The 72,089-nt window shown below is 38.9% G+C and overlaps 3 protein-coding genes and 2 long non-coding RNA genes across 6 annotated transcripts; 3 read left to right on the top strand and 2 right to left on the bottom strand.

Annotated features, from left to right (window-relative positions):
• The first annotated feature begins 19,195 nt into the window (after positions 1-19,195).
• On the top strand, positions 19,196-26,360 carry LOC125497462 (uncharacterized). Its single transcript, XR_008968502.1, has 3 exons — positions 19,196-19,854; positions 25,322-25,381; positions 26,063-26,360. It is a non-coding gene; the product is annotated as an uncharacterized LOC125497462 (long non-coding RNA).
• Positions 26,361-31,258: 4,898 nt separating this feature from the next.
• On the bottom strand, positions 31,259-36,704 carry LOC104896408 (ras-related protein Rab7). Of its 2 annotated transcripts, XM_010683162.4 has the most exons (7): positions 36,434-36,673; positions 36,309-36,335; positions 36,007-36,106; positions 35,757-35,903; positions 34,236-34,316; positions 33,695-33,840; positions 31,259-31,705 (listed from the first exon to the last, which is right to left on the bottom strand). In XM_010683162.4, the coding sequence occupies exons 1-7, from the start codon at positions 36,484-36,486 to the stop codon at positions 31,642-31,644; spliced, it is 618 nt and encodes a 205-aa protein (XP_010681464.1). In that variant the 5' UTR covers positions 36,487-36,673; the 3' UTR covers positions 31,259-31,641. The 2 variants fall into 2 exon arrangements, with proteins under 2 accessions (XP_010681464.1, XP_057249130.1); XM_057393147.1 differs by lacking the exon at positions 34,236-34,316 and having other exon boundaries at positions 36,434-36,704.
• Positions 36,705-38,713: 2,009 nt separating this feature from the next.
• LOC104897740 (uncharacterized) lies at positions 38,714-39,133 on the top strand. The gene has a single exon (XM_010684686.1). It carries the CDS (start codon positions 38,714-38,716, stop codon positions 39,131-39,133), a length of 420 nt encoding a protein of 139 aa, XP_010682988.1.
• Positions 39,134-39,599: 466 nt separating this feature from the next.
• Positions 39,600-42,061, bottom strand: LOC104897749 (uncharacterized). The gene is made up of 5 exons (XM_010684698.1): positions 41,375-42,061; positions 41,193-41,266; positions 40,901-41,144; positions 40,668-40,814; positions 39,600-40,586 (listed from the first exon to the last, which is right to left on the bottom strand). The coding sequence occupies exons 1-5, from the start codon at positions 42,059-42,061 to the stop codon at positions 39,600-39,602; spliced, it is 2,139 nt and encodes a 712-aa protein (XP_010683000.1).
• Positions 42,062-60,091: 18,030 nt separating this feature from the next.
• On the top strand, positions 60,092-65,314 carry LOC130590651 (uncharacterized). The gene is made up of 2 exons (XR_008968501.1): positions 60,092-60,586; positions 64,251-65,314. It is a non-coding gene; the product is annotated as an uncharacterized LOC130590651 (long non-coding RNA).
• Positions 65,315-72,089: the final 6,775 nt, after the last annotated feature.

Genomic DNA, 72,089 nt, shown 5'->3' with positions numbered 1-72,089 from the left:
GTTGGCGCCGTCAGTGGGGATCGTCAAACAAAAGGTCACAACTACCTGAGTGTGCTCACATCGTTCATAAAAGATCGAAGTCAACCGCTCTATCAAGTCAGCCAACATGGAAAAATGTAGTTCGAAGAGGTCCTCTCATGAAGGCCTTCGAGCACTCATAGAGGTTATCCATCTCCAACATAGTTCGTAAAGGTCCCCTCATCAAGCCTTCGAACGCTCATGGACGTCCATCCCCAACGTAGTTCGTAGAGGTCCTCTCATACAACCTCCGAACATTCATAAAAGTTAGAGATAGCCCCGCTCGAGTCGAGTAAGGACCTCCAATATGACAGCTCCTCGACCCTTAGGCCATCAACTCCTCGTTAAGGTCAAGAACCATGTATTCATCCTACTTCAAGAAATATATATTAAGTACAAAATTAAAGCCCTTCCAATAAGGCAATTAGACTCTCCTCGAAGTCATAGAGCTTATTAGCTCCATGTCATGGTTGAGGAAGTCCACCTAATCATAGCAGCTGCTCCGAGATGCCCCTCGAGGTACATGGGGCTCACCAGATCCTCAACACCTCGAGCGAGGTCCAAGATGCCCTCGAGATACATGGGGCTCATTATCCCTTTAGACATCTCGAGCGAGGTCCAAGGTGCCCCTCAAGATACATGGGGCTCATCATCCCCTGAGACATCTCGAGCGAGGTCAAAGATCCCCCTCGAGATACTGGGGCTCACCAGACCCTGAGACATCTCAAGCGAGGTCCAAGACGCCCCTTGAGATACTTGGGGCTCATTATCCCCTAAAGCATCTCGAGCGAGGTCCAAGACACCCCTCGAGGTACATTGGGTTCTCCAGACCCTGAACACCTCGAGCGAGGTCCAAGATGCCCCTCGAGATACATGGGGCTCATCATCCCCTGAGACATCTCGAGTGAGGTCCAAGACACCCCTCGAGATACATGGGGCTCATTGTCCCCTGAGACATCTCGAGCCAGGTCCAAGACGCCCCTCGCGATACATGGGGCTCATTATCCCCTAAGACATCTCGAGCGAGGTCCAAGACACCTCTTGAGGTACATGGGGCTCACCAGACCATGAACACCTCGAGCGAGGTCCAAGACGCCTCTCGAGATACATGGGGCTCATTATACCCTGAGACGTTTCGAGCGAGGTGCAAGACGCCCCTCGAGATACATGGGACTCACCAGATCATGAACACCTTGAGCGACGTCCAAGACGCCCCTCGAGATACATGGGGCTCATCATCCCCTAAGACATCTCGAGCGAGGTTCAAGACACCTCTCGAGATACATGGGGCTCATTATCCCCTGGGACATCTCGAGCTGGGTCCAAGACGCCCCTAGAGGTACATGGGGCTCACCACACCTTGAACACCTCGAGCGAGGTCCAAGACGCCCCTCGAGATACATGGGGATGATCATCCCCCAGAAAGACCTACACTTAGGCACTTCACCCAGATCGAGTGAAGGATACTCCAATGTCACCGCAACTACTGGAGTCGGCGCCCGTCAACTGCTACGACATCATGACACCCCTCGAGATAGATGAGGCTCATTATCCCTTTAGACATCTCGAGCGAGGTCCAAGGTGCTCCTCAAGATACATGGGGCTCATCATCCCCTGAGACATCTCGAGCGAGGTTCAAGATCCCCCTCGAGATACATGGGGCTCATCAGCCCCTGAGACATCTCAAGTGAGGTCCAAGACGCCCCTTGAGATACTTGGGGCTCATTATCCCCTGAAGCATCTCGAGCGAGGTCCAAGACACCCCTCGAGGTACATTGGGTTCACAAGACCCTGAACACCTCGAGCGAGGTCCAAGATGCCCCTCGAGATATGTAACAGCCTGCTCTTCCGAGCTGCTAGCGAAACACACTTAATAACCATAAACAACAACTAACTCTTAATTAATAAAATCGCAGCGGAAAAATATCCTTAATTACACCAATAACTCGACTAATATTCCCAAATATTATACATCGAAATAATAAAAACCAACTATCTTAAATACAAGCGTAATCCTTAATCTAGGACGACACCATAATCTTGCTTCACTTAGATTTCCGAGCTCTTAATATCAAACCTGCAAATTAAAAGGAGAAATACAAAACAAACAAAATTCCAAAATGAGTGGAAAACTCGTAACCTTTACTTCACCGTTAAAAACATTTTATTTCTCAAATCATTTTCATTTCATTACAACGCTGGCATAGCTCACTCTCTTAAACAAGTTAGTGGCAAGTACAGGCTTTGGACAAAAGACAAACACTGCCTCCAAGGTTCGTTATGGAGCCCAGCAATACTACCCCAAGGTTCGTTATGGAGCGTAGCCGACCGTATCAGATCAAAAGAGTAACCATCCTCCACCCATACCTTGCCCACTTACTATTTTCAGTTCATAAACTAAGCCAGCAAAACATTTGCATATTCATATTCATCGAATAATATTTCCATAATCAACTCACAACATCACATTCATAACTATGGCCATAGTACGAACTTGAGTATTAAAAACATAATAGAGATCCAAACACACATGGGCATGAGTAAATGATTTTAGTGAACATAAAAGTTACCTGAAACGCGATCCATTCTGTAACTCCGACATAAAAAGACTTTGAGAACTTCACAACTCCATTAACTCTTTTGAATTCCATAACAATCCTCCAACATTAACCTCAAAATAATAACGATAATTAATAACTAAACTTACACTAATCTAATTGACTTCTTCCAATACAACCACCATGCTAATCAAACTAAATCCTGCAAATAAAAACTAACTAATTTTATAACTTTTACACTTATCTTCAAATATAACGACTCCAACTACAACAACAACAACAACAACACAAAACCATACCACCAACCCTTACAACTACAACAACTCCACCACCAATAACAGAACAACAACCAACCATAAACAAAGAGAGGAGGGAGAGCAGAACGGGGGCGGCACGCGAGCAGCCTGGTGGTTCATGACGGGTCCGGTGGTTGCACCAACTATGTGCAGCAGCACCAGAGAGAACCGGCGAGAACAGAGGAGTTGGCGAGAGAGAGAAAGAGATGAACAGGGCTGCGAGTGAGTCTCCGACGAGCTGAAAACGACGGACGGAGGCGCGCACGAAAAGAGCTCCGCGAGCAGCACCGGTGAACAAGAGAGAGGGGGTCTGGTTCGCCGGGGTTTCGTGGGGAGGAGAGAGAGAGAGTGTGGGGTTTTGGGTTTTGGGGTTTTTCACACGGGAAGAGAGAGAAAATGAAATTGGGTTTTTGCTTGGTGTTATCTAACCGACCGACTAGAAAAGGAAACAAGAGATTTGGGTTTCCAAAATTAGATATTAAAAGGAATATAAAGGAGGACCAACTGTAGTTTCCTAATCGGATAAATACAAATCAATAAGTTGCTCACTAAACGCGATATATAAAATAATAATAACTTCATAAAATTAATATAACAAAGATAAGAACGACAAATAAAATTCATACTCCACAACTCAATAAAATAAGATTTTCGGAACATAATTAACTTAATAATTATAATTAGCTTTTAAATAAACACTTTTAAAAACAGGGCTATTACATACTACCACCCTTATCAAAAGTTTCGTCCTCGAAACTTGCAAACACTTATTTTTGGAAAACCAAAATCTCATATTGCAAAGATATTAAGCGGCCAGCCTCCATTCTACCATCATCTTTTGGTTCTCTACTTCAACTTGATACGCGAAATCAAGGAGCAAAGAAAATCTCTACTTCGACTTGACTCGCAATATCAAGGAGCAAAGAGCAAAAGGGGCAAACTTGTTGGCATTGGATTTCAATCATCTCATTTGCAGAGATCTCGTTTGAAATTTATTTAATGAAACAAATCAAGTAAGTTTTCTCGAAATACACACTTTTAAATAAATAATATCAGAGACAATCAAGTCATAACAAGATAATGCTATACACATTAGCTATTTTACACACAAGTATCACTTATTCATATGAATGGATCCATATAGCACACGCATAAGCGCAAACACTCATACGGCTTGATTCATTTATACCTACATCTTAAGTCAATCCATTAAACCTATTTTTCAACCCTTACACTATGATATGGGGATCACAGTGTGTCCAAAACTACTCAAGCTCTGATACCATCTTGTAACAGCCTGCTCTTCCGAGCTGCTAGCGAAACACACTTAATAACCATAAACAACAATTAACTCTTAATTAATAAAATCGCAGCGGAAAAATATCCTTAATTACACCAATAACTCGACTAATATTCCCAAATATTATACATCGAAATAATAAAAACCAACTATCTTAAATACAAGCGTAATCCTTAATCTAGGACGACACCATAATCTTGCTTCACTTAGATTTCCGAGCTCTGAATATCACACCTGCAAATTAAAATGAGAAATACAAAAAAAACAAAATTCCAAAATGAGTGGAAAACTCGTAACCTTTACTTCAGCCCGTTAAAAACATTTTATTTCTCAAATCATTTTCATTTCGTTACAACGCTGGCATAGCTCACTCTCTTAAACAATCGGTGGCAAGTACAAGCTTTGGACAAAGGACAAACGCTGCCTCCAAGGTTCGTTATGGAGCCCAGCAATACTACCCCCAAGGTTCGTTATGGAGCGTAGCCGACCTGTACCAGGTCAAAAGAGTAAGTATCCTCCACCCATACCTTGCCCACTTACTATTTTCAGTTCATAAACTAAGCCAGCAAAACATTTGCATATTCATATTCATCGAATAATATTTCCATAATCAACTCACAACATCACATTCATAACTATGGCCATAGTATGAACTTAAGTATTAAAAACAGAATAGAGATCCAAACACACATGGGCATGAGTAAATGATTTTACTGAACATAAAAGTTACCTGAAACGCGATCCATTCTGTAACTCCGACATAAAAAGACTTTGAGAACTTCACAACTCCATTAACTCTTTTGAATTCCATAACAATCCTCCAACATTAACCTCAAAATAATAACGATAATTAATAACTAAACTTACACTAATCTAATTGACTTCTTCCAATACAACCACCATGCTAATCAAACTAAATCCTGCAAATAAAAACTAACTAATTTTATAACTTTTACACTTATCTTCAAATATAACGACTCCAACTACAACAACAACAACAACACAAAACCATACCACCAACCCTTACAACTACAACAACTCCACCACCAATAACAGAACAACAACCAACCATAAATAAGAGAGGAGGGAGAGCAGAACAGGGGCGGCACGCGAGCAACCGGGTGGTTCATGACGGGTCCGGTGGTTGCACCAACTATGTGCAGCAGCACCAGAGAGAACCGGCGAGAACAGAGGAGTTGGCGAGAGAGAGAAAGAGATGAACAGGGCTGCGAGTGAGTCTCCGACGAGCTGAAAACGACGGACGGAGGCGCGCACGAAAAGAGCTCCGCGAGCAGCACCGGTGAACAAGAGAGAGGGGGTCTGGTTCGCCGGGGTTTCGTGGGGAGGAGAGAGAGAATGTGGGGTTTTGGGTTTTGGGGTTTTTCACACGGGAAGAGAGAGAAAATGAAATTGGGTTTTTGCTTGGTGTTATCTAACCGACCGACTAGAAAAGGAAACAAGAGATTTGGGTTTCCAAAATTAGATATTAAAAGGAATATAAAGGAGGACCAACTTTAGTTTCCTAATCGGATAAATACAAATCAATAAGTTGCTCACTAAACGCGATATATAAAATAATAATAACTTCATAAAATTTAAATAACAAAGATAAGAACGACAAATAAAATTCATACTCCACAACTCAATAAGATAAGATTTTCGGAACATAATTAACTTAATAATTATAATTAGCTTTTAAATAAACACTTTTAAAAACAGGGCTATTACAAGATACATGGGGCTCATCATCCCCTGAGACAGCTCGAGCGAGGTCCAAGACACCCCTCGAGATTCATGGGGCTCATTGTCCCCTGAGACATCTCGAGCCAGGTCCAAGACGCCCCTCGAGATACATGGGGTTCATTATCCCCTGAGACATCTCGAGCGAGGTCCAAGACGCCCCTCGAGGTACATGGGGTTCACCCGACCCTGAACACTTCGAGCGAGGTCCACGACCCCCCTCGAGATACATGGGGCTTATTGGCCCTTAAGACATCTCGTGCGAGGTCTAAGACGCCGCTCGAGGTACATGGGGCTCACCAGTCCCTGAACACCTCGAGCGAGCTCCAAGAAGGTACCATGCACCTTTCTCAATCTCTTGAAAGAGCAAATCCGCACAACACTCAATGTGAAAGAAAGTCCCACATTGAGAGTTACGCGTGGGGCTAATTGGATGAAAGGGAGGTCACATAGGCAAATTGCTCGGTCTCCATAACACGAAATATCTTTGATCAACTGGCGATATTCTGGAGCGGCACAACAAATAATTCTCATGCTTTCATTTGATGAAACATATTATTGGTTCCCTCGTGGTAGTTGGTATTCTCGAGCTACTCACTTCCTCCCTTGGTCGAGCTACTCACTCACTCTGTTGGTCGAGCTACTCACTCACTCCGTTGGTCGAGCTACTCACTCACTCCCTTGGTGGAGCTACTCAACTCACTCCCTTGGTCGAGCTACTTACTCATCTCCTTTGCTGAGCACTCGACTCTTTCTCCGGCTCGAAACAGTTTGTCAAGTCTCGGTCCTACTCGACGTCTTATTATTCCTATGTCTCAAGCTTCCTCGTCGACGGCTAGCTGCACTTCCCTCGGCCTTTTGATTGCATGAAGGCACTTACCTTGCTCGAAGGAAACGAGTGCGCGGATGGAGACTTTAATCTGCTCGAAGTGAGATAGAAGTATTTGAAAATCGAAAGTTGGCGCCTAAAATGTCGACAAGCAGTATTGAATTGCTCTTGGTCATTTGTTATAAGTTATAATGGCCCACATGAAAAGTCAATGTCAAATTTATAATTGGGAGTTATTAGATGCTTACATTTCAAAAGGCACCAAAGTGCATTACAAAATACAAGTTACAAGCACATATATTGGTGATTGGCACGTGGCCCATTTGTATATACGTATACATTACGTACTTGGTCCATAAGGTTGAAAACTATCTTGGGATATAATAACAACCTGTAGAACTCCGCTCAACACGCGATCTACAGAGGGTCTTTTATCGCATATTGGGCGTGGGGCTAATGTTTGGGCCCAAAATATGGCGAACCCAATAACATATTACAAGGCAAAAATACCCTCACCGGGAACTAAGCCTCACATATTAGTCCATAGCATTGCTAGGCCCATAATCACTGAAGGGACGAGAATTCCCCCCATTGGCAATACAAATTACAGTTCCCATCCGGAACAACTCTAGGGAACGTATCCCCTTAACTCAGGTATCTGATTTAGGGGGTGTTTGGGGGAGAGAGTTTTAGAGAGAGTTTAGAGGTTTGGAGAGAGTTTAGAGTTTTGACCAGTAAAAACTCTAATTTGGGTGTTTGGTAAGAGAGAGGATTAAAGAGAGTTTTGTACCGAAAACTCTAATCAAAACTCTGTTTTGAAAAAGCTGGGTAGAGGAGCTTTTTCATGAGTGTTTTGGAGAGAGAAAAAGCAAATGACTATTTTGTCCATATAAACTATACTAAATTTTTTTTTTAAAAAAAAACATACGTCCATAAATGTCATTTTACATGCTCTAAAAAGTACAAAACTCTAAACAATCAGCTAAGTGTTACCAAACACCTTTACACAATAATTATTTAAATCAGCAGTCAAATCCTCTGAACAAAAAAGTAATCATCTAACCACAAACTCTAAACTCTAAACTTTAAACTCTAAACTCTAATCACCAAATAGGGCCTAATCTCTATCACTTGAGAACTTCTCTCACTACTTTCTCCCTCCACAAAGTTATTTACTGACTTGAGCGTCGGAGGGGTGTTCCCGAGGAACCCCCGGGGTAGGTTTCCTTATTTTGCAGGATATTATAGCCGACCAAACGAGGCCTGCTCGAAATAGACTGGGGCACAGCTCGAGACGACTCCCCAAATATCACATACACGTTTTTTATCCGAAACAATTATTATTTTTGTTTAGATTTAAACTTATTACAAATAAGCTACATTAAAATTTAATAATTCGAATAACGAGAATCCTAAAGGCAATAAAGAGTACGTTTTTAGCTTTCTAACTTTCTAAGTTCTAAACTTTTTTTCAACTTTCGAACTTTTTCTTTACTAAAAGAAACGAAAATTCCAGGATTCCGGTCCGGACCGAATTTTTTCAAATTTAGACCGACCTAAACATAATTTTGAAATCTAGGATTTCTATGGAACGAGGACAAGACCAAAATCATCGATCTGGTATAGTCCAATCCTGGTCTTTGATTGCGCATAGCTGGTACAGGGATGTATATGTGATGAAAAGTTGTCAAAATTGGATCCTTCATGATCAAAATTATTTGTCCTTAGATTTTACTTCTAGGTCCAATTTTCTATTTTGTTCAAACCCTACATTTATAAGAGTTAAATCATACAAAATTTTCTAAGCAAATATTGTACAATTGTAATCCCCCATGATTTTATTAAAATAATTTGTTTCTTAGTATGTTAACTATTTGAGAGTCAAAAGAATTATTTAATGATTTTAAGTAATCAAATATTTTATTTAGTCTACTTTGAAAATTATTTAAATACTCCATCCGTCCCATTTTCTAGTTCCTGTATTCCATTTTGGATGTACCAAAATGTTATTCCTATATATCTTGTTTCCATTTTAAAACATCACTTTTTACTCTCTCTCTCTCCCCACCTTTTCACATGGTTTTTGACACCCTCATTTAATACTCCTTCAATCTCATTGGTTTGATATAAAAAATATCTTTTTTTACGCTCGCTCTCCTCTTTTTACATGTCACCTATTTAATGCTCCCATTTTTTACTTCAATAATTCCAAAAAAATAACTAATCCATATGAATTACATCATAATTATTGTTTCCTTGATTTCCGTGTCCAAAGTGAAACGAGAACTATAAATGGAACGGAGGGAGTAGTTTAAACATATTTGAATTGTAGTGTAAAGGATTTTAAAATGGGTTAGAGGAACCCAACTCAACGCAATTACCCAATCATTAAATGAATATTGGAAGCTCAAACACATTTTTCTAATTAAGCCCACAAGGGTTAACTATATAGACCCAAGAAAACCCAAAATTCCCACACATTAAACACTCACCCTAAAATTTCCTCCTCTCTTTTCTTTCTCTCTCTCCTCTCCCACGTGCTCCCCCTCCTTTTCGATTTCTCTCCACACACCAACTATCACTCAGCCGCCAGTGCTCTTTCTTCCCTCCTCCTGGGCGTCGTCCCTCTCTCCTCTGGGGCGCCATCCCTCCCTCCTTCCTCCTTTATTTTATTTAATGTTAATTTTATGTTTTAATAGGTTAATTTAATGTTTTAGTATCATGATTAAAGTTTGTAGTTTAATGATTTAAATATAAATTTCAGATTATGTAATTTATATAGTGGAGTAATTAAATTTTAGATTTATTTATATGTTTAAACTAAGGTTTTAAGTATCAAAGTGTGGATTTTTAGAGTTTTATGAGTTGAAAAAATTATAGTACTATACTCCCTCCGTTTCATTTTAATCTACACACTTACACTTTTCATGTATGCCAATGCAAAACTTTGAGGATATATATCTTTAGTTTTGTATTTGTAAAAATTATAAAAAGTACATATTAATAAAATACATGTTATGATGAATCTAACAAGATACCACATGACTATATTTTCATCTGCGTATAAATCACAAATGATGGTCAAATTCAAATTTGTGAATAGTGTAAAATATCAAAGTGTAACAATTAAAATGAAATGGAGGGAGTATTATAGTTTAATTTATGAAAATTGAACACTCTTATGTTTACGATTATGTTTAAGCATGTTTTAAATGATTTTTAAACACATGATAAGTTGCTGAAATTTTTATTAGTATGCTTATGATAGAGTTTTATTTGTCAAAGTATGGGTTTTTGAGAGTTTTGATAACTAGTATGATAGTACTATATTAGTAGACATTAATAATTAAAGTTTTGATGATTAAAAAGGACTTTGAACACTTTTAAAGAGGATTTAAAATATTTCAAAGTTGCTGTAATTTTATTTGAGTATCGACTAGTAGTTGTATCGATATTTGGTAGGCGGAGAATTCTCTTTTTGCGACTTCTAAGGTTGTTAAAGTGGCCTCGCATATTATCTAGATAAGGTACGTACATACCTAGCTACATGTTAGTGGACTAGTATCATGTCATAAGATTAGGATTGATGTAGTATTATGTATAAAGAACTATTTATAGTTCATATGTGATTTATATTCAAGTGAAATTACATGTTTTATGCCGTTGTGTGAAGCATGTTGCCTATGTTGGTTGTATTTTGTTTGCATGGATGATTGATGCAAGAGCATGGGATTGAGAATTTTATTTTACGTTTTTTTCACCAAATACCCCTGACAAATCACGAAATTCACCATATACCCTCAATGTTTCAAATATTCACTATATACCCTTGAGTTTTCGAAAACATTCACCAAATGTCCTTTTTCTAACTGTCGTTAACTCATCGTTAGCTTTATTTATCATTTTGCCATAATTAACCCCTAACCCTAAAATATGAACCCTAATCTCTAATCCTAATCTAAACCCTAATCCTTAACCCTAAGTTTTACCCCCTCCCCACCCTAGCCCATCCCACCACACCTCCCCCTCCCCCTCCCCCTCACCTCAATCGCCGCAGCCCCCATCCCCTCTGCCAGCTAGGGATGGCAATCCAATCCGAATCCGACCCTAGTCCGCTCCGATCCGAAGGAAAAAATCCGAGTTGACTCCGACAAAAAAATAATCCGACTCCGACTCCGTTTAAAAAATCCGACTTCGAGTCGGAGGAGGGTCGGAGTCGGATCTCATAAAATAATCCGACATCCGAATCTGACTCCGACTTTGAGTCAATCAATCATTTTTTCTTATTTATGTAATGTATTATTTATCGACTTTCAGCCAATTGTATTATATAGACTTTTCCCACAGAAAAAATAATAAAAAATTGAAAGAAAAATAAGTCGGATCAGGTTCGGAGTCGGATGTTCGGATTTTAAGTCGGATGTCCGGATTTTAAGTCGGGTCGGATCTCGGAGTCGGATGTTCGGATATTAGGTCGGGTCGAATTCGGATTTTCAAAGTCGGATCTGGGAGTCGGAGTCGGAGTCGGATTTAAAATCCGACTTTCTGTAGGGTCGGAGTCGGATTATGCATAATCCGGTCCAAGTCCGACCCGTTGCCATTCCTACTGCCAGCACAGCCCCCTCCCCTTCCCATTCGCCGCAGCCCCACCTCCTCCCCCCTTACCCCACGCCGATTCACTTCCAGCCACCACAAGCATCACACGCCGGTTTAATTGACGATTTTTCATACCCCCCCCCCCCTCGAATTAACCCCTCCTTGATTTTTCGCAACTCATGTGAGAAATTTTGCAGCGCCACCCCTCCCCTTCGATTTCTCTCTCCCCGACACAAAATAACCAGTGTTTCTCGCTCTCGTCGTTGTTGCTGTTGTTGTTTTGGTGGTGCGAACGCCAAGAAAAAGCCGACAAGGCCCCCCGTAGTACTGAGCTTGAGGAGAGAGATGTCACCAAAATCGAGCCTTCCAATTAGATGAAGGGTTCAAAATGGTGGGCAGTGATTCGATGACCTAAGCGTGCTCGGGGGAAGGGAGGGGGTTGTCGCGGTTCGAGGGGGAGGGGGATGCTGTGGAATTGGAGGGGGAGTGGGAGGGTGGGGGCTGGGGCTGGGCTGGTAGGGGGAGGGGGGATGTGGCACTAGCGGGGAGAAGGAGGGGTGGGGCTGGTGGAGGGGAGGGGGAGGGGGTGGGTTAAGGTTAGGGGGTGGGGTGGCTGGTGGAGGGGAGGGTTGTGTTAGGGTTTAGATTTTAGGGTTATGGTTTAGATTAGATTTTGGGGATTAGAATTTATATCAGGGTTTAGTTTTCAGGTTAGGGGTTAATAATGGCAAAATGGTAAATAAAGCTAATGACAATTTAACGTTCGTTAGAAAAAGGGTATTCGGTGAACATTTTCGAAAACTCAAGGGTATATGGTGAATATTTGAAACATTGAGAATATATGGTGAATTTCGTGATTTGTCGAGAGTATTTGGTGAAAAAACTGTTTATTCTATTAGTCACATGAGTGATTAATGATTATGTTGTATTGGATCCTGAATTGGATCATGTTGTTCCCTTTGGATTATTTTATCTACTTTATGAGGACCGATTTCCTTATTTGATAAGTTGGTTATTCACCTATGAAAGATTGGTCAATTGTTGACTTAGATTAACAAATAAATAATGGTTATCGAACTAATGATGAAATTATTCTTAGATTCCTAAGTTTTTGATCACCTTTTCTAATCTTAAGATAAAAATGAAAGTTTTATGTATCCTTGATTATTATATTGTATGTCTAACTTTTATGAGTCATAACAAATCAATAATTTATTAATCACTTAAAGTGGAAAGTGAATATCAATAAGTTTTAGACTTGTGCATGTCAAGGATCGAACTTTTCAAGTTCGAGTAGAAGATACTGTAGATGATGAGAGACCACCTTGAGGGAGGGATAGGCCCCCGTCTATCATAAATGTTCATGGACAGAGCCGTGAACCTGTTATTCAGGAAAAACTTGAACGTCCGGTGACTGCTGCCCATCTGGAAAACGTCCTGAATGACTTTCACACTATGATGGTCGTAGTCGTACAAGAACAAATAAAGAACAATACGCTGTTTTTCCAAGATAGTCTAGATCCGGTCGCTAACAATCCAACTTCTCTTAAGGGCCATTCCCAGGACAATCATCCAGGTCCAAGCCGACTTGTTCTTAAGGAACTTTATAAGAGAGCAGGCAGAGAAAAAAGCCAGAAGACAGTGAGCAACGAAGAAAAGTGGACTGGAACTCGGTGGTCAGGACTCAGGATAATTACCGTCTAAATGGACATAAGATGGAGACAGATGCTCTGGAATATCTGGAGGCAAAGAAAGCCACAACATTACAATGATATGCCACATGATCTACTCCATATTTGAGAGATCCTCCTTTGAGATTACCATCCAGAACAGAAGGAAGAAGTCTAGGCCCCTCTTTTTTCGTCCAAGACAGGAGAAAACGGTATTACAGCCGATGGTGTTTAGGCATCCAATTCTTGAAAACACCTCATCCAATCCTGTATTGAAGGAGTACCCTAAGGAGTTCATACCCACTGAGGGACAGTTGGGAGCCCTCCAGATCAACTGGCCAACTCCATTGTCGGCCAAAATCATGGAGGTGCCCCCCTTCCCAAAGGTTAAGCTTCCTACAATAGAACCTTTTAATGGAACAACTGATCCAGACGATCACTTATCCACTTATAAGCATCTGATGTATGTCCAAGCTATAGATGATGCTACTTGGGGTAAGAACTTCCCGGCTACTCTGAAGGGAGTGGCTTATAAGTGGTTTAACAATCTCCCTCCTAATTTAGTCAATATTTTTACTAAACTCAGTTATATTTTTACGAGTCATTTTGTTGCCAATCCGCAAGAACACAAGACTAGCATACACTTGGGCAAAGTCATCCAAGGACCAAAACAAGCTCTTCGAAGTTTCGTTAAAAGATTCAATCTAGAAGCTCTGCAAATTCAAGATCTCAATGCCGGTGTCGCCTTTGACTCCTTCATCACAGGGTTGAGGCCAAGAAGTTTGAAATTTGATCTTATAATAAAGAATATTACTACTCTTGCAGAAGCCTTGAGAGAGGCCGAAGCGTTTATACGCACCACCGAAGTTTGTGTTGAAACAAAGCATCCGGAGTCCAAGAAATATGAGGAGGTAACTCAGCCAAAGAAAAGCAACCCTAAAAACCTAAGACTTGGGCTATAACCTCCACACCCGCTTCGTCTAGGGGAAGCAAGAGAAAATAATTTGAATCTTCAGCTGACCACATAACATTTAGCAAAGATCAATTTTCCATTTTCATGGAGATAAAGGATCAATATAAGCTCAAGGATCCAGTTGAGATGAAGACTCCTTACATGAATAGAGACAAGAGTAAGTATTATCATTTTTAGAAGGACTGTGGTGAGACTAATGAGTGTAATCACCTTAAGGGAGCTTTGGAGGATTTAGCTCGAAAAGGAAAGATGAATTCATACTTTCCCCAAGGGGGAAGGAATTTCAAGATAAAGGACGATCGACAAAGCAAGAAGAAGGAAAGTGAGAGTACTGACGATGATATGTTCCTTGTAATCTTAGGAGGATTTGCCGCTAGTGGACCAACCAATAGAGGGCACAAGAACTACCTCAGGGAGCTCGGCCGAGTCTTGCTAAATAATTAGGCAAAGGTTGATCCGTTCCCTAGAGTGGTAGTGAGCAAGATCAAAGGAAGTTGAAAATCCCTCATGATGATCCCTTAGTCGTAGAGGTGAAAATATAAAATTCAGTTATTTCTTCTTTATATCTCATAAGTATTACTGTGATACTCGTTGATTTGGGTGAGTCGGTAAATAACGTATAGGAAATTGTATCTAATACATGCTTTGAAGATCATTTATCCAGTTACTTATTATTATACCCATACACATTTCTAATAGAGATTTCAGCATTGACTTACTAGGCATGAAAGGTGGAGAACTTTTTGAATACATGATCACAGCAAGACTAGAGAACTCATAATACTATTTCGAAGACTATTTGGCATCTTTGGATAATGTGCTAAGGATCATGGAAGCAGCACATTACACAGAAGCTTCTCAAGATAAAGCATGGGTTGAAGCTATGAAAGTTAAACTAAAAGCTCTACAAGACAATAAAACTTGAGAGATGGTTAATCTCCCTAAAGACAAGAAGTCCATATAGTGTAAATAGGTGTACAAGATCAAGCTCACACCTAAAGAAGCAGTAGACGAACTCAAGGAATTTGGTGGTTGGTAAGAGGAGATAAGCAAATGTAGAAGGTAAGGATTAGCACACTTTCTCATCCGTAGCAAAATTTGCTATTGTGAGGATATTGAATACACTTTTTTTTCATTGCATAGGGACCATATTTGAACTCGTGACATGAGGATTTTTAGTCCTCTACTCTACCTGCTGAGCTATCCCATAAAAAAGCATGTGCCGGATTCCTCGAATTGGTTAGTTTAAACTGAAAATTACATCAGTTAGTGTTGGACTACGTATTTATGTATATGTTCTTTGGGCCTATATGTTATTAGTTTAGCTATCCCTTTAGTGAGTTATGTATAATTAGGGTTGTATAAATACATCTTCATAGAGCATTAATGATAGTCACAAACACAATTAACCTAATTAATATCCTACCTTCACATGGTACTAGAGCAGAGTCTTTGATAGCTTACCTTCGAACTTTTTTCATATGTGTCGATTACCTTAGCATCACTAGAGTGATCAGCAAAGGAACACAAGAGCATGGGAGACGAGAAGAAATTGGTCATTGATTGCCAAGGAGAGTGGACCATGACTATTTCCTCTCCGTACTATTCGGGTTCCAATGATCAACCGGGAAATATTATCACCCACGTCATCTTTACGAGTGACGATTATGTAGCATGGGCAAGGGCTATGACCCTTTCTCTTCGCGCTAGGCACAAATTTGGGTTTGTTGATGGGACGATTCCCAAACCCACAGAGCAAGTTTCTTTACTTGATTGGGACATTGTACATTCGATGATTGTGTCCTGGATGTTACGTAGTATGTTGGTGGTGGATGCTAAGGCAGTTCCTTTTTTTCTGGGACTCAAAAATTGTGGGCACTATCCCTTTACATGACAACGCTCAAGCTTTGTGGGCTATCTTGAACAGAGATTTCGTGTGGCCAATGGACCACGCATCCAGCAACCTAAGGTCGCAATTTCTGATTGCAAACAAACTTGGTCTATGACTATCAATGAATATTACACCAAATTGGTAGGGCTTCATGATGAATTGGCTCGTCTCCAACCCTTGCCTTCGTGTGAGTGTAACAAATGCATTTGTGGGATTGCGTTGAAATTATCCAAAGCGAGAAATGAAAAAATATACCATCAATTCTTGATCGGCTTAGATAACGCCGCTTACGGTGATATACGCACGAACTTATTATCACAAAAGCCTTTGGGGGATATAAACCGGGAATACCAGACATTGATCCAGGAAGAATAGTCTCATGTGATTTCTCAAGACAAAGGGGGTCCCGACAACGTTCATGATTTTCAATTCCACACTGATCGAGGGAAGAGTAGTTTTGCCCGAACCAACAAGTCTAAACTTGTATGCTCTCATTGTAAACAAAAAGGCCATGAAATCAGTACTTGTTTTAAAATTCACGGTAATCCCGAATGGTATAAGGAGCATTGACGCGCTCGTAACGTTGGCAAGAATGATGGTGGCACGCGTACTAGTGGTGGTGTTGTTAGGTATGCCAACAACAGCGGTGGTGTAGCTGGAAAAGTTCGGGGGCCTATGAGCGTGAAAGCTCACATGGTCGCTGATGGTAACTTTGGGTCTTCGGGAAGTGATGGTACATCCTTAGCCAATCTCACACTGGAGCAGATTCAAGCTCTTATGCACTTAATTAACAATGAGCAGCACTCAGGTGAACGAATGGCATGTATGGAGTGGATACTTGATACAGGTGCATCTCATCATATCACTGGGGATTTTTCTTGTTTAGTGAATGTTCTGAACATAGTAGATTGTCATGTTAGACTCCCAAATGGATGTTAGACTCCCAAATGTATGTTCGACCATAGCCACTATGGAGCGTGATGGTCATCTCACTAATGAGCTTGTTTTACGTAATGTTTTATTTGTCCCTAAATTCCATTATCATTTGATTTATATATCTCATATGCTTTATGATAATGATTGGCATGTCCAATTCACTTCCACTTTGTGTGCTATACAGGACCGGCTCTCGGGGACTCTGATTGGAGCAGGTGAACAAAGAGGGGAGGCTCTACTACTTTCGCAAGGTGGCTGTGTTGCAGGCAATTGGTGTTCCTGGTTTGAGTACTTTTGATTTATGGCATCAAAGGTTAGGTCATTCATATGAAAGAGTAGTGAAGTTGCTTTCTGCTATTAATTCTAGTTCTGATAGGAAGAAATTGCATAAAATCTATGATGATGGCAAAATAAACTCGTGATAGTTTCCCTGTTAGTTTGAATGAAGCAAGTCATTTTTGTTTGAGTTAAATCACTGTGATTTGTGGGGACAATATAGTACACCCTCTTCTTGTGGAGCTATTTATTTTCTGACTCTTGTTGATGATTATTCTCGTGTTGTGTAGGTATATTTGTTGCAAAATAAACTGAAGTTCATAAATATTTTCTCTCTTTCTTTGCCATGGTGAGCCGTTAGTTTGAAACCACTATTAAAACCGATAATGGGACCGAATTTCAACGCATGCTTCCTTTCTTTGATACTAGTGGTATCCTTTTTCAAACCTCTTGCACTGAGACTCCTCAACAAAATGGGCTGGTTGAGCGTAAACATCAACACATTTTAAATGTGAGTCATGCTTTGATGTTTCAAGCTAATTTACATATTCATTTTTGGGGAGAGTGTGTTCTCACGGTTTTGTACTTAATCAATCGAACTCTTTCTAGGCTTTTGGAAAATCAGACACCTTATGAGATGATTTTTGGGCATGCTCCTAATTTTGATGTGCTTCATTTGTTTGGGTGCCTATGCTTTGCTCACAATCAAAAATCCAAAACCAATAAGTTTACCCCCCTAGTTGCAAATGTGTCTTTATTGGCTACTTTACTGGGAAAAAGAGATGGAAATTGTATGATTTAGAGACGGGTAACATCTTTGTGTCTCGAGGATGTAAAATTGTTTGAGTCCTCATTCCCCTATTCTTCATCTCCTCTTGCTGAAATTTTTGGTGTGGATCCTGCTTCACATGATCAAGAATGCTTGTCCCCTAATGATGACCTTGTCCCCCCCCCCCTTTCCCACTGATACCTCCCTTTCCCCTCCTCTTCCAACTACACATACTGGCCCAAATCCATCTCCTAGCCTAGTTCTCGTCCCTGGCCCAAATTTACCTCCCTTCACAAATGTTCTCCTCTACACAAATACTAGTTTTGGCCTAGATCCTTCCCCTTTTGCCCAAACTGGCCCAGCTCCATTACTTATCTCTTCCTTGCAACTTAGCCCAGCTTCTTCTGGCCCGCATCTCCCTGGCCCCATACCCGCTGACTCCCGAGCCCAATTCGTTACTACTTCATCTCAGTCTGAGCCTTTGGCTTCGGCCACACCTGATTCCCCTCTTTTAGGTTGTGGCTTGCGAGACAAGTAGCCCAATCAGTTGTTTAAGGGTTATTATATTAATGCGGTGCAGTCAGAGACTCCCCCTCCAAGTTCTTCTTCTACTCCTTCTAGTTCTTCGGGTACCATTTCCTATCCTATAACTACCTTTCTCAATTGTGACAATTTTTCTATGCGCCACCGTGTAACACCCCGATTTTTGAAACAGTTTATTATTTATTTTATTAACTATATTATATATTTTAGTTTATTTAATAATTAAATTCATTTATCTTTAGGAATTATTTTGTAAATAATTTATATGCTTATAGTGGGACAAGTTTAGTAAGTAATTTAATTAATAACAGTAATAAGAGGAAATATATTCACATATATGTAAGAAGGGGGAAAAGGGAAAAATAAAACAAGAAAAGAAAAAGGAAAGAAAAAAAAAATATAACAAAGAAAAAAACGACATTTCATAACAGTGCTTCACCACCGTTCACCATCTTCACCATCTTCACCATCTTCTTCTCTCAAAAATCTTTAACATTCTTCCTTCATCACACAACCACCACCGTTGCCAATGACACAACCACAACCGCCATTAGAGGGGACACCATAGAAGTAGGCGGCGCAAGGGAGAGCAAAGGGGGTCGTCGTTGCTATAATTTGGAGCATTTAGTGCTCGAATTAGGGGCATTTGCAAGTTATTTTTCATCCCCAATCTTCTATATTAGTGGGTAAGATGAATTCCTCAACTAATTTAAGTTTTCTTTTAAAATTATGAAGTTAGGGTTTTTAGATTGAAATTGAATTGGGGTTTTTGATTTTTAGAGTTTGGGTGTGGAATATATTGAGTTGAATGTTCATTCATGAGTTTAATAGTTGGTTTAGAATAGTAGGAAGCTTGTTAATGTTCAAGTTAATATAGTGTGCTGTAATTCGTAGAATTACCAGTTCAGGTTCGTATTTTGCTTTTTAGGCAATTTACGGACATTTTTAGCAAAAATACTATTTCACAAAAGTTGTTCGTATTGAAATTTTACTCAAGATAGGCTCAAGAAACGCTTGATTTGGACTTCGTAGGAGAAAGTTATGCTCATATTAAGTTTCTGTTCAAATTTCATATTTTATATAGTTGATTTAAAACTCTACTTTTCATATAATTGCTTCATAATGAACTTTTGAGTTACCATATGAACATATGATTCTTTAATGTTGATTTTATATAAAGTAAGATGATTTTGATTAATTTGGTAAGGGTTTTAGTTAGACGGTTTAAGTTAGACGGTTTGACTTAGACGTTAGAACATGAAAGTCATTTATATGGTAAAAGAACATGATATGTTTGTTTGATGTTTTATGTGAAATTAGAAAAGGTTGATGGCTTTGTGAACTAGAGTTAGTTGTATCCAAGTCTTTTACTTACGAAGTACACACATTTATATTGTAGATTCCGGTTTCATTGAGGAGCCGTATTGACTGAGCTAGTTGGTTTGATATAGTTTAAAAGGTAAGATTCCTTACTCAAATCTTTAATAGTTACAAGAAAGGTCTACAAAAGATAAGATTTCAACTAAAACTTTCATATTTACGAGAAACGATTATAAAGGTATGTATCTCTCTTGAGTTGAGATTGGTTTGAATAGGAGGATGTTCCTCCTAATACGATAGTTTTTTTCAAACCTTGAATTATAAATAGTTACAGAAAAGATTTATGGATAGTTTTATGTTTTTAAACTGGTTGGGATTGCCTTTATGGTGTCTCAAGGAATTGGAACTTTGTCGGGATCGTCTCGACATTACAGAATAGTTGGGGGTACGTTGATCAGTACCTCAGACTTAGATCTTCTGCTACGGTTTGACCGTTTGTGGGGTGTGCACACTAGGGGTCTTTGTCTAATAGTTACCCGGAGGGCCTAGCTAGCCCAATGGGAAATAAAGTTCGTTCCATTCCATAGATTTATGATTCTAAGATTCTGAAAGAAACTGTTTTAGCAGAGAAAATAGAAAAGTATTTGGTTTGGAAAAGAAATGAAGAAAAATGTTTTACAATGTTTTATTTAGTATTGGGTTGCAAAAGTGAATGATTTGTAGGATATAATTAATGCATCCTACCTGCAATGTATTTGGCTTTACAGTATTGAATCTTGCTCAGCCTGTTTGGCTGATACTACATGCTTGATATATGCAGGTACATGAAGGCTTAGAGTCGGGGTATGGGCGGAGAGCAAGTCCACTAGTTTTGCGTAAATATAGTTATAATAGTTTTGTTCTGGTGCATTTCTTATATATAATCAATATTTTGGGACTTAGATCTTTATTCGGTTGGGCTGTAATAGTTTAAAATAAGCTTTAATTTCGTTTTGGTGCAGGTAGTTCTTCCTTAGCGATTATTCTCGTAATAATCGTGGAATAACACGTTTGGATTTCGAGTAGTTATACAGGAATTTCGTTGGTATTTGAAATGGGTGGAGTTGTTGGGAATTTGGATTTTGGATTGCTGATTTGTTGAAACAGGTTTAAAATTCGGACGCCAGTCCTAAATTAAATTTTAGGCAGTCCATTTTTAAACGGAACTTTGCCGAATTTTATATAGAATTTTAATATTATTTAATTTAATTAATCACTCGAAATTCAGGGGTGTTATAGTTGGTATCAGAGCCTAGGTTAATAAAGGACTGGGTTAAGTTAGAGATGATAGGAAACTAAAATTTTGACAAGCCGAGGTGAGAAAGTGAGATGGGTTATACACGGGAAGTGTATATTCTGTGTTGTTTATATGCTTATATTAATTATATGATTGTTTTTGTATATCGTGATTTGAGAGTTAATATTCTTTTATGACAATCAATGTGTTATACTCGTGTTTTATCGAGATTCATGTTCTTTTTTTATGTAGTGCTTACAAGATGCACAAGCGCGAAAGAAGTAAATCATCAGAGATGCGCGCTTTGATGCGTCAGATGGCCGAGTCTAATAAGGCCATGACTGAGGCTGTGCAATTGCTAGCGGAAGCACGAGCTGCTACTACTAGCACTAGCAAAGTAGCTATCACTGAAGTTCTGCTGGTTGCATAAAGCAATTGACGGGAAGAAGCCGCCTAAGTATGATGGAAAAGGCGACCCCGTGAAGATGGAGAATTGGATTAGAGAGTTTGACAAGATCTTCGTCACTCTCCAGGTCCCTGAAGAGATGAGAGTAGACTCCGCAGCCTACCATCTCACTGAAGATGCTGATATCTGGTGGACCAACAACAAAGATAATTTTACCACCAAGTCACATACGATGAGGATGGTTTTGAGGAGGTGGAGACAAAGGAATTTGGTTGGAAAGAGTTCAAGAAGGCGCTATGCGCTGAGTTCTTCCCACCTCATATGAGGAAAAGGAAGAGATCTGAGTTTGAACAGCTGGAGCAAGGAGATATGTCTGTCCAAGACTTTTATACTAAATACCTTGAGTTGTCTCGTTTTGTGCCTGAATTGGTCCCAAATGAACAAGAAAGAGCTCAGAGGTTCGAGGAAAAACTTGATCTTGAACTTCTTAGCAATATGGGAGCGGCCGACTTCACGACCTTGAACAAACTTTTTACTCGTGCTAGCAATGCCGAGAGAATCAAGGAGAGAAGGAAAGCCGCAGAAAAGACGAAAGCTCCTACAAAAGAAAGTACCCAATAATGGGATAAGGGTAATAACTTTAGTCAAAACAAGAGCAGAAACTTTGATAATCGGGGTCCTAGGGGTAACTTCAATAGAGGAGGTCACAGTCAACAAGCCTCAAGGAGTGATCAGAGTTCGTTTCAGCCCCGTAGCCAAGCCTAGAGCCAATCTCAATCCCAAAACAACCCAGGACCTGTTCGTCGTTATTTTTGCAAAAGATGTGAAAACAATCATCCAGGGAGGGATTGTGAAGGCAATAAAGTGACGTGTAATTATTGCAAGAAGGAGGGGCATAGAGCTTATGAGTGTCACTAACCCTGATGCTAAGATTGGCCGCAATTATGAGGTGTTGAGGACACCCACTGCTAGTACAGCTAGTAATCGCCCAACTACTTCTGCAGCTACAATTCGTAGCGCAGGAACAGCTAATGCTGCTCAGGCTAAGAGAGGTCATGAGAAAAAGAACATGGGCAACCTTAACCATCTTAAGCAAGCAGATGTAGATAACCAGGGGAATGCATTGACCGATACTTTCTCTATCTATTTTACACCTGCCCACATACTATTTGATTTAGGTGCATCACATTCATTTATCTGAAACTTTTGTAAAAAGGTTAAACTTAGAAAGTGTCACACCTTGTAAGGCTGATATTTCCGTTCCTTCTGGTCTAAGTGTCACGTGTAATAGGATGTATTTAGATGTCCCTATAGCTTATGGTGAAACTACCTTATTCGCTGACCTAATAGTTTTTCCTTTGAAAGATTTTGATAAAATACTAGGGATGGACTGGCTAGAAAAGTATAAAGCCAAGATAGACTGACCAAAACAAAAGGTAACAATAGAGAGTCATAAGGGTGTTCATGTGCTTTATAGTCGCCGTCCGGTGAAGATTATTTATGCTCTTACATTGAAGTCTTATTTAAGGAAGGGATGCCCTATGTACCTTTGCCATATTCATGATACTAGTAAGGAAAGACCACAGCTCGGAGATGTCACCGTTGAAAATGAGTACATCATTTCATCCTGCTACTGATGGTCAGACAGAGCGCACAATCCAAACACTCGAGGACATGTTGAGGGCATGTGCCTTAGAATTTCAAGGCTCGTGGGAAGATAGACTGGACTTGATAGAATTCTCGTATAATAATAGCTATCATTCTTCAATAGGAATGCCCAATGAAGCCTTGTATGGCCGCAAGTGTCGTAGTCCTCTTTGTTGGAGTAATATTGGTGAATCTTGTGTTCTTGGTCCTGAAATGATCCAAGAAACTGTAGAACAAGTAAAACTGATACAACAGAAAATGAAAGCGGCACAAGATAGACAGAAAAGTTATGCTGATAAATACCGACGACATGGAGAGTTTGAAGTCGGTGAGAAAGTACTCTTGAAAGTTTCTCCTATAAAGGGAGTAATGCGATTCGGGATGAAGGGTAAGTTAAGCCCTAAATTCATCGGACCGTATGAGATCCTAGAAAGGATAGGTGAAGTTGCATATAGATTGGCATTACCTCCACAATAGCTCGAGTTCACAATGTTTTCCATATTTCTCAACTTTGTCGCTACATTAGTGACCCCTCACATGTACTGACACCTGGTGAATTGCAACTAGAAGATAACCTTTCATATGTTGAGTTCCCTATGAAAATTCTTGATAGTAAAGTTCGAGCAACTCGGAATGGAGAAGTTAAACTGGTGAAAGTATTGTGGTCGAACCACAAAGACGATGAACTTAGTTGGGAATACGAGGATGCGATGCGAGCTCAATTTACCCACCTATTTCAATAGGTACGCTTATTGTTACGAGGACGTAATTAATTTTTTTAGGGAGGGTGGAATTAGTATGATTTCATTTCAATTCTTAGTATTTAAAGATAATTTTGACTTGTATTAAGTGTTTGATCCTACTTGAAAGTTAATGGCATGTTGAGAGTATGCTAGTGAGATAGTTTATGTGCAAGTTTGATACTATATATTTATTATCTTTCGTAATTAAATAACAGATAGTTGGCTAAACATGTAAAGTTAATGAGCTAAAGTAAGTGGTAGGATTTTCGCTACGAGTTTAAGAATTTGTTTCAAGTTTCGAGGACAAAACTTATTTTAAGGGGGGTAGATTATAACACCCCGATTTTTGAAACAGTTTATTATTTATTTTATTAACTATATTATATATTTTATTTTATTTAATAATTAAATTCATTTATCTTTAGGAATTTTTGTAAATAATTTATATGCTTATAGTGGGACAAGTTTAGTAAGTAATTTAATTAATAAAGTAATAAATAATATTCACATATATGTAAGAAGGGGGAAAAGGGAAAAATAAAACAAGAAAAGAAAAAGGAAAAAAAAATATAACAAACAAAAGAACGACATTTCATAAAAGTGCTTCACCACCGTTCACCATCTTCACCATCTTCTTCTCTCAAAATCTTTACATTCTTCCTTCATCACACAACCACCACCGTTGCCAACGACACAACCACAACCGCCACTAGAGGTGACACCATAGAAGTAGGCGGCGCAAGGGAGAGCAAAGGGGGTCTGTTTGTTTTGGAGCATTTAGTGCTCGAATTAGGGGCGTTTACAAGTTATTTTTCATCCCCAATCTTCTATATTAGTGGGTAAAATGAATTCCTCAACTAATTTAAGTTTTCTTTTAAAATTATGAAGTTAGGGTTTTTAGATTGAAATTAAATTGGGGTTTTTGATTTTTAGAGTTTGGTGTGGATTATTGAGTTGAATGTTCATTCATGAGTTTAATAGTTAGTTTAGAATAGTAGGAAGCTTGTTAATGTTCAAGTGAATATAGTGTGCTGTAATTCGTAGAATTACCAGTTCAGGTTCGTATTTTGCTTTTTTAGGCAATTTACGAGCATTTTTAGCAAAAATACTATTTCACAAAAGTTGTTCGTATTGAAATTTTACTCAAGATAGGCTCAAGAAACGCTTGATTTGGACTTCGTAGGAGAAAGTTATGCTCATATTAAGTTTCTGTTCAAATTTCATATTTTATATAGTTGATTTAAAACTCTACTTTTCATATAATTGTTCATAATGAACTTTTGAGTTACCATATGAACATATGATTCTTTAATGTTGATTTTATATAAAGTAAGATGATTTTGATTAATTTGGTAAGCGTTTTAGTTAGACGGTTTAAGTTAGACGGTTTGACTTAGACGTTAGAACATGAAAGTCGTTTATATGGTAAAAGAACATGATATGTTTGTAAATTAGAAAAGGTTGTTGGCTTTGTGGACTAGAGTTAGTTGTATCCAAGTCTTTTACTTACGAAGTACACACATTTATATTGTAGATTCCGGTTTCATTGAGGAGCCGTATTGACTGAGCTAGTTGGTTTGATATAGTTTAAAAGGTAAGATTCCTTACTTCAAATCTTTAATAGTTACAAGAAAGGTCTAAAAAAGATAAGATTTTAACTAAAACTTTCATATTTACGAGAAACGATTATAAAGGTATGTATTTCTCTTGAGTTGAGATTGGTTTGAATAGGAGGATGTTCCTCCTAATACGGATGTTTTTTCAAACCTTGAATTATAGAATAGTTACAGAAAAGATTTATGGATAGTTTTATGTTTTTAAACTGGTTGGGATTGCCTTTATGGTGTCTCAAGGAATTGGAACTTTGTCGGGATCGTCTCGACATTACAGAATAGTTGGGGGGTACGTTGATCAGTACCTCAGACTTAGATCTTCTGCTACGGTTTGACCGTTTGTGGGGTGTGCACACTAGGGGTCTTTGTCTAATAGTTACCCGGAGGGCCTAGCTAGCCCAATGGGAAATAAAGTTCGTTCCATTCCATAAATTTGATTCTAAGATTCTTAAAGAAACTGTTTTAGCAGAGAAAATAGAAAAGAATTTGGTTTGGAAAAGAAATGAAGAAACTGTTTTACAATATTTTATTAAGTATTAGGGTTGCAAAAGTGAATGATTTGTAGGATATAATTAATGCATCCTACCTGCATATTATTTGGCTTTACAGTATTGAATCTTGCTCAGCCTGTTTGGCTGATACTACATGCTTGATATATGCAGGTACATGAAGGCTTAGAGTCGGGGTATGGGCGGAGAGCAACGTCCACTAGTTTTGCGTAAATATATTATAATAGTTCTGTTCTGGTGCATTTCTTATATATAATCAATATTTTGAGACTTAGGGTTGTAAATATTAATCCACCTAAATCTTTATTCGGTTGGGTTGTAATAGTTTAAAATAAGCTTTAATTTAGTTTTGGTGCAGGTAGTTCTTCCTTAGCGATTATTCTCGTAATAATCGTGGAATAACACGTTTGGATTTCGAGTAGTTATACAGGAATTTCGTTGGTATTTGAAATGGGTGGAGTTGTTGGGAATTTGGATTTTGGATTGCTGATTTGTTGAAACAGGTTTAAAATTCGGACGCCAGTCCCAAATTAAATTTTAGGCAGTCCATTTTTCAAACGGAACTCTGCCGAATTTTCTATAGAATTTTAATATTATTTAATTTAATTAATCACTCGAAATTCAGGGGTGTTACACACCGTGCTTTTCTTGCTACCGTTGACGCAATTGTTGAGCCCAAAAGCTTTAAAGAAGCTATGCAGAAAGAAATCAATGTTCTTTTATAAGACAATAAAACATGGACTATGATTGATCTTCCTCTTGGGAAAAAGCTTTGGGTTGCAAATGAGTTTATAAAATCAAATATCATTATGATGGTAGTGTTGAGCCTCTCAAAGCTCGTTTGGTCATTTTGGGTAATCATCAGGTTGAAGGGATTGACTACAACCGGACTTTTGCTTCTGTTGCCAAGATGGTCACTGTTCGAGCTTTCCTCTCTGTTGCGGCTGCCAAGAAATGGAAAGTTCATCAAATGGACGTTCACAATGCGTTGCTTCATGGTGACCTTGATAAGGAAGTGTATATGAAACTTCATCCTGATTTTAGCCCCACCACTTCTGGTAAGGTGTGTCGATTACATAAGTCTCTTTATGGTCTCCGACAAGCTCCTCGATGTTTGTGTGCCAAGCTTGTGGCTGCTTTAATTTACGTCAGTATGGTTTTTTTCACTCTTACTCTAACTATTCTCTGATCTTCACTTATTGTCGTGGGGTTGTTCGGTTGAATGTGCTTGTTTATGTTGATGAACTCATCATTTTTTGTGCGGACTCTGCTTCTCTATCTGCCTTCAAGAAATATCTAGGTGATTGTTTTCGTATGAAAGATCTTGGGCCTTTGAAGTATTTTTTGGGCATTGAGGTGGCCCATAGTGTCGATTGCTTCTTTCTCTCTTAGAGGAAGTACACTCTTGATTATATTCTCTCTGAGGTTGGTCTCTTAGGAGGCAAATTTGTTGATACTCCACTTGAGCAAAATCATCATTTGGCTCGTGCTGCTGAACCCTTGTATTCTGATCCTACTCAATATCGATGTCTTGTGGGACGTCTCATTTACTTGGCTTTCACACGCCCTGGTTTGGCTTATGCAGTGCATGTTCTCGCTCAATTCATGCATCAACCCCGCCAGGAGCATTGGGATGCGGCTCTTAGGGTGGTTCATTATTTGAAGAGTTGTACTGGTCAAGTATTGTTTTCTCTTCCTCTTTTGACTTGCATTTGACTGCCTGGTGTGGATTTGATTGGGCTAGTTGCCATTTGACTCGTCGCTCAGTCACTTGTTGGATTGTCTTTCTTGGCTCCTCGTCTATCTCATTGGAAAACTCGAAAACAACACACTGTTTCCCGTTCTTCCGCTGAGGCCGAGTACCGCTCAATGGCTGATGTTACTGTAGAGCTTAAATGGCTTCGGGCTCTTCTTGATAGTCTTGGGGTTTCTCATAAGCAAGCCATCTCGCTCTTTTGTGATAGAAAATCTGCTCTTTCTATTGCTTGAAATCCAGTTTTCCATGAGTGTACTAAACACATTGAGGTCGACTGCCATTACATTTGAGATGCTACTAATTGTTATGTCATATGTCTCCACCACGGAACAGTTAGTCGATTGCTTTACCAAGGCCCTTGGTGTTCGTCAATTCTTGTATCTTCGTGGCAAGTTGGTCATTAGTGATCCTCATGTTATAACTTGAGGAGGGGTGTTGGACTATGTATTTATGTATATGTTCTTTAGGCCTTGTATGTTATTAGTCCAGCTGGCCCTTTAGTGAGTTATGTATAATTAGGGTTGTACAATGTTAATTTTTTTACAATTTACAATAAAGGCGACATCCCTAAAAAATTTAAATCCATGTTTCTTTTTGAGCTCAACCATGAATTGAATAATAATAAATGAAGAATCAATAAAAAAAATCAAAATTTAATAATAGATTGGAAAAATCCAATTTCTTTTCTAAATACATCTTCACAGAACATTGATAATAGAGTGACAAACACAATTAACCTAATAAATATGCTACCTTCACAGTTAGACATTAATAATTCTTTTTTTATGGATATTTAGAGGATGGGGACTATATGAAACCTTTCAAGGTATACACATACAAGAGGAAGAGAAGGTCGAGGATGTAGACTGAAGAAAGCTTGTATGGCTTAAAACAAGTATCAAGATAATAATTTTTGAGTTAACAAAGTATCTTGTTGAACATGATTATACTCAATCCAATAGAAATTACTCGATGTTCTAAAAAAAATCTACTGGAAAGCAAATTGTTATGAAATTCAGCAAGTAAGATGATGGCTACATGCAGCTTTTACTAGTAAAAGATCTCGATGAGATAAGATATTTTTTGGGAATTTCAGGGGCAAGAAATTATCAAGGAATCATGCTTAACTAGAGAAAATCATTTGGATATTCTCCATACTACTGGTATGGAGGGGTGCAAGCCTACAACATTCGCATTTTCAAAGGGAATCAAACTCTCTACTAATCAGGGAGACGTCATGGAGGACCCTAGAACTCATGGAAAAATTATTGGGAGATTGATTTATTTGAAGCTCACCAGATTATGTATTTCATAAAGTGTGCAACAGTTCAGTCAATTCATGAATGTACCTAGAAAGCCTCATTTACAAGCAATCATTCATATAGTAAAATATCTTGTTGGTAAGATAGATTAGGGAATGTACTACCAGTGCTCATTCAAGCATCATCCTTACAACGTTATGTGATTCAAATTGGGGAAGCTATGCATTGAGTGCAAGATCCCTCACTGGCTACTCCATATTTCTAGGGAGACTCTCATCTCCTAGAAAGCAAAGAAACGAAAGACTCTTTATTAGTCTTCAACTGAGGCCGAATACATATATATATCTTAAGTTAAACAACTAGTGAGATTGTTTGCATCCATGGCATTCTTGAAGACATGGGATTTCATGTTCATTGTGACAAAATATCTACCAATAATTTAATACACAATTTTGTTTCCTTGAAAGAACCAAACACCTAAATTCAGATTATCATTATGTCAAGGATCATATTCAAGATGGTATTGTTTAAAATGTTTTGTTCAAATCTTTTCTCCGGTTAGCCGATCTCATGATAAGTCTTTTTAGTGAACAACAACACATTCATTTGTCTTTTTATATTAGGTAATATATCCTATGCTCCAACTTGAGAGGATAGTATTGAACAGATTGCCATATTTAAGAGAATGTTTGTATCACTAGGAGAATGTACAACACCACATAGATAAATTGCTCAATTTTGTAGTGATTTTAGGCTGATTTTGTGTAGTTATTTTTTTTTTTTGTACTTTTGTACACTTATTCCTAGGTTTTTTTTTAGCTTTGATATATAACCTAGATGTAGAGTGGGGTCGTTTTTGGCTTGATTGTAACACAACAAACACGGAAATATTTTAAATGAAACATAGAGTGAAACAAAGTTTTGCTTATCAAAATAGCAAATATCGAGTCTCTGAAATTTTCTCAGTCTATGACTATGTCGGTTATGGATGATAATGAGCTCTGCCTGTTCGTGAACAGTTCAGGTCGGGTCGGTCAAAGCTCGGCTCATGGTAACTCAGCTAGGCTCGGATTCGGGCTCGCTCGAGAACTTAACGAGCCGAACTATGCCAAGCTCGGCTCGAGAAACTCGTGAACAGGCTCGTTTATCACTTTTATATAACAAAATTATTTTTAAAGCACTTTAAAAGTTATTATAGACTAAAACACTTTAAAAAGTTATTATATAGTAATACGTATCCTTAAATTTTTATCTCGAACAATTCATGTCTTTCTTTTTGTATCCTTTTAGATCTAGTTTGTCGATATGTTATGTTTATAGGTAAGTAATTCATTTGATTAACATGTAAAAGATAAAACAAAATATGTCTATTCATGTTGTTTTTTGCATTTAGTCTATTATTCTACAAGATCTGTCAAATTTTTTATAAATTTCGAATATGAATTTTTTGTTTGGTTTAATTTTGTGTTGGTTTATTTTAAGTTTGTCTCAAATTGAGCTCAAGCCGAGCCGCGCTCTCGAGCCAAGCTAAGACGAGCTACCGAACCGAGCTCGAGCCGAGCTTCCTTATCGATCTCACGAGCCAAACGGATCTAAACAATAAATGAGCTGAACCAAGCCCAGTATAGTTCGAGCTCAACTCGTGCGATAAGCACCCCTAATGTCGACAACGGCAGGGTAAAAGATTATTGTACTAGAGATCACAAACTTTCACAAATAAATGAACAAATCTAAATGTAAATATGCAAATTTTGGTATGGAACTCAACTGAAAGTGGATGAGGGTGTATATTCCAATTGATTAAATTTTCTATTTTGAAGAAGATGGTTCTCAACTTTGCATGGTCATTTTTCTGTTGATAAAGGGGGTGGAATAAATGTGTTGGGCCATTTCGATGGATCCAACTGTAATGATTTGAACCAAGACTTTTGTTGATAATAATAACTCAGTTAAGAAAGAATTTCCTTTGTAATTAAGCAAGAAGATGCAAGGAAGAAATCGCATTTTCGCGATCTCAAATGCAATTACGTAGAGACACTTATAGAGGATTTCTCTCGTCGATTGCAAAGAAGACAAGACGGCAATAGTTGTCGCAGAACTATCACTCAAAGAGTCAAAGGGCATACACAATCTCCAATGGCAATCCAAAACTCCTTTAAATATAATATAGATCCAAAACCTCCCCCTACTCTTAGAAACTCCAACAAAAATACAACAAAATTCCAGAAGTCAAACACTAACCTAGGCGTGCTAGAGATACAAATCAAACATCAATAATGAAAACGGATTAGATGTACCACAACAGAACACTAACCTTGGTCCTTGGAATCATGCAAGCTAACAATAATATGAATATCTAGAATCCGTATCTTTGTGTTTCATGTAACTCAACAACAGAACCCTAATAAAACTTGGGGGTGAGGAGAAATAGAAAACCTAAAGAACTTTGATAACTTTCCTCCACAACTGAATACTACTGCCAAAATTACTGGCCTCAAGGCTAAGAATAATTGCACAGAAAAACTGCAATTAGCCCCAGGAAAAGATGACCTAACCAAGACGGCAACAAAAGGGATAGCATTTCTCTTACATGTAGATGACAGGAAATAGTGTACAAGAACCCCATGAAAATACAAAGGTTATTGATCACAATAAAGAATGATGAATTTTCCAGCCATGGCTTCTTGATAAATATATTAAACCATTCATTCCGCTCAGCATGCACAGCCACCTCTCTGCTCAGTTTCAGAAACGGCTTCAGGAATTCCTTGGAAGTATCTGCAGACAATATGGGAACAACCGAACAAGGGTCAGAAGTATGTAAGCATAAGAAAAACGGGGCCAGGGATAAGATTTTCAATAACTATAGGGCAAAAGTAGTTTTTACAAAATCAAAAAAATAAACAAATAAAAATGTTATTAGGTCTTCTTTATGTTAATGCTCAACGCTCACTTCACCTCTTTCGGTCAGTGTACCATTCTGAGGCTCTCAGTAGCTTGTTACTTACCTTAAGTATGCTAATCAGATGCAAAGTGGAAGCAATAAGGCTCATTTCTCTATAAGTGAAATACACAAGTAGCTAAAACTCATTAGTAAAGCTAATAGCTTCTTAGTGTTCTTTTTAGAAAGCCTCAATTTTCAAGTCGAGACCTTTTCCCCTTGCTTCACAAAACTATCTTATTTATTGTGCAGAAACTTGGGCGAACACAGCACATGCTCCATCTGTTTACAAGCACTGTTTCTGCTTTTTCTCTTATAATCTTTAACATTGAATATTCTTAAATATCTTGATTCAAAAATTCCAATAAGAAAAAAGATCATTGTAACACTTGTATTAAGATAAAATTAATTGTGAAGCATTTACCAGCATACTCCTATTTAAAAAATGCAGCAAAGTTTGACCTCAATATCTCAACAATATAACCAATCCACGTATTTGTCAACAGAGAAGGTATGAAGTATCCTTAGTCGAAGCAGAAGGGCAACAGTGTATAACATTCTATATATACACAAATGAAAACATCAAGTTTGGAAAAGGAAGCTTTTGAATATCCATGATTTATCATCCTAAACAAAGAATTCCAATATTTCATGCTGTCTTCCGAAAACCTTTATTCCATGGTGTAGTGCATTATCATGCGAGTAATGAGTCACGAGACATTTTAGTCTTCACAAAAAGTAAAAGATAAAATTGCACAAGTATCAACCAGATCCCTAATGTTGAACTCAAGGATATTATAGTAAAAACTAGATCCTATACAACAAATGTCGATACAATCCCCCATAGCCCCTCTTTGCTTTTAACCAGCTGAATCCTTCACATGAAGAGAATAGTTGGACTATTCCAGGTCATACGACTAGCCTTCCAAATCTATGGTTGAGAGGTCAATGCTTCACATTCTCCCCCCCCCCCCCCCCCTCCCAACCCTTCATATTCTTTAGCAGCTCTCCCCTTCTCATTGCACCAATAATATTTGAGATTTTAGAGTGTGTTTGGTTAGCATATGTGAATGGAAAGATAATACTGGGAAGAGAAAGACAATTGAAGAGTGGGGAGGACAAGATCGAGCTTTCATTCTCTATCCAAATCTTTTCAATAGTGGATTGATCTGGTTTATTAGAAGGAGAGGGAAAAAGAATCCTTTCAATTCCCTATACATATTCCTTTTCTCATATCTAATTAGGGGGGGATAGCTCTCCCCCCTCCTTTTCCCTCCAAACTACCTCACGCAAACACACTATTAGTGTGACTTAGGCAGGGTCATAAATGGAGCTCTCACAAGATGTCCAAGGTCTCATCCATTGTGAGAGAAGACAAATTAAGTAAAGGGACTAATATGTGAATGTTCAGCAGATTCTTCAAACAAAAACTCTATTCTTTATGATGTTTTCTTGGTCAGAAGTTGGTGCATGGGGCCAAATCAGAGCTCTTAGAGAAGCCATTTTAGATTGTTATAACAGTGTGAATCTTTACCGTAACCAGCATGGCGCCTTCCACATCCGTTTTTGGGTTTTTTTAAAAGTAAAATTCTTCCAGCATGGCTAAACGCAGGGGCTGAACATTTACATACTTGGGGTATTGACAACAGAAATCATTTTTCAGTACAGAAGCACATCTAACCACTAGCACAACAATACGAATCATGCCATTAACCCCTCCCCGAAGGACAAAAGAATTGTGAAACAAACTGGAGATTCTAATGACAGTGACTGCAGAAATAAGATATTAACTTTTTGTTACTGCAACCAGTTGTAAAATAACTTACATGTCTTGCTCACGCTCATTCGCTAATGCAGCTTTGGCAATACATAGGAAAGCACCATCAACATTGATATCCTCTTTTGCTGAAGTTTCAAAATAAGGTATATTGCCCCTTGAAGCACACCAATCCCTTGCTTTTTTCTCAGAGACCTGTAATACATCAGTTAGAGATACATAGAACACAAACAGTTTTACATTTAGAGAGTGTTTGATTGGACGAAAAACATTTTCCCCAAAAAGTAATTTTGCCATTTTCCTTTGTCTGGTTTGTAAAGGGTGGAAACTAGTTCCCCCAAGGGTGGAAAACAATTTCCTTTTTAAAGGAAGGGATGCCAAATATTTCTCAATTCTCACTGTTCTTCACTTTCCTCCTTCCTTCCTCGCATCCAACCCCACCCCTTTCAATACAATTCTTCCTTTTATCTCTAACATTTCATATAAGGAACCAAACAAAAGAAAATTGATCCACAACTGTGTCTTCCTTGGAGAATGTTTTCAATCCAACCAAACGGTGCCTTAGTCTGACAATTAATGACAATGCTTACCACTCTACTGTTTCCACCATCTATGTCAATCTTGTTTCCCAGTAATATGAATGGGAATGCCTTGGTATCGGGCGGATTTGCCTACAAAATACGCCTATTATATGAGAAATTACTGTTATAGCATTCAGCAACTCAAGGTTCGAAAGCACACACACAAAACTGTATTTGCAAAAGGTTTCATCAAAAGAATAAACAAATTATGCTATGAACACAGAGAGAAACACAATCAGAAATTATGTATTTCCAAATGACACACTATGACTTACTGACAGTGACACATGCTAGTGCTCCAGACACTTTTCAGTGCCTCAATTGACAACTTTCTTTGAAATATGATATGATTTTACACTTAGCACAATCAAGACATGCAATCTATTCCTACTTACAAAGGATTAAGAATAGGTTTGACAGGGAAGGGAAAACATAACACTATGGAAGCAAGCACCTAGACATATTCACCTAAGGGTAGCGAATTCCATTTCTGAATCCATCACGCATACGCTGCGATGCTCACGAATTGTGTGACACTGTTTTTCATTGCTTTTTTTTTTTTATGTACCATTCATCCACTTCTCTTACTTGAGGAGGTAATATTACATCGGTCATATCCTTTCAAATTCTAATTTTCCAATTCTAAGAACCAAAAATGAATTGGTGAGAAAGTGCCTTGCTTTTGGCTCTAGGAGTGCATCAATTGTATATGAAACTAAGAACTTTAAAATATGAGCATGTCCACATAATCAACTAAAAAGAGAAGAAAAATGAAACTACATTTGGAGAAAGAATAGCATTCTCAAACCAAGAGCAGGAAACTGGGAGAGGCAGCTGGGATGTATAATATCAAATTTATCAGGAAAAAGGAGGCTACAATGCTACATAAGGGAAAACCCACAACCATTCATTTTCCACGACTATTGGGTTATAGTTACATATATTCTTGCCAGTGACTACCAACCAAAGTACTTTTCAGGATATGGAGTCACTTTCTACAAGAGAGTTGCGCAAGAATTGGATTAATTTCCCTGCAAACTATATATTGCTCTTTTTAGGATTTTTCCATTAAGATACGAGCGGAAATAGAAGAGGAACAGGGTTTGTAAGGCTTGTTTAAAAGCGTAAACTTTCTTGTACTTCTGTCAAGAGTTACCTAGTGCCTTGTGGAGCTCTTATCCTATGGATCATGAATGTCTCTCCACTTGGGATCTTTACCATATTAAAAAGTGTCTCATACCTCTTGTTTTGTTCCTTTCAAGTCAAGTACTTGTCCCAAGCCGATGAGAAGAGCATACAAGACAAATTGACTAACCAAGACAAATGTCTTCTATCAGGACACAATAACATACAAGACAAAATGACTGAAGTAGGACAAGGAGAATCACAGTCTAGCATTATGCCTAAAACTCATGGCACTACAACTACGACAGTAAGCATATCTGTGATCCTAGTGATCAAACAATAAATAATTCCAAAATCCGTGAAAGTATATTAAATACAACTTAGTAATAAGGGAGCATCCCTAACCTGTTTGAGGAACTCGTCATGCCAATTATCAAGGGTATCAAAAGATTTCATCACATTAACATCATACACAAGAACACAACAATCCGCCCCTCTATAAAACGCAACACCAAGGCTCTGGAACCGCTCCTGCCCAGCTGTGTCCCAAATCTAACAATAAAGCATAGAGATCTTCTTACTATGGGAGTAATTAAAAGAAACAATCAAACCGAATTTCCGTTGTTATAAAGCATCATATAAGAAGAAAACCCACTTGTAGTGTTACAAGTTTGTCATCAATTTGAAGCTCCTTAGTCACAAAATCAGCTCCAATAGTTGCCTTATATTGTTGACTAAACTTCTTATGTACATATCTAATTAGTTGTTAAAAATCCACAATAACAACTTTCACTATTCTTTAGAAACCAAAACAAACCACAAAAAACATGCACAATTCACCAAAAATCAGTTAAAACTACATCTTTCACAATTAAGAACAAGTTGACCAATATATCATACAATTCATGAAAATTAGCACAAGCAAAAGAATCACATAATATACAGAAAAAAGGATACTGATTCATCAACGACGTCTTCCCGACTCTGCAATCAATTCATATAAACCAATTGAAAATCGGAACCAAAAAAAAACCCTAGAAATTACAAAATGACAATTGAAGTTCAAAATGTAGAAAAATTACCCACTGTCGCCGAGAACGATAACTTTGAGCAAAGTACGTCGACGAGTTGACATTGAAGATGATGAATTTTATTCGAGAATTATGAAGAAATTTATTTTTCTGTGATTTTTTTTTTTGATTATTTATAATATTTTGGGGATTATTTGGAATTATATTCAAGTTTAGAGAGGAGAGAGAAAGGGGCGCCAATTTCGATCTGAGCCGACAAATGAAGCCCACCCACATTAAACGACAGGTCAGCGAAGGTGCGTGAGGTCATTCTCATGTGCTTTCTTTATTTAGTTTCTTCTCTTTTTCAATATTATTTATTTCCTACCTGCCATTTTCTTGGATCATGGTCGTAGTGCTCACACACCATCGTCCATCGCTATGATGTTTTTAACTTTTAGTTTGTTTCCAATTTTTAAATGTTGGGGTGTGCTTGCCGACCTTGATGGAAGTCAGAAATTAAGAACAACTTTAATAGTTAGATAAAATGATACTCCCTCCGTCCCATAATATAGTGCTTGTTTCTTTTTTTTCACGGGAATTAAGGAGGAGGGAATAAAATAAGGAACACAATCAATGACTGATTATTTGGCACGGATGATGAGTTAGGAATTTGTAAGGTTTTATTGAAAACATCAAAGCATTTGTAACATCTGAAAATCTGAACCGCACATCTTTACTGAATTGAAAAAGGTAAATACCTAATCTTCACATATAGAAACTGACCAATGAGAATGAGTTCTTTTTTTTTTTAATCCAATGACATTACAAAGATTAGTGGCACACAGATTGCCACTAATCTACTGATCTCTAATTAAAAAAAAAAAACCAACATCATAGAAAATTGATCACAGAAAACCAACATCATAGAAAATTGATCACAACTAGATTCAGACCACAATTTCATCAGATGCGTTAGATGCAAAGAAAATTGAAATACAAAGATAAGGGACTTTGATAATTAGGGTTAGATTCAAAATCCTCCACATCATTTTTTTTGCAGCATCTTCCTTAACAACAACAGTAGAAGTAGCGTCAATTTTTTGGGAAGTACCATCAGCACCATTTTTAGTGCTCTCAGATCCACCACCAGAAACAACTGGACGATCTTTGATAATTAGGGTTTCAGATGGCGATTCTTCATCGAAAAATTTGTCAAGAACTTCAGTAGATTCAGATCGGGGGCTATATGTGTGGTTTCCATCACAATCAGCACCGCTTTCACAGTTTGGATAATCCGAACAACTGTAAGTAGAGGATGGAAAATCATCCCCATAAGAGTGAGAGAAACCGAAACTCATATCCTTCAATTGAAAGAGATGTTGCTACTAAAATGATTTGAAGGTAAATCACCACAGATTCATGTTTATATAACCATAGATCTTGGATTTTTTGGAAGAGAGAGAAAACAAAGGTAAATCGATCAAACTGAACAATGAATTGAAGATGAAATTGAGAAGTGTAGTTAATTTTTGTTCATGAAACTCAAAATCTAACCAGAAAATGAAGCAAAGCATAATTTTTAGGGTTTCAAATGGAGAGATGAGAGGAGAGAGAGAGAGAGGGAGAGTGTGAAAGAAACTGAGATGGGATTATGGGAACTAGAGAGAGACTGAGATGGAAACTCGTTTACAGCATTGGAAAAGGTGTTTTTTTAACATTTTTTTATTTGTAAAGTATTAAATATTGGTACAGTTTTTCAAGGCAATCCGAGGACAAAAGTGGGAAAAAAATACTGAATGAGGATAAGCTGGGGAATTCATACCATTTTATAATTGGAAAGGGGAGAAACAAGAACAATTTTTTGGGACACCCTAAAAGGAATACAAGCACTATATTATGGGACGGAGGGAGTATTTGGTTAAGGAAAAATTGTCAAAAATAATCTTATAAAAGTCACATTTTGTGAAAAACAATTTTATAATTCTTTTTTTTAGAAACAACCTTTAAACTTTTCTTTTTTTTTTGTTAGATGAAACTTCAGGGAGTTTTTCCAGTGTTGACTTCTAATTATTGCTAACCAGTAACCACATCTGCCCATTTTTCCTCTCTTTTTTACGAGAAGATATAATTTCCCTCCATTTCCTCCCTTATATAAACCCTCGTCACCTCCAAAGTAGATATAATTTCTTCAAAAAAAAATCCCTCATAGCAAAACAATTTCCAATTAGGTAAATTAGGATTCTTCTTCTTCATTTTAATTAGTCTTGTGCCATATTAGTTGAAAACTTTACTTCCTTCTTGTGTTTTTTTTTCATTCTCTTAGCCTCATTTTTTCTTCATTTCAGAATTATGATGAAATGTGGTTGTAGATTTGCAGTAACAACAAGGATATCTTGGACCCATGAGAAATTAGGGAGAAAGTTTAGAGCTTGCAAGTTTTACAATCATGAAACTGGGCAAAGGGGGTGCAATACCTTTAAGTGGGTGGATGAGGGATTTATTGATTGGCAAATAGATGTGATTAATGTTCTTGTTGCAGAGAAGCATAGGCTTGCCACTGATAACCACATCACGAAGTCAAGGTTGGTTTGTATAGAGCATGAAAAGAATAGGCTGAGTAAAGAGTTGGAGAAGCCGAGGAAGAAGCCAATAATGGAGAATAAAGAAGCGTTTGCTAGGAGTGAAAGTGTAGTAGGATGCAAAATGATCTTGATTTGTGTCTTTTTGTCTATAATTGTCAGTTTCATATCTGTGAAATTATGGGCATAGATATGGTGCAAAATTAGTTTGTTTGGGAATTGGTTGTAGCATGTAGTATCCAAAATTATGTAGCTAAATATGATGCAAAATTAGTTTGTTTTGGGAATAGGGTGTTGTATGTTATATCCATCAATATGTAAATCTGTCATCAACATTAATTTTCAATCAAATATTCAAGGTTACATTAGCATAACTTCCGAAAACCAACAATAAACCACAATTGTTAGATTAGAAAAAAAAAATTAGCAAAAAGAAAAGCTTCCAATAACCAACATTGACCAACATCGGCACACTAATTATTTAGGCAAAAAAACGCTTATGACAATTGTTAGATTACAAATCCCCCAAATCCTAAAAATGAGTTGCCAACTTCATTCTTGTACAATAAAGAACAATAAACTAAGATTGTGAAGCGTTCATAGGGGCAGAGCAAGAAAATGATTGTTGAGATGCATTCACTTCTTGACAATTTTGCTCATTCCTTCTCTTGCCTTTCTTCTTTGTTGTTGCTTATTTTTTGTTCCCCTTTTTTGTTATTTGCACCTTGACTTGATGTACCAATGTCATTAGTCCTTGCACCACCATCAAAAGCTGCAGCAGACACCTCATTCACACCACCACCACTAGTAGCTGTTGTTCTGGATTTTGGCCTTCCACCTTTTCTCTTAGGGTCTGCAGATTTGTCCACTGCCGAGTTTCTATACTTCACTGCATAATGCCCTAGTCCACCACATCTACTACAATGATTTTGCTTCTTAGCCCTTTCCACATTCCTTGCTTCTCCATCCTCACCAACCTCTTTTATCCTTTTGTGTTTGGATGGCCTCCCGGGAAGCTTTTTGTGTTGTGGTGGCAGTGGTTTAGGGTAAGGAGTTTCAGGCCATTGATTCTGCCCTGGCATTGCCCTAAAAGAAGGGTTGTATGTTTTGGAATAAGTATGAACATGGTAAGCTTCATGTATGAAGTCTTGATATTGTAGCCTTCTCTTTTCCATGCATGCCAAAGCATGCCAGCATGATATGCCCATCAATGTCCACCTATAGCAACTGCATTCCTTTTTCTCCAGGTTTACCACCCAAGTATCTTCATTATGATCTACTTCAAATTCATACAAATCAGCTTGATTGACTCTCATGTTGGTTAATTCTTCCAATCCTCTTTGCACTATTTTCACAACTGAAGGCATGATCAGTCCACTAAAGTGCTTCAACCCCTCCTTCTTGGACCAGAACCTAGCCATGACATACCTTCTAATCCATTCCATCAACTGTAAAATAGGCTTGGTTCTTGCCTCCCTCAGAACATTGTTGAAGCTATCACAACAATTGTTGAGCAACATTCCAGACTTAGAAGCATTACTAAAATCATGTCTGGACCAATGTTCAACTGGGATTGCTTGTAAGTAGTCGAAGGCCTCAACATTGATTACCTTGATTTTTTCCATGTGAATCTTCAAATGCTCCTGTGGTTTTCATATTTGTTTAAGTAGCAATTATAAGGACACTAAATGAGAAACAAGTAGGCAATCAAAATGGTGATTTACATACCTTAGTTGGCGATCTTGCGGCCTTCCAAAAGTATCCTTGTAAATAACTCCTGGGTAATTGCTCTTGAAATTGCTCCAAATGTGTCTGCAACAATATCTTGTTTCCACATTAGGCATGACGGTGTTGAATGCATCCAACAAACCCTATTGTTCAGTTACAAAAAGAGCACAAGTTAGCATTCATAAAATTGAAGAACACTAATTCACAAGGAAAGGTGTTAGTGTATGACCTTCTGTCTGTCTAACATGTACGTTAATTCATCTTTTTCATGGACCCATGTCACTAAATCTGCAACTGAGGCTATGTCATTCCTTAGCAACTCCAAGAACCACCCCCATGTTTCTGCATTTTCTATCTCAACTATAGCCCATGCTACGGGAAATATGTTATTATTCTCGCATTTCCCGACAGCAGTCAATAGGATGCCAGGGCGGGGCCCCTTCAAGTTAGCTCCATCCACACCTAATAGTGGCCTACACCCAGTTATGAAACCTTCCTTTCAAGCCTTCAAGCAAATATACAATCTCTGAAACTGTGGCCTAAGGTTCTGTACACCATCCACCTTAACCACAGTTGTGCTCCCTGGTTGTAATTCCTAATAGCGACTGCATAGTCCCAGAATCTTTCATATTCCAATTTTGTATCCCCAAAAAATCATCTTAATTGCTCTCTATTTTGCAAAATATGCCTTATAATAAGTCACCTCACACTTACACTCTCTCCTTGCTCTCTTTATGAATGTTGCCAACTTCCAAGATGGGTCATCTCTAAAGTCTTCCAAGTACCTTTCAGCTAGGTACTGTGATGTGAGCTTGGAATTCACACTCTGCCAGCCACAAATGTGAGTCAACCTGAGGCTTTTTATTTGCCTAGTCTCCTCATTTTTCAATTTCTTACAATGAATCCTAAATCTACACTTCCTATTGTCATTGCATTTGCACTTTAATATCCTTGCTCTTTCCCAAGGACACTTACATCTCTTTGCACAATATGCAAAAACCCTAGAGTTGTTGTGCAAATAGTAATAATCGTAACCATTCTCTATTGCATGATGTCTCAAAGCTTTCCTAAATATCTCATTTGATGGAAACTTCAAGCCCTTGGTCAATTCTACCTTGCCCTTGAAATCCACATCTGGAGTGAACTCAGGGTAATTTGGCACCTCATCATCTGACCCTAAAACACTACCATCATCACCATCAATATCTATCAGCTCATCCTCATTAGCTATATAATCAGTCTCTTCTGCCACATCACCTCTTTCTTGGTCATGAGCTGTATGCAATCCACCTAAACTCCTTGTTACTCTCTTTGCAATATCCTCATCAACATACTCATTGAATAGGTCATCATCTTCATGATCTTCAAAATCACCCTCACTCGAACACATTGTACTTCATTCAGAGTCACTCCGATCTTCATTCTCTAGATCCTCCTATTCTTGATCTTCAACTTCACCTCTTTCAGTTAGGTTCTCAGATACACCAGTGCACTGCTTTTTTTGTATTGATTTAATTGGTAGCTTTTGTCTTTGTGGTGGTGGAAGGAATCTGATTTGTGGTGGTTTTGGAGTTTTGGTGGAGAAAATGGTGCTTTTGTGGAAGGGATATCTGAGACCTTATTTAGAAAGAGTGACTGAGGTGGGAGTGAAAAAGGTTGGTGTGGAGAAGCTAAGGTGTTGTATTTACTGTGAGAGATTGATTGAGGTGTTGCCCAATCTCACTTTTCTGAGATCTAGGGTTTTTATCAACCAAAGAATCTACTGAGTTGTCATGTGGCTGGCCCCCATCTTCATTGTTTATCCATGCATATTCACACATTGAAGTACTACCTAATGTAGTTTCACTATCACTGTAAAAAGTAACTCCATCTCCATATGCATGCTTATTCACTGACTCTTCTTTTTCCTCTGGATGCACAATGTATAGATGGTAATAACAATCAATTTCAGGTGTTTGCAAAAAGTTGGGAATGTCCTTATCACTCTCAATTCTTGCCCTACCATTATACATACTGCAACCCTTCTTCTTGTACCATATTTCCCCCACTTCATTAAAAACCAAATCAGATTTTATCCAATACACAAACTTAAAATAGCAAACCTCTTCAACATTCACTCTCAATGCAACCCCAAATTTAGATGGATCAACATTTTTCTTCTTTTGGTAAATAGTCTTCTTCTTACTAGTGACAAACTCACCCCCATAAAACACCCTGATATTAACAGGCTCCATCACCCTAAACCAAGGTTCAATCACAGTATCCCTACCGTTAAACCTGAATTCACAGCACCAGCACAATAACAAACTTACAATCATCAACATTTTTCCAAACACTCTTGTTTAAGAAGCACATGAATTTTGGCAAAATAAACAAATTTTTGTAAAATTAACAAACTTATGCAAAAATTAGGGCTCTAATTTTTCCAAGAATTAACAATCAAAATGTATAGCAGCCATTCATACATAAATCAACATTCATCACATTACCATTGTTTAATACCATAAACCCTAGCTTACCAATAAGCATCTGAATTTTAAAAATTAATTAAGGGGAATGAAATTATACCTTGATTTGTAGATAATTTCGACCTTCTTCTCCCTTTTACTTCTCAAAGATGCTTTCTTTGCTTTTCCTTTACCACCCATTGATACAGATTACAGAGAAACAAAAAAAATGTGAAAATTAGTTCAACAGTAAAAAAGAGATAAAAAGCATAATTTGAAGAGAGAGTAATCATTACCTGCAAGTTAATTCAATGAGTTTGCAGTGCATTCAATTGGTTTGCAAGAGAAGAGAGTAAGATGAGAGGGTTTAATTTTGAGAGTGGCGTAATTTAGGTGTTAGTTGGAGGAAAATGGGTAGAAGAGTGTGGGTGCTAGTTAAATAAAATAGAGTGCAATTAGCAATAATAAGAAGTCAACACCGGAAATTAGTGGTCAACACCTGAAAAAATCCCTGAGGTTTCATCTAACAAAAAAATAAGGTTTAAAGGTTGTTTCTCACAAGAAAAAATTTATAAGGTTGTTTTTCACAAAATGTGACTTTTATAAGGTTGTTTCTGACAATTTTTCCTTTGGTTAAAGATATTGCATTATTTTTCTTAGCTAACTTAATCTTTAACCAATTTTTTTTAATGGTTTAGTTAAACTATTTTTTGCTTAGTTAGGTTTCATAATATTTTAGTTTTATTTTTGATAATTTTTTCGGGCTATAGATAGAAATGATTTATAATAGACATCGAAAAAACTAATACAATATATGAGGTATAAACTAATATGAGCTAAATAAACTAATTATGTAGCACATGTTTTTAGAAGTCTTAGATGAGTCTTAGGGGTGAAGTTGCAATAATGGGTGAGTATGAAAGGGTCTTAAGGAATACAAATTAGGGTCATGTTTGGTAAAGAGAGGTTTGCGGTAAAATTATATGTTTGATCTTATATTAGAATTAGAGGATTTGAATAGTTAATCCTCTAATTTGAGTCTGTGGTAAAGAAAGATTTTAATTAGGTAATAGGGCCAGAAAGCTCGTTTTGAAAAAGTTGGGGCGAAGGAGAGCTTTCTGACATTATAGGTTTGGCCTTTGGAAATGAGTGAGCTATTTTATTTTCATGTCCTAAACTTTTAAAAATTCCATTAATAAACTATACACAGTACAACAATGGATTATGTACATCTACATGTCCTTATTGGTCACTTTATACAATTATGTAGCAATCAACTACTTAGCGAATACCTTTATACAAACAACTAATATAATTAGCTAGTCAAACCAGCTTATATAATCAGTATCAACTAATACAATTAGCTAACAACTAGTCGTTAATTGCCAAAGGGATTAGATAAAAATTAATGTAAAAAAAATCTGATGTGGCATGTGTAATAAATAAGAAGTATTAAGACAAGACAGGGGTGAACTTGCTCTTAAGGAGAAGAATTAGGAAAATTTCGTAGGATGATATATTTAGAGACAAAAAAGTCTAATAATCCTATCTTTCGATCACCGTAAATGGTGAACAACTCCAAAAAAAAAAAGAACTTGCTAGCAATTTTGCAAAATGCATAGCTAGTTGCTAGACCATTGGAGCACAAAATGAAATTTTGCTTTGTTAAGCATATTTGCTCTAAAGATCAAATTAACTTAGCCAATATAATGGTTCCCACACAACAAAATAACACTTTAATAAGTGATACTTTATATATAAAAAAATAAAAAGGTGATCTAAAGTATGGAATATTCCCTCCGTTTCCTAAAGATCTTCCCACTTACTGTTCCTACAGATACCAAGGAAAATCAAGTTGTGTGGGGCATGGTGTGAGTAAAGTAGGAGAGAGAAAGGAGTTAAGATAAATAAACAAATAAAAAGGGGTTAAAGTAGGAGAGAGAAAGGGAGTAAAATTGAATTAATAATGTAATAGTGGACCATATGATAGTGACATGAGAGGGTAAATAGGGAAATTTGTTTTGCCAAATAAGGAATAAAGCAAAAGTGGGAAGATCTTTTGGAAACACCCTTAAACGGAAAGTGGGAAGATCTTTAGGAAACGGAGGGAGTATAATATTGTGATTAATTTCAAGAATACACATTTACCTTAACCCAAGTTATAACTATTAGGAAAATGATATTTTAAATAAGCCAGACTTTGCGTGATCTTCCCAAAATAAGTCAAGTTTTAGGTCATTCCTGATTAAATCAACTTTACACCTGTTTTAACTCTAAACGAATTTAATTACATGTAACCTGTTGGTTAACTATTGACTTCTTTTCCATCCAAAACCCCTCCCCACCCATTTCCCCCACCACTGTGAACACCCCCTCCCCACCCTTTTCCCCCCACCACTGTGAACACCCACCCACCTTTCCTTACGAATACCCCCTCTCCACCCTCTCTTCCACCCTTGCAAACACCCCCTCCCCATCCTTGCGAACACCCCCTCTCCACCCTTTTCCCCCACTACAGCAAACAACCCCTCCCCTCCCTTTTCCCCCCACCATTACAAACACCCCCTCCCCGATTCTGATTCCCTACCCTTGCGGATACCCCTCCTCCCCACCCTTTCCCCAACCCCCACGAACACCCCCTCCCCGATCCTGACCCCCCTATGAAGACTCTCTCCCCTACCCATGTGAACACCCACATCCCCGATTCGGATTGTGGTCAGGTAGTAGGCGACAAGGAAACTAGCAGCGACGTAGAGACAAAGACAGTAGTGGTTTGATGATAGAAGAGGGATAAGTGAGAAGTGGTGCGTGGTGTGATGATGGAGAAGGGCGGGAGGAATGAGAGTTTAAGAGGTGGTGCATGGTGTGAGGAGGGAGAAATGGTGGTGGTAGTTTTGGGTGCGAAGAGGAGAGATAATGAGGGAGATGGTGGTTTGGTTAGTGGAGGAGAGAGAAGGGGAGTGTAGAGGGAGATGAGGAGGATAAAGAGAGGGAATATGGGTGTGGGAATTTTTTTTTTTCCTATTTTTGTTTTCTTTTCAAAAAAAAAAAATGTTTAAAGAACCAATTAACATACAACAAGTGTATTACAAAGGTTAATTTACATGTTACAACCTAATACAATAAGTCACTTTATGAACCAGCTTAATGAAACTTAAATATGGTACAAGCACTAGTAGAATAAATGCTTATTGATGCGGTGATATTGCCGCGGTTTCACCCATACGCAGCAATATATCACGTACAAAGAAAAGTAAAAATAGAAAATAACAATATTGTTGCGCGCGGTTTCCGCCCAATACCGCAGCAATATTGCTGCAACGGATATATTTTGAAAACTTTCTGAGCCTAGAGCAGCATATATTGTTGCGGTTCTACCAAGAAACCGCAGCAATATAGGGTGCTCTCATTTTCCCAAAACACGCACGCGGGTTTTCATTTTTTCGATCCTCTCACAGTATCTCTCTCCTCTCACACTCTCTCACACTCACATACTCTCTCACAGTCTCTGACGAAAGGTAGTTTCCGACGAGTTTGTTTCCGATGACTGGGTGCTCGAGTTTCCGGCGACCGGGTGCTCGAGTTTTTCGGCGAGGGTTTTTTCGATCTTTTCCTCTTCTCCTCCTTCGTTTTGGGTCCGTTTCTCCTCGCATCTCCTCCATATTTCCTTCACCGGCACCACTCCTTCACCGGCGCCACTCCTTCACCGGCGCCACTCCTTCACCTCCGGCGCTTCTCCTTTGAATTTCCGGCGAGGGTTTGTCATATTAGGTTAGTTTTTTGTAAATTTTTCTTAATTAGTGCTTTAATGAAAAATTTGGCTTAAATTGTAGTTTAAAATGCTTAGTATAAAGTATATATATGATTAGTTATAAGATTTGAGTATTAAAAACTATTTTTGTGATGATTTTGCTTAAGTTTTTGTATGCCCTAAAATGTAATACGAGATTGTTTATGCTTAAGTTCTTGTGATGTTTTTGCAATTCTTCATTTAAAGTGATATGCAATGCCTTTATATTGATAGATTCACCAATGGGAGGGGAATGAAAATCTAAGGAATGGTTTGGTACTTGTTGTTTGGTGATAACTTGAAATCGCTTGAATGCGATTATTATTTGGTGAATACTTGGAATCGCTTGAATGCGATTGTTTTTATGTACATCATATTTCCTAGATACACGTTCAAGACTTACTCATTAGGAGTAAGTCTTGAATAGTCCCCGTTTTGGGATTGTTGTTAAACGTCACATCTCACTTAGGTGGTGAATGTGTGTTGATTCTTTGATTCTAAGTGAAATACGGTTAGTCATTTTCCTAATTTGTTCTCCGGGTACATATAAGATAAACAATTATCTTTATCGTGTACTTGGAGAATTGAAGGGAAATGCTACCGAATTTTACGAAGAACCAAAGATGATACATGCATTCACTAGTGGGATTGGACGTTTAAGGATGGGTTAGGTTGGAGTGATAAGGACCCAATGGAAGCATGAATTGAATATTAGTTTGCTGTGTTATATTTATGTGAATTTTTTAATTGATAATATTTTTTTATGTATGTGTGGGTGGGGATTTTTAGAAATCAATCGAAGTTGGATGTATGGAAAGCGGAATACGTTGGAGTTCGTAGAAGGTGTGAATGAGTTTTGTAAACGTGTTGTAGAAGATCAACAACTTACTTGCGAGGCTGAGATTTATTGTCCATGTGTTGATTGCTACAATGTGAGTATGATTTCTGATATTAGGACCATAAGGGATCATATTATTCGTCATCGATTTAGGGCTGAGTATTATATTTGGTCATGGCATGGTAAGAAGGGAAAATATACTCAGGATAGGGTTAGTGTTGATGTTGGCACTAGTAACTCATTAGAGATTGATATGTCGAATGTCGGGGTTGAGAATGAAGTTGTGATTGAAGATCATGCTAGGATTGAAGGTGATAATGTAGTAGGTGATGAAAATGACAATGGAGATAATAGTGATAATGAGGATGAAGAGTTAAGTGATGATCGATTAGGTGAGATGTTGGAAGGGGATCATGACCATTTTAATGAGCAACCACGAGTGTTTGACAGTTTATCTAAAGCTGTTGGGAAACCCCTTTATCCAGGGTGTACAAAATACACTCAATTGAGTGGGGTTTTAACTCTTTTCAACATAAAAGCGAAACATAATGTGATTGATGTAGGCTTCACAGAACTCTTAGAAGCTTTACAAGATATGTTTGCTGAGGGTAATTTATTACCAAAAATCTACCTACTATGACAAAAAATTAATATGTCTTTTGGATGTGGAATATGAGCACATCGATGTGTTACGTAGAGCTTGACTCGCAAATGATACTACTATCCCCAACAGTAGGTTCACTAGTAAGAGACTTGTGCAACAATGTCAGGACTCAAATCCTGAACCTGAGCTCCGCCTTCATACCTGCAAATTTAAAAAGGGACCCACCCTAGAGGTTTGGGTGGTATTTCCTCCTCCGAAGCTTAAGTCAGGTATTATGAGTAGAAAAGGAACTTTTAGAGAGAGAAAGTAGAGCGAGAGTATTTATGGCAGAGTAACAGTACTATGCTATGAAAAAACGTACCTTTCCCCTGATTTCAAGGACTATTTGTAGTGTCTGAAATGACTGTTGTACCTTGATGTCACCCTAATTTAGGAGCATCTGATTGGCTAAGCAATAATGCTATGACACGTGGCGGTCACTGATTGGAGAGTACACATCACCCTTTACAGAAAGATACTCTTTGTGTTTACCGGGCCTAAGTACAGATTGGGCCATAAGAAGGGCTAGTACACCTTTCTTTATTTAGAAAAATGTACTTTAGTCCATACAGGCTTCTGGTCCATGTACTTTACAACAACAGAAGAGTGCCACTTGTAGGGTTGTGATGGGGCCACGTGTCACATTTATAGCCGTTATTTCATGCCACAACATTTTCCCCTTAAAAGAGGATTTTTACCGTTTAGGCACCAAGACGGTTAGAATTCTCTTTTAACCAGCGGGAACTGCCCCATCCTTTTTCAAGATGAAATGGGCGCCATTTAGCCGGTCTCAACAGGTCAACCCTCAAGAGGTTTTTGGCATGCAACGGTCACATTACCGGAGGGGGAGGTCATTTTTACCTCCCTATAAGTAGAACTCTTTGTCCTTTCGGAGATCATTTTCACATCCCTGAGAGAATTTTTTTAGAGAGAGCGAGAGACTCTGCCAAAAAGTTTTACTGAACTTTAGAGAGAGAAAGAGCCTTCATCCAAGGTCTTACTAAGTTTCCTCACTTCGTCCAAGGTCACGTCTAGTTCGTTCTCTTGATCCGTCCGAGTAATTCAACAGGTATCCCTTTCTTCTGTTAATTCTTATTTTGCGCTTTTCTTTCACATTCTTTTTTTCTTTTTTTTTTAGAAAAAAATGGATTCTTCCTCTTCATCGAATATTCCCGGCCGCTTAAGGGTTGGCTTTAACCCTGGAACAGAGAGCCTTTCTTCTTCGGCATATTCTATAGTTAGGCCCATTCTGGACGGTCATGCATTTTACTTTTATGGACATGGACGGAAAAGTCAGACGACCCAGTCTTTACCTGTGCAGGGTAATCTGGTGCGCATCAAGCAAACGGCTCGTATCAGACAAGGAGTGAATCTGTCGGCCTCCAGTTTTGAAATGGAGGCATCAACAACCCGTATTCCTGCTGACGGGGAGCGTAAAGTTCAAAGCGATCGTCCGGGAGGAGGGAATTGGTGAAAGAACTTCAGAAGCCAGTCCGTCCGGCCAAGGTATGACGGAGGATGGGGCTAATGAAGTGGAGGTTTCCTCTAACCGGTCCTATGACTCGGAGGAGCCGTCCACTACATCTTCCGAAATCAGATGTCGCCTAGGTCCTTTGTCAGACCCTAAGTTCATCCTGGCCGATAATAGTTGGCTTGGACGAGTAGGCAAACCTCAAACACGTTTCGTCGGCCATGCCGATGCCAGGATACCGCTTTGTTCTTCCTGGCCGAGAGGACACTATACTCAGTGCTCCTCCTTGCCATTTCACCGTCTATCGGCTGGCTGTGGATGCAGGATTACGATTTCCCTTGCATCCATATATAAGCCGGCTTCTTCAGTATTACAGCATCGGCCACATCCAACTTGCCCCCAATTCCTGGCAAAACATTTTGACCTTCCTGGCCGTTTGCAAGCTGAAAGGCGTCGCCCCTTCCTTGGCTGCCTTCTCCCAGATACATTATGTATCTAAGGTTCCTAAAATCGTGGACGGAGCCTGGTTAAGCGTATGCAATCGTAAGGGCTTTTTGACATCTTGGGACAAGACGTCCAAAATGCATGACTGGAAGGCAGAATTCCTGTTCGTCCAAGCTCCTAACGAAGCCGTGGCTAGACGGTGTCAATATTTTAGCCGGGCGACGACTAATACTGGACGAACAACGTCCTACTTAGAGCTGGAGGACGATTCGGCTGAGGAGATGATGGAATACATCAAAATGTCGGAGTATTCTACTCCCAACAATTCTTATTTTAAGGGTCTGTCCAACTGGATTTCTTTTAAAGAAATATTTTATAATGATAACTTCTTGGTCGCCGCAGGCTTGCGGCAGGCCGAGGATAGAGGTATACTTCCATCTTTTGCCAAGTAAATGCCCCCGTCCAATGATTATAACTGTTTTAATCTATGCCCTTCTTGTGTAGACTCTACTAAAAAGCTGTCATGAAGAAGTCTTGGACAGGAGACATCAGTATGTCCAAGTTCACTAGCTATTCATGGAAGGAGTACAACAAGTCCGACTCTGAAAAGAGGACGGACACCTTGGTATGTAGAAGCTTCTTTTTTTTTTTAGGATGAACCTTTCCTTAAAACGGAAGGCGTCCAAGAAACAATTGGCCGACCTCCTTTAACCCACGAGGCTCGTCCAGTTATCAATATGTTGGATTTCTGGACGAGCATTAATATCCAAACGGTCCCCGCTTCAAAGAGGAAGTCGGCCATATTTCCTATGGTCGATTTCCTTCCGTGGGGAGACGTCGTCCGAAAACATTTTTCGTTTTTATCGGACGATCTTCCTTTTTGACAAGATCCCGTCCAAATTGGAGTCTTGCCATTGTTTTGGACGTACTCCCTTTTTTTACAGGACCTCGTCTAAATCGGAGTCCATTCTTCTGGACGATTTCCTTTTCTTTTTTCTCGACGCTTACGTATTTAACTTTGTGTTTTATTTTCAGAAAAATGCCCCAATTCTAAGGCGTTGGCGGATAAAGCAACCTCGAAGAAGAGGCCGGTCGCAACGGGCCCCTCCCACCAAAAAATCCAAAGGCTTCACGGCCAAGAAGAAGAAAATAGACCCGCCTTCTTTGCCAAAGGTCGAAATTCCTTCCTCAGCCGAGGAAGTTCCTCTTTCAACCGAGGAAAAAGACATAGTTCCTTATTCTGACCTAGTGGCATCGGCACCCCCCATTACTTCTAAGTAACCGGACGTGGTTGCACTTTTGGACAAGGCCGAAGAGACCAAAAATCAAGCTTCTCAGCCAGACGCGGCTGTGGACGGATCGACTTTCTCTTGGCCGGTAGCGGGGCTGGTATCACAGATGCCCCAGGCTTATAGACCGACCTCTCGATCTTCTGGTGAGTCTTATTATTCTAATATTGTTAGGACCTTGAGCGTTGGCGGGCATCCGATGAGTCCGTCCAACAAACTGACCGTGGTTATACCCGTCAGAAATACTGACGACTCTCCTCTTTTAGATAAGGGCAAAGGGGCAGCTGAAGTAGCTCCTGACGGTTCTATCGTATTATCGGACGACGACTCCTCGACGGCCTTTGCGAGGATGACCTCGGCCGATCTTGAGAAGCTCAAACAGGAGCTATTCAAATGCTTCCCTGAGCCTTACATGAAAGGCTTGAGAGGGGCTTCCTCTGGGCATGTAGGATACATGTCTCAACTAGCTGCTGAGGTATAGTCTTCATTCCTCTGCCGTCTTCTTTTTTATACTTAGCAAATTTTCCTACCTTTGTGATCGTCCTGACATGCTTTTATCTTCTTTTTTTCAGCTTTTTGCTCGCAGCATAATAACGGAGTACTGGGCAAGATTGCTCAGTAAAGAAAATAAGCAGCTCGTTAGGATGCCACCACTGCCGGGGACAAGGCTCAATTTGCCATAGCCGAGCAGGAGGTACTGCATCGCCAGTCGAGGGAGGCTTGGGAGAAGCGTTCAGCCGAGCTAGAATCGGCCAACCAGAGATACCTCCTCCGCCTTACCGAGCTTTTGGATGAAAAGGCCGTCCAAGAGCTAGCTCTCAAAGATGAAAGGAACACGGCCGTTCTGACGGCCATTGAGCTTTAGGGAGAGAATTACTACCTCCGGGCAAAAAAATCACGAGCTGCAGAAGGAGGCCACTGAGGCTTTTGAGGCGGCCAAGGAGGCACTGAGTAAGGTGATAGACACCTTCAAGACTTAGGCAGTGAGGGCCTTTGAGATGCTTGCCGAATCCGACGACGTTCCCAGATATGAATGTCGTCTAGAGTTTTAGGAAAGCCTTCACAAAGCCACCATGGCCGGAAAGGAGCTCCCAGTCTTCAATGAATCCTTGGACGACGAGGGAGAGGAGGAGGAGGCCGATCCAGAGGCTCAAACAGATGATACCAATAATCCTCCCGAGCCGAACTCTTAGTTTTTATTTTTCTTTTCGATCTTGGCCGCAAGCCTTTTGTACTTAGCGTAGTAGTTTTTTTTTTAGCCTAGGTTGTAATCTTCTTTGAACTTTTATAAGAGAATCTCTTATTTCACTTATTCTTATTTCCATTTTACTCATAGTTTAATAATTCAATCCAAATGACTTTCCAAATTATAACCAAATTATTTTGGCCGAAGATGTCGACAATCCCATTATGGACGATCAACTCCAATCTTAAAAATAATAACACCAAGTTCAAAAATTGTTCGGCCTGGAATGCTAAAGTTGTTCGTCAGAACTTTACTCAAAGTTGCACCAAGCCTTTTCTGTACAAGGACGTTCTGCTACTTGCATTAGTATATTTAATATGTATCCCCCCTTCTTGGACTAAGAAATTTTAGTAATTTTCTTTGTTCTAAGAAGGAGAACAACCATGCTTGATGGTGGTATACTATGCAAAGTATAATCTAGGATTGTGGCAATCCGTCCATCCTTGTTAAAGCTTGCAATAACTTTTTCCTTTACTGAGGTGGTTATTACAATGAGTGGCCTTTGAACGAAATGTAAGATCCTTTTACTAAAGTTTCTTAATTCCATCCGCCTTTGTTTAGGAGATTGATGTTAACTTTATAAGTTTATCAATTTGTGGCCTTCGTCATGTGTAATCCTTAATGGATTTTGACATGTTAGCCGATATCCTAATAGAAGGTATTTGTGTTTTGCTGTTCTTTTTTGAATATTTTTTCTAGACCACCGGGTTGGCCAATGGTAGGTGCCCTTAATTAAATAGCAAGGTATAACAAGTAAAGAGACAGTTAGTATGGAAGTAGAATTGTATTATATGAATTTTGCTTGGCTGGGAGTTAAGATACATGTATACATTTCTACTTTTTCATCAATGTGCTATGTCACTTAGTTAGCAGGGAATTACACTTTCAAACTACATCAAATGCAGTATTTTTTCAAAGTGTCTGAGTTCCACGTCCGAGGAATAGGATGGCCATCCATTGCCTCCAGACGGAAGATGCCACTCTGGACTTTCTAGACGATCTTGTAAGGCCCTTCCCAGTTTGGTGTGAGATTGCCATTTCTTTGGCATGGCCGACTGCTTCCATTTTTCTTATGACAAGGTCCCCTACCTTCAACGACCGTTTGGTCAGCCTATTGTTGAACTCACGAGCCATTCAGAGTTTATATAGCTGCATTCTAAGCAAAGCATTGCCCCAGACTTCTGGAACCTAGTCCAGGGTCGTGCGAAGAGCATCCTAGTTAGCTTCCTCTGAATATAGAATAACTCGTACGATGGGTTCTTCTACTTCAATGGGAAGGACGGCTTCCGAGCTATGGACAAGCATAAATGGAGTCTCCCTAGTTGAGTTCTTGGGCGTGGTTCTGATTGACCAATGAACTAACTGTAGCTCCTCTACCCATAGACCTTTCGCATTGTCCGAATTTTTCTTTATACCGTTTGAGAGAATCTTGTTAAAGGCTTCTACTTGCCCAATTGCCCGAGGATGAGCAACGGCATCAAAGTGAGCTTTAATGTCCTGATCGGCCAGCCATTCTTTGAGCTTAGGCGTCTCAAACTGCGATCCAATGTCAAAGACAATAGACTGAGGCATACCAAACCTTGTGATGATGTTTTTCCAGATAAATCCCTTTACATCATTAGTGGTGATCCCTCATAGCCTCAGCCTCGACCCATTTAGTGAAGTAGTCTACTGCTACTATCATAAATTTCTTCTGGCCGGCCGCTACAGAAAACAGCCCCAAGATATCCATTCCCCATTTGGCAAAGGGAAGGGGAAAAAGAACTGGAGTCAAATAGTTAGACAGCTTCTGATACATATTTTCATGCCTCTTACAGCTATCACATTTCTTCGTATAGAGCAAGGCGTCCTCCTTTACGGTGGGCCAATAATACCCTATCCTTAAGGCCTTCTCTCCTAATGCTCTTCCCCCAATGTGAGACGCACAAGCTCCCTCATGTAATTCTTTCAAGACATCTAACCCATCCTCCCTAGGAGTGCATTTCAGGAGTGGCCGGTTAAATGCCTCTTTTACAAGGTTTCATCCCACACCTCGAACCACTTGTCCATTGCCTTCACATACTTGGCTTCCAAGGGATCTGTGGGCAGGCGTCCTATTTTCTTGTATTCAATGATGAGGTCCATCCAGACATTTCCTCGGCTGAGGAACAGATCTTTCTCTTGATCAATACTCTTTGCCGGCTTTACCTCCCAAAACACAGTTCGAGGCACATCCCCTTCGGCCGAACTGGCTAGTTTTGAGAGAGCATCGGCTTAATGATTCTCCGACCTTGGAACCTAGTCGAGCACAAATCGCTTCAATGTTTTTATTTCTTCTTGATTTAGCTTCATGTATTTACTCATGGACGCCTCTTTACACTTAAAATCGCCAGGCCGAATTTCTCCACCATCGAATATCTACATTCGACATCTTTTAGTACATGGCTTACAAATAGACCGAAATTTGCACTGAATCTCTTTCGGCCAGGAGGAAAGCGCTCACCGCATGCTGTGATACATCCAAATATACAAACAGCTTTTCCCTCTTGGTCGGACTTATCAATCGAGGAAACTGCCGGAGATGCTCTTTAACCTACTGGAGAGCCTGCTCCGCCTCTTTCGTCCACTCAAATCTTGCTTTCTTTATTATCGTTGCGAAGAAGTGATGACATTTATCTCCGGATTTAGAAAGAAAACGTCCTAGGACTGCCAAGCACCCTGTCAGACGCTGAAGTTCCTTAACTTTGGACGGAGATGTCATGTCTAGAATCGCCTGAATCTTATTAGGGTTTGCTTTAATTCCTCTCTGGTCAACCAAGAACCCCAAAAACTTTCCGACCACCACTCCAAACACGCATTTTTGCGGATTCAACTTCAGCTTGAATTTTCTAAGAGTCAGAATTATTTCTCGAAGATCCTTCATATGATCTACTTCCTTCTGGCTTTTGACGATCATGTCATCAATGTAAGCCTCCATATTCCTCCCCAGCTGCGGCTGGAAGACAATGTTTATTAGCCGTTGGAAGGTAGGTGACGCATTTCGAAGGCCGAAAGGCATCCTCAACCAGCCATAGAGCTCTTTCTCAGTGATAAATGAAGTCTTGTCCTGATCTTCTAGCCACATTGGAATCTGATGAAAACCAGAATAAGCATCTATGAAGCTTAATAGTGCATGCCCCGCCATGGAATCGACTAACCGATCTATTTTTGGCAGAGGAAAGTTGTCCTTTGGACAAGCCTTATTTAGATCAGTATAGTCCACACACATCCTCTAAGTTCCATTTGGCTTGGGGACCATGACTACATTAGTAATCCAATCTGGTTAATAAGTCTCCCGGATGAATTTTGATTTTAACAGCTTCTATACTATTTGATCAACAGCTTGATTCCTGGCTGGACCCAAGTGCCTCTTTTTCTACCCGATTGGCTTTTGACTTGGATCTATGTTTAGCTTATGAACGACAACTTCGGGATCAATTCCCGGCATTTCCTCGCATATGCAAAAACATCCTTAAATTCTTTTAACAGCTTGATCAATTCGTCTTTGATCTTGGGATCTAGAACAGACCCAAATTTCAGCGTCCTCTCCGGACGTTTTTCATCCAAATAAATTTCAGCCGGCATTTCTACTAGCTCCGGCCGTTTTAAACCAATACCCATGATGGCCATTACTTCTTCTGACGAAGCTTTTTCTTCTTTGATGGCCAGGCATTTCCTCTTCTTGCTTGGCAGAAGGATGGATGGCTTGCTGACTTGAGGGGCCTTCATCTGAGTTCTTTCCACTTCGTTCTTTAACACACTTATCTGGCCTTTCACCCTTTCTGCCGGTCCTTCCTCTATGGCCTTTGGCTGCTCTAGTTTTTCTCCTTTCCATGATGAAGGTTTTAGAGTGGTGAGGTAGCATGCTCTAGCTGCTTGCTCATCTCCATATAGGGATCCAATCTTCCCTCCATCGCACTCAAACTTCATTAGCATCAAATGATTTACAATAATAGCTTTGATGTGGTTCAAGGTGGGTCGTCCGATAATAACATTGTAAACTGTCAAATCTCGTACCACCAAGAACTTGATAAACAGTATCCTGGAGGCCTCCTTGTCTCCTACCCTCACAAGCTAGGTGACAGTTCCCATTGGGTGGATTATTCTACCCCCAAATCCAATGCTGGGATGGTGGACTTGGACCAAGTCATTCTCATCGAACTTTAATCTTGACAAACAATCTGCACTGATGATATCGGTTGAACTCCTCGTATCAATCAAAATCCGTCTCACTCTGAGGTTTGCTATTATCATCTCCACCACCAACGGGTCGTCATGAGGGGTTCTTATCTTCCCGCGATCCAACTCGCTGACGACAACCTTAGGGAAAGGGTCAGACTCTGCCTGATTGATAAGCATTATCTTGCCAAGTTCTCGTAAGTAATTTTTATGGCCGCGGTTGGTGGGACCTCCGGCTGCGAAACCTGCAGATATCACAAGCACTACATCTTCGTCAGTGCTTTCATCTTCCTTTCTTCGACCTTGACGATTATCTCTCTTTTGGAATTTTCTACCCGCTTGAGGTAGATAGGAGTTCATCTTACCCTTGCGAGCTAAATCTTCCAAAGCTCTTTTCAAATGCTTACATTCGTTTGTTTCGTGGCCACAATCCGTATGGAAATGGCAATACTTGCTTTTATCCCTATTTCTGTAGGGAGTCTTCATTTCAGTTAGCGCCTTCAGTTCATACTGATCTTTTATCTCCATAAGAATGGAGTAGTGATCTTTGCTGAATTCTATAGGCTCAACCGATGTTGATGGTTTAGCTCTTTTGCTTCTCTTAGATGAGGTTGTCATCGCCCAAGTTTCAGCTTTCTTGCGGATGCTCTTCTTTGGCTGAACTGTTTCTTCAATCTTTTTTGCCTCCGGATGCTTTGCTTCCGCACAAAGTTCCGTAGCATGGATGAACGCCTCTCTGCCTCCCAAAGGGCTTCGGTCAGAGTAGAAACCTTTCTTCACCAAATAAAACTTAAAGCTTCCTGGCCTTAGACCCCCTAGTGAGGGCTTCAAAGGCCACTCCTACATTCAGATCCTGGATCTGCAATGCTTCTAGATTGAATCTCTTCACAAAACTTCTAAGGGTTTCTTTAGGTCCTTGGATGACCTTACCCAAAAGCATACTGGTCTTCTATTCCTGCCCGTTTGCTACAAAGTGGCTAGAAAACAAGATACTAAGCTCAATGAAATTATTCATCGAGTTAGGGGGAAGATTATTGAACCACTTTTGAGCTACTCCTTTCAAAGTGGCTGGAAAATTCTTGCACCAGGTAGCATCATCAACCGCTTAAACATACATCTGATGCTTGTATGTTATTAGATGATCATCTGGATTCGTAGTTCCGTCAAAAGGCTCTATCGTCGGTAGCTTAACCTTTGGGAATGGGGGAGACTCCATGATTCTGGCGAAGAATGGAGTCGGCCAGTTAATCTTGAGTGCCCCAGCATGTCCCTTAGTGGGTATGTGCTCCCGACGATATTCTTTTAACACTGGATTAGAGGAGGTGTTAGCCGGGCCTTAGGCCTATACACCATGGGTTGTAAAACTGTTTTTTCTTGCCTTGGCTGGACAGCCGAAGGTCTTTGACTTCTTTCTTCAGTTCTTGATGACAGTCTTAATGGAGGATCTTTCATGTAAGGAGTAGACCCTGAGGCTGAACGCTGTAGAGAAGCTGCCCTCTTAGCCTCCAGATACTCCCTCGCATCCGTCTCCATCTTATGACCACTGGGGGAATATTATCTCCTAGACGGATCACCAACTTCCAGTCTATCTTTCTCCTTGGTTCACTAACTGCTGGCTGCTTCCCTTTCGACAGTCGCCTGGACATTTCCTGCCGGGGCCGACTTGTCCCTATACGACCTTCTTGAGACTGCCCCCCTTAGTCTGGAAGTCATTCAAGACAGTCTCCAGATGGGCAGCTGTCACTGGATGCTCAGGATTTTCTTGAATGACAGGTTCTCTGCTCCGTCCAGAGAGACGAACAGCAGCAGAAGGCCTGTCTCTTCCTCTAGGTGGTCTCTCATCGCCAACCGTATCCTCCACTTGTATCTCAAAACTTCTATTCATGGCAACATTGGATGAGTGACAATCAGTCATTGTTGCGTCTCCCCACAGACGGCGCCATATGTTACGTAGAGCTTGACTCGTAAATAATACTATTATCCCCAACAGTAGGTTCACTAATAAGAGACTTGTGCAACAATGTCAGGACTCAAATCCCGAACCTGAGCTCCCACTAGTAGAAAAAGGACGATTTGCGTCCCCTGATTTGCGTCGCACAGACACGGAAGTGACGTAAAAAACCTATTTGCGTCGCATGCTGTAAGGAAATGTCGCAACCTATGTGTGTCGTATCTAACTAACGTGTGACGCAAAATAACTATGTGCGTCGTATGAAGCCCATGGTGCGACGCACATAATAGAAGCTATGCGCGTCGCATGAAGCCCATTGTGCGACGCACATTAAATGCCCAATCCAAGTTTTAACTCACGCGTGTTATACTTGCTCTATCTCAACCCTAATTTTCTTACTATCTCATTCTCTCATCAGCAGCCTCTCTCTCTCTCTCTTTACTCGCCGTCACTACTCCTCTCTCTCTCTCTCAGATCTCCTCCTCTCTCTTTCAAAATCTTCAGTTTACAATTTCAGTTTTACAAACGCTAAAAAATTCATATCTCTTTCGAATAATCTTATCAACGAAGTGCGTGGTCGTGTTTGGTGGTTTCCAGCGAAGAGATGAGAAAGAAAGAAGGTAAAATGGCAGTGGTCTGTGTCGGTTTTTGGCGATTTTGAGTTCTTCTCCCTCCCTCGCTCTAAACCTAAGAAACAAATGAGTTGTAACACCACGTAATTTTCACTCATTATTTTTGGTGTTGTTTACATTAAAATGATATTTTCTATTAAAATAAAATAATTTATTATTAAAAACTATTTTTTTAAAGTGTATAATTATTTATATTGTGTTATGTTGTTGTGATTATTAATTTAAAGTGTATATAATGTGCGTATTTATTTTATCATATAGTTAGTAATTCGATAAATTTAAGTAGCGTGTGATTTTAGTTTTTAAGTGTTGTATATAATATGGGTCGACCAACATAAATAATTCTTTTGCAAACCCATATCCTTCTAGTTCTTATGTTGTCCAAAATTTAGTATTAAACATAGTATTAGCATCTTCTATTGTAACCACCAAAAGGTGAAGAGCCATCCCCCATTAACCCATCTTAATGCAATTAAACCTTTGCTTTATGATATGAACCATCATATTATATTTGCTGCACACTCCCTTCACGCCAGCCTTACAAAGAAAAATAAAGAGTCCTTCTCCCTTCTCGCATTTTCGGCCATTTCTGCACACTCATCTTGTTTGCCCCATATCTCCTTCGTCTCTTATCGGAATTCGACGTGTGAGTAGTCTAAATTCATCTACTCGGAGAGATCTTGCTCGTGGTGTCATTCGTTTTTGAAGATAATGAAAGAATTGGTCGCAGTTTTCTGTTTCAATCAGACGGGTCACCCAGTTTTGTTTTCCTGTCGCACCTTCACGAATTCGATCATCGCTGAAGATCTAACCGTTGGATCGTCCTGAAATTTGGACATCATATTTAGGACATCTGGGCCTTCAATATGACTGGAGCGAGTTTAAATCAGAGCTACACATTAACGGGAATCGAGATCAGAACAGAATAGTACATAATGAAAATGCAAGCAATTGGAGGTCTTCAAAGGTAACTAATGGCGAATTTAGTACGACTAGAGTCAGTTTAGGAATTATTTAGCCTTAATATCTAAGTTGGGGTAATTTTTTGCTATGATTTGTGGGTGGGTAAAACTTTCTTATTATTGGTGTTATACTTGTCAAGTACATGAATGCTTATGAGTGTAATTAAGTGAAATCAACTGGTTCAAACTAGGGTGATATTTTCTTGTTGAAAGTTATGTTTAAGCGGCTAGAATTCATGATTTATGCTCTGTGAAATTCATGTGTTAGTTAGTAAATTTTGTGTTCATGATTATACGCGTCTATGATGATGGATTATGGATAGGTAATGTGTGATCATGTTTATTTTTGGTTAATTGTGAGCATGATAATCTGTTGCCTGCTGATATAAGTCGCTTGAGGAAGATTTATGTCTATGGCTTGTTATTATCTGCCGCAACCTAAGAGTGTTGCTTCTTCTGTATAAGCATGGTAGTGTGACAAGCTTGGAGATTTATTTACATTTCCGTAGGTGGTGCTGTAAGAATTATGATATTGGTTTGCTTGCATAATTATGCTATATGTTTTAAGTATTATATACTAGCGAGTATTCAGGTGTAAGATTTTGGTTTCATGGGTATATTTGTGTATATGCAACCATGCAGGTGTAATGCTTAATTTCTTATTATTATATGTTACTTGAGTTGACTTTTTTTTATTTATTATTGCTTAGTTTACATATATATTTATATTATGTATTTTAAGTATTTCTGTATGATGGTTTGGTTGTTTGTATGATATTGAGAGTATAATAATATTGTAGTTTTATAAATCAATATCTAAGTTGTCGACGTTACAGTACTCGAGGGAGAATAATATTGTCTTTAGTACCGTTTCGCCAAGAGTTATGTACCGGGGGTATTATAGCTAACCTTGTAATTAACCTTGTACCCAAATTCAGACAACGAGAGTGTAGTAATTGGAGTATCTGATTATATTGTGTATTTGGTGTATGTTTATGTTGTAAGAAAGATTTATTCTTTTTAGTTGGGTGAAATGATTTTTATTAATATTATATTACTATAACTTTGAGAAGAATAAATATTGTTGAATTGAGACTCTTGGATTGCGATCCTAGTTTCTGCTGATTTTAGGTGTAAGGCCTGAAGGGCATCCTTATTATTTTATATTTGATGAATGAATTGTTGTATTTAACTGTGGAAATATTTTATTGAGAATAAGATATCCGGTGGGATAGATGTAGTCCCCGGTGAAGAACATGCCAACCACCTAGCACAACAAGAATATCACTCTTTTCCGTCCGCCACAATCGGACGCTAAAAACGCGGGATCGGACGCTAAATTGATTAGCGTCCGTCAACGGACGCTAAAAGGCTGATGCAAATCACCTGGTCGCTAATTCTTCAATTAGCGTCCGCTAAGCGGACGCTAAATATTTAGCGTCTGAAATTTGAGATTTAGCGTCCGATCCTAAAGTCGGACGCTAATTAGCGTCCGATTCTAAAGTTGGACGCTAATTAGCGTCCGATTTAAAAAATTAACGTCCGACTAGAAGACGGGCGCTACTTAGCGTCCACTAATTAATCGGACGCTAATTTTTTAAATCAGACGCAAATTAGCTTCTTGTTGGGAGGAGTGCAGCACACAGTTGCAAAAGATAATCTGTTGGTTACAAGATGGGGTAACTGTATTACCAAACAAAGTGCTAATTAGCGTCCAATCTAATTCCATACGAAAGAACTTACCAAACAGTACAGAGAAGATGGACGAAATTTTTGCAAGTATATAAATTTACACTGAATTTGTGACAACATGAACTGAATCGAATTCTTTTTCCAAGCACCATAATTGTTACATAAATTTATATGATCTTGGTTACAAGATACTGAATTGAAAACTTAGTCTACAATTCAGGGTCTGAAAATAACATCAAAAGGCAAAGAGAACTACTCTAAGAAAAGAGAACATTAGATCAGAAGCCGCAAAAACCCCTTCGACGATCTGTTGTAGTCCATTGTTTGATTTCAAAAATTAGATCTGTTGTAGTCCACCGCCGCCTCCACCGTTGCGCTCCAGCCGCCTCCACCGTTGTGCTCCCTCCACCGCCGCCTCTGTGCTCCCACCGCCACCGCCGTGTCTGGAAAAATAAAGCATTTGAACTCATTACACTTGCCATTGTCACAAATAGGCTCAACACACTTGGGAATTGTTACATTTGGGATCAATAAACTACCCACGAAATCAACAAAAACACACAAACACAAACAGAGTTATAGAGAGAAAAAAGAGAGGGGGAAAAAAACCGAAAGAGAGAGTTTAAACAGAGAAAAAAGAAGAGAAAATAAAAACAGAAAGAAGAGAATAATAATAGGAACAACAACTACTACTAAATAATCTACTTGTTTCTTCTCTACTTACCATGTAATTGGGCAAGCGACGTGAAATGGCAAGTGATATTTAACTCACAGCCTCAATTCAACCCCTTTTGTAATCGATGCGACAACAAAAAAACCTAATCATTCAAAACTGAAATTAGTAACTTGTAATTGAATTCCTAATAAATAATCCCCCAAAAAAACCGCCCCAGCCAGATCACTTAACCCAACCTAGATCTGGAACTTTCGCTGCTGACCGGAGTTCTTGGATGAACGCGACGAACACTTTTCAAGCGGCGACAAACAATTTCATTGAACGCGACAAAACGATGGATGGTTCGGATTTCGACGATGGTTTGTTGGCGGTTGAGGCTTTGTTCTCATGGTGGTTCGAAGAGGAGAGAGAGGGGAGGGAGGGCCGCGTAGGTGAGAGAGGGAGAATGGGGGTTTGGCAGGTGAAAGAGGAGGGAGTTAGGGTTTGAGTGAGGATTATTGAGCGGCTTATATGAGGGGAGAGAGAAGGCAAAGGGGTAGGAATATGGTCGATTCTATTTTAATATGGAGTATCATTACCGTCCGCTATTTTGGACGCTAATTAATATAATTCGGACGGTAATTAGCGTCCGGTTAAATTTCGGACGCTAATTTTAGAAAAACGGACGGTAATTACCGTCCGTTACTGGAAACGGACGGTAATTTTAGAGAAACGGACGCTAATTTGCGTCTGATTTTTATCGGACGGTAATTTTGAATTTAACGTCCGCTTACGGTGTCGGACGGTAAATTCTGACGCTAAAAGCGCGGATTCTTGTTGTGTAGGTTGCGATTTAGGGGTATTGCCTGGGTTAATTGTTGTCGTCCGAGAGGTTGGGAAGTACTGAGCTGGGTACTATCCTGCATCGGGAGTTTGGCCATTCTTAGACACAGGCAGTAGGGAACGTAAGCCCATAGGCTGTCTGGAGATTTCGATCTGACGAACCTTAGGAAGTGGGTTGCGATCCACTGGCGTTCTGCTCTTTCTCAAAAGCTATTTATAATATTTTTGTTATATTATTATGGACGCTTATGTTTTTGATCTTGTATGTCTATATTAAGTTTACTATTCATGATTTACTTTATTTAACCATGTTAAACTATTAGTTGTTGTTTTGCTGTTATTTGGTTCAGTTTGATCTTTTATGTTGATTGGGACTTCTTTATTAACGCTTGATAACTTCTACATGGATCCTAATTGAGCTCGGAGAGCTGTTAGTTACTCCCCACTGATTGTGGATGTTTGTTGTTTTTTTTTTGCAGGATATGTTGATGAGAATCTTATTTGGTTTTGGGCTTGGGTTGAGGTGTGAGCATTAAAATGTTAGATGTTTTAGGCATAGACTCTTTGTTAATTTAAGAGTCAGTTTTCTCTTTAGGTTGTTAATTTAATTTATTTATACTATTTATTCATGTTGGTTTTATCACTTAGATATTTAAACGCATTTCTTGTAGTAGTGACATTCCCAAAAGACGATGTTTCCGCCATCGTCCTATATTAATACTATTATTATTTCTTCCTTTTCTGTTTTGATATTCTGGGGTGTTACATGAGTTTTCCGACGACAACATACAGCCGTTTTCCGACGATTGCCTTTTCGCAGGTAAAATTATCGTTTTTTCGTTTTTTAATTGTTTAGATCTACAATCTCGTTTTTTCATTTTTTTTCATGTTTTCAGATCTACAATTTTTTCCTTTGTTTTTTCATTTTTACATTGTTTAGATCTAATTTTTTCATTTTTTCATTGTCTTTCGAGTTTTATCTCTCGGAAATTATTTTCATTTGCAGATCTGTTTTTTTCGTTTTTTCATCTTGCACCTTCTCTTTCGCAGCGGCATCTTTTTCCTTATTTCCCCAAACTCATATAATTCTTTCTCCATTGTCAACCCCACTCAAATTACTCTTTTTTCATCGCCTCATTATCATATTATTACATATACACAGGTAAATTTCTCCTTTATTTATCTCTTATGTTATCATATTTCGAAGTACAAGCATATCTATAATCTATTCGGTGTTTAAATATACTGTTTTTTACTTTTTAGATCTGATTTTTTATTGACTTTTTTTTTTTTCTTACTATCATTTGGAGATCTGTTTTTTGGTTTCTCTGGAAATTTTCTTCGTCAGAAATGGAAGGAAATTGATAGAATTTTGCGTCTCTCTACTCTAGATCTCTGATTTTTTAATTATTTTGTGTTCGAGTTGTAAATTATAGAATTTTGTTGTTTAATGTTTTGTGTTGGAGTTGTAAATTATAAAATTATTGAATTTTGTTGGTATATATTTTGTTGTGTTCAATCCTACTTCGATTTCAGTTGGTAATTTGTCTCTCAATCTTCTACTCCTCTACTGTTCGAGAATTCTTTGCAGTAAATTCTAGGTCTAAAAAATTTTTTTTTTTATTAAAATTGTAATTTGCGTCGCACATAGCCCGAGGTGCGACACAAATCACTAATGTGCGTCGCACCCTAGGCAATGTGCGATGTACATTACCCTCTGCATTACTCTGAATTGGGCTGGGATAGCCATCTGCGTCGCACCGTATACGTGTGCGACGCAAATAGCTGAATAATCTGCGTCGTTTCCGCATACGACGCAGATCGGTTGAGTCATTTGCGTCGAGGGCTTTGGCGTCGCACCAGAGTCCGACGCAAATAGGCGCCTCACATCCGACACAAATTGCCTTTTCTGTACAAGTGTCCGCCTTCAGACCTGCAAAAAGGGACCCACTCTGGAGGTTTGGGTGGTATTTCCCCCTCCGAAGCTTAAGTTAGGTATCAGGAGTAGAACAAGAAATTTTAGAGAGAGAAAGTAGAGAGAGAGAGAGAGTATTTATGGCAGAATAACAGTACTATGCTCTGAAAAAACTTACCTTTTCCCTGATTCAAGGACTATTTATAGTGTCTGAAATGACTGATGTACCCTGATGTCACCCTAATTTGGGAGCATCTGATTGGCTAAGCAATAATCCGATGACACGTGGCGTTCACTGATTGGAGAGTACACATCACCCTTTACAGAAAGATACTCTTTGTGTTTACCGGGTCTAACTACAAATTGGGCCATAAGAAGGGCTAGTACACCTTTCTTTATTCAGAAAAATGTATAATAGTCCATACAAGCTTCTGGTCCATGTACTTTACAACAGTAGAAGAGTGCCACTTGTAGGGTTGTGATGGGGCCACGTGTCATATTTATAGCCGTTGATTTTTCATGCCACAACACGATGCATGTCTGAATGATTGCTTGTTGTATCAAAATGAGTATGCACACCTTTATGAATGCCCGAGGTGTGGTAAGTCCCGCTACAAATTGCCGGATGGGGTTGAGCCTGGACCGGGCAATACGGGTCCTTTTGCAAAAGTATTGTGGTATCTTCCAGTTGTGCCAAAGTTTAGGAGGCTCTTTTCTATCAAAGAAGATGCACAAAATCTAAGATGGCATGCTGATCAGAGAAAGAAAGATGGGATGCTTAGGCATCCAGTAGATTCTCCTCAATGGAAGGCTATCGAATCCAGATATGGAGAATTTGGTCAGGAAGCTAGGAACTTGAGACTTGCATTTTGTACGGACGGAATGAACCCTTACGATACTTTGAGTAGTCAACATAGTACTTGGCTTGTTCTTTTAGTGATATACAATCTTCCTCCATGGTTGTGCATGAAGCGGAAATAGATTATGTTGTCTCTCTTAATTTCTGGGCCTAAGCAGCCGGGAAATCATATAGACATCTATCTTACACCTCTCATCGAAGATCTCAAAAAGATATGGGACGAAGGTGTTATTGTGTTTGATGCATATTCTAATGAAGATTTCAGACTTCGTGCTATGCTATTATGTACTATAAATGATTATCCTGCTTATGGGAATTTATCGGGGTATAAGGTCAAAGGAAAAAAGGTATGTCCCGTTTGTGAGAATTGTATGGAGGCTACAAATTTTCCACATTGTGGGAAACATGTCTATATCATTAATAGGCAATTCCTACATAGTTCTCATCCATATCGAAAGAAAAAAGCACCATTTAACGGGTTTGTTGAAAATGCTCCAGCTCATAGACCGTTGACCGGAAAAGAAGTTTATAATCGTGTTAAGGGGATGTGAACAATATTTGGTAAGGGGGTTAAACCTTCGGAAGACGATGGTGTCATTTTTAAAAAAGAGTATATTCTGGAGACTTCCTTATTGGAAATTATTACCAGTTAGACATTGTCTTGACGTAATGCATATCGAAAAAAATGTTTGTGATGCAATCATCGGTACTCTGTTGAATATGCCGGGAAAGACTAAGGATAGTCAGAAGGTTCGTAGAGATATGGAGAAATTGAAGATTCGGCCTAATTTATGGCCAAAGGTTAAGGAAAAATCTAAGAAAGGAAAGGGAACAACACCGTATTTGCCTCCAGCTTGTTATACATATTCTACAAAAGAGAAACGATTATTTTGTGAGTGTTTATACGTTATTAAGTTTCCCACTGGATGCTCATCTAACATGAGAAGACTTGTTTCTATGACTGATATGAAATTAATTGGGTTGAAGTCCCATGTCTGTCATGTGATGATGCAACTGTTGTTAGTCGAGTACGAACACTTAAACAACTACAAGAGGGGGGGGGGGTGAATTGTAGTTGGGGAGATTTTCAAACTTTTTGCGGGTTTAAAAGAATGATTGACTAAGAAAGAAATAATAGCATAAACAAGAAAGAAATATGAACACGGGATTTTTACAAGGAAAACTTCCCAGGCCCAATATGAAGAAAAACCTTGACCACGAGGGATTTTGACTCAATTCTCTTTAATAACTTTAGGCCAAAAGACTCGCTTTTGTACAACCTGAACTCGGACATACTCTGTTCCTCTAGGAACTAGTTCCCAGTCAACTTATCCCCCCTGAACAGTTGACTTTCTCTCTTGACTTCACTCGAAGTCTTTTCTCTTTCTCTCTTCTCTTTCTCTTTTTCTCTCAAAATGATTACAGATTTAGATTCACTCAAAATGGTTCCCAGTCAACTTATTCCCCCTGAACAGTTGGCTTTCGTTGGGAGTTAGTTGATTAGTTTCCACATATTCAGCCACTAACACACGCGCACGCACCTTCCCACGCCTTGTAAGTAGGTGGGTTGTTGTGGTTCCTAAAATCTAGGAACTACCAGAACTCATCCTTCTTAGGCGCTGTTTTAGGTTAGTTTTGGCGGCTCCTTTTTACAGATTTTATCAGAAAAAGCTGCACATAAACTAACTTCACAGAATATAATGGAATCACAAAATATCATAATTTTTACATCCATAATATAAACGGTTTTGTCACAAATAAAGTTTAACAACTCAATTTTTTGTTAATCTCCTAATCAGTTCTCCATAAGTTATTTAACATATTATTTGTGATATCTAAAAGAAATACATTAATTTAAACTAAAAGAATAAATCTAAACTATAAACTAAGTTAAAACACGAATGACTAAATCTAATAAACTAAGAACACACAAATAAACACTAGGGGAAAAAAACAGAAGGGCTGCGCTTTTATCAAAAGCGCAGCCCTATGGTTGAAGGGCTGCGCCTTTTTGAAAAAGCGCAGCCCTACAAATAAGAAGGGCTTCGCTATTTCAAAAAAGCGCAGCCCTTCAATTGAAAGGGCTGCGCTTGTTAAAAAAGCGCAGCCCTTCACCTTGAGAAGGGCTGCGCTTTTTTAAAAAGCGCAGCCCTTCCCATGGTGAAGGGCTGCGCTTTTTAACTAGCGCAACCCTTCTCACTGTAGGGCTGCGCTTTTTCAAAACTAGCACAGCCCTTCTCACTGTAGGGCTGCGCTTTTTTGAAACTAGCGCAGCCCTTCCTGAAAAATTTTGAAATTTTGAAACCGCGGGCTTTGAAATATTGAGCGGGGATTCAGATATATTATCCCTCATTCTCTCTCCTCTCTCACGTCCCTCATTATTCCTTTTCCTCCTTCTCTCACATCCCTCCTCCCTCTCCTCCTTCTCTCTAATCCTCTCAAAAACTCCCAGAAATGTTGCGACAAAAACGCTGAAATGATTTGCAAGAATCATGCCGACGGAGTCCGATTGCCTATTGTGATACATTTTCGGAAGCGGAACGAGCCAACGAGTCAAACACACCGCTACGCCGTGACGTTTAGGCTTTTTAAGCCATCGGAGTTTGTTTAAGCCTCCAAATAACCATTTTAAGTTTTTCCGAATTTTTTTTTTCCCCTTAAATTATGTATTAGGGTTTTGTTTTATGTATTTAAACATTATTAGGTTAATGTTGGAGGTAGTTCTTGTATTTTCAGATCTATAATGTTCTTGTATACTTCTCTTTGTTTATATATATATTTTGATTAATGTTCTTGTATACTTCTCTTTGTTTTGATTAATGTTCTTGTATACTTCTCTTTGTTTTGATTAATGTTCTTGTATACTTCTCTTTGTTTTGATTAATGTTCTTGTATACTTCTCTTTGTTTATTTTGATTAATGTTCTTGTATACTTCTCTTTGTATATAATTTCTTGTATTTTCATCTTTGTTTTGATTAATGTTCTTGTATACTTCTCTTTGTATATTAGTTTTTGTTCCTTTTTTTCATTTTTGTTTCATTCTTTTTTTTGTTTTGGGTTTAGTATTTTCGTTTCGTTTCTCTTCTCTTCTGTTTAATTTCAGAAAATGTGAGATTATGAGTAAAAAAACGTCAAAAAAAAAAAAAATTTTTTTTTTTTTTTTATGTAGGAAGGGCTGCGCTTGTTAGGAAAAAGCGCAGCCCTTCTAGCTTAGAAGGGCTGCGCTTTTTTCTAACTAGCGCAGCCCTTCTAAGCTAGAAGGGCTGCGCTTTTTCCTAACTAGCGCAGCCCTTCTAGCTTAAGGGCTGCGCTTTTCTAGCGCAACCCTACTTAAAAAGTGAAGGGCTGCTACTGAAAGAGCTGCTGTAAAAAAGCGCAGCCCTACAGGCCTTTTTCAGCGCAGCCCTTCTTCTTTTTTCCACTAGTGAAAAACGAAATTAAATTCAACAAAGTTAATTATTTGTCATTATCAAAATAGTGAAACAACAATATTCCCCTTTTTTGATTATGACAAATAATTGGAAATTTTTTTATGTTTTTATGTTTTAAGAAAAAACTATAAACCAAAACTATAACACACACACAAAAAAAAAAACACACAAACTAGACTTAAGTAAACTCAACTAAGACTGGGAACAGGATCAAGCTATACTGGGAACCGGAATGAGAAAACATGCATAGGAACTAAGTAGGAACGAAAAAATAAAAATTTATACAACAATATCTCTTCCCCCTTTGTCATTATCAAAACCAAGAAATGAACCTGCAGCACTAGAGAGTCAACAGTCTAGGCATCAAGCAAGTTGCTCAAACATAGATCTCATAATATTAGCCATCCAAACACAAAAAAAATAAGCAGGCAGAAAGCAACAATATGGACAGCAGATTTTAAGCAATATGCAGAGTAAAGCAGAGAAATAGAAGAAATTAAAAGTGCTTCATGTGTCTCAAAAGGACACATCAAGAGAATCCAAAATAAATTGTTTAACAATAATTACAGCCACAAAAAAAAACTTGTTCAATTATTTCAAAGTTAAAGGAAGTTAGGGCTTTGAGCGTTTGAAGAGAGAGGAGACCACAAAATCAATTTTGGAGAGCACACCATCCACCTTGTTCCTGATTCCCGTATCAGCATTCTTGATGGCTATCATTTGTTGTTGCTGCTGAGAATCTAGAGCAGAGACAGTGGTCTCTAGGGCATTTATCCTGGTGTGCAGAAGGGTCAAAGAGACCTGAATTTCCCGGAGTAACTTGTTGAGCCCAGTAGTAGACAATAACGGAAAATCCACAGCAGCAGAAGGAACTGGATCCGAGTCCAAGTGAATAAACATTGTTTCACCTTGATCTCGCTCCTTTAGAGACTTGGACCCAGCTAACCTTTGACTCTTCCTCACAGACCCACTTGGAACTCCCTCTTCACCCAGCTTCCTCTTACTTCCTACCTCAACCTTGACAGGCGTTTCTTCCCTCTCAAAGTCTAGTTTCCCATTGATCAACCTTAAACTTAGCCTTGACAGAGTGTCCTTGGTAAGATAATTTTCTGGCTCAAGACAAAAGGAGGGACTGGCAGGCAATTTAACTTTGCAATTTTTGAAAACAGAGGAGAGAAGATTGCCATAGCCCACTTTGGTGTTATGGGAAGTGCAGTGAGAGAGATGTGAAATAATCAAAGAGGGAAGGTTGATTTTGAAGTTATTTGCAAGGCAGCACATAATGGAGAGATCCATTAGACTTGCCTGAGTTCTTTTGAAGAACGGGGTAGAATGAAACGCCAAACAAACTGGAATAACAACTTGTGAAAGGGGGACAATTCTTTTTGATCTAAAGATAATGCATTAGAATTGCCATTAAAGAAAGCAAGAATTTGCATTTGAGACTCCATTGATATTTAATTTCGCCCTACCCTTAATATATTCTTTGTAGCCCTAAATTGGGACATCAAACCATTCCCCCATCTTCTTTTCGGTCAAAGTAACAACACAACCATTCACTACACTCACACATACACCCTTGTTATGTAAAAACTTGAACAAAATTCTTTCATTTCTTTTTCATAAAGACCCTCATCCAAATTGACAATTTTCCACCATTTTTGAAACTTTAAGATATCCAACAGTTTTGTCCACTTGGACTTTTTGCACCATGCAACATCAACGCAAAAACCCACAAGAAATTGGGATGACTTTGTTTTCTTACCTCACTTTGTAGAAACTGTAATCTCCTTTTCTTGTTCACTTTCAGCTTCGTTTTCACCATCTTCTTGTTTCGGAGAGAGAGAAACTGGAGCAGAGGATTCGAATTTGGACCCAGTAGAATCTTCTTTGGTCTTGGATGATTCTTGAGCGCTGATTTCATCAAGGGGTGGTGTTTTCTCTCTGGGAAAATTCTCGTGATCTCCGGTATTTTGACTGTGAGAAGACATGATGAAAGGGTGTTTGGCGAGAGGTAGAAGATGAGCGATGAAAGAGAGAGTTGAAGTGATGTGAGAGTTGGAAGTTGTGAGGGGGTCAGTGATGTGATGGGTTGGGTTATAAAGTAATGAT

This window comes from Beta vulgaris, chromosome 1 (genome assembly GCF_026745355.1).
Source record: "Beta vulgaris subsp. vulgaris cultivar EL10 chromosome 1, EL10.2, whole genome shotgun sequence".
Taxonomy (NCBI): Eukaryota; Viridiplantae; Streptophyta; class Magnoliopsida; order Caryophyllales; family Amaranthaceae; genus Beta; species Beta vulgaris.
Note: the sequence above shows the minus strand (reverse complement) of the source record. Positions and strands in the feature narration are given on the sequence as shown.

What these genes read in the sequence shown, in the direction of transcription:
- LOC104897749 (XM_010684698.1), bottom strand. Translation starts at nt 42,061, where the DNA reads ATGTGTTCGAGTGAGGGTGATTTTGAAGATCATGAAGATGATGACCTA. An exon ending in GGAGAGAGTGTAAGTGTGAG is followed by an intron (nt 41,267 to 41,374) that starts GTGACTTATTAT and finishes AGTCGCTATTAG; the next exon opens with GAATTACAACCAGGGAGCAC. An exon ending in ACATGTTAGACAGACAGAAG is followed by an intron (nt 40,815 to 40,900) that starts GTCATACACTAA and finishes ACTGAACAATAG; the next exon opens with GGTTTGTTGGATGCATTCAA.
- LOC104896408 (XM_010683162.4), bottom strand. Translation starts at nt 36,486, where the DNA reads ATGTCAACTCGTCGACGTACTTTGCTCAAAGTTATCGTTCTCGGCGAC. An exon ending in ACAAACTTGTAACACTACAA is followed by an intron (nt 35,904 to 36,006) that starts GTGGGTTTTCTT and finishes CTTTATTGTTAG; the next exon opens with ATTTGGGACACAGCTGGGCA. An exon ending in AATGAGCGTGAGCAAGACAT is followed by an intron (nt 31,706 to 33,694) that starts GTAAGTTATTTT and finishes TATTGTCTGCAG; the next exon opens with ATACTTCCAAGGAATTCCTG.
- LOC104897740 (XM_010684686.1), top strand. Translation starts at nt 38,714, where the DNA reads ATGATGAAATGTGGTTGTAGATTTGCAGTAACAACAAGGATATCTTGG.